General features: G+C 43.6%; 1 long non-coding RNA gene across 1 annotated transcript; it reads right to left on the bottom strand.

Annotated features, from left to right (window-relative positions):
* Nucleotides 1-19,107: 19,107 nt before the first annotated feature.
* LOC140847245 (uncharacterized) lies at nucleotides 19,108-64,100 on the bottom strand. The gene is made up of 4 exons (XR_012127050.1): nucleotides 63,956-64,100; nucleotides 37,557-37,680; nucleotides 25,148-25,275; nucleotides 19,108-19,438 (listed from the first exon to the last, which is right to left on the bottom strand). It is a non-coding gene; the product is annotated as an uncharacterized lncRNA (long non-coding RNA).
* Between the last annotated feature and the right edge of the window lie 7,989 nt (nucleotides 64,101-72,089).

Here is a 72,089-nt window from a genome sequence, read left to right as displayed (position 1 = left end):
TACTCTAACTGTAATTTGTAATGGCTCTCTAACGCTTTAGAGAGATCTGGGGTTCATTGGGATGAAAGGTGACTGTTAAAAGTCAGCAATTATACTTCCAGTGAAAGTGTGCCTTTACCACGGTGTGTAACTATGCTATAGGGCACCCAAGACTTCACTCTGGGGTAGGGCTTATATTAATCATAGCTTTAGTGCCCAGAGAACATGTTCTCAGTAGTTAACCAGCTTCTTCCCCCCTCCTTAAAATATGGGCCTTGTAATCAAAAGAAAGACACACCCTTAAGTAGAACAGGACTGCTATACTAAATAAAAAATTATACTTATTATACAGAGACTTCATACAGAGCAGAGTCAAGTAATAACACATCTGGTAACCTCCATTAAAGAACTGAGTTATGTTCAGCTTGTGTTTTAATTAGCCCGTGATAAACAAAGAATCAAAGGGCATTCCGCTCCGGTGGTTTTTATATTTATGACTGCCTTCACCTGCCCTTAGATACAGGTTTATGAAGTGTAGAAAAGGGAACAGTTCTAGTCGTGCTGTCTAGACCATTTACCGTAACAGATCAGTTAGGAGACTGTATTTCTGAGTCAGCCAGATGTTTACAACAGTCTGCCCAGCTTGTCGGCTACTTGGGGTACAGAGATGTTTGGGACAAATGTAGTATAATCTCCCCAAGAAAGGATTTGGTACTGACATGTCCAGACTGCACAGTTTCCTTCATAGCTTGTGAAAATTGTCAGAACAACCGAGCTGAGAAAAAGAATGTGTTATCTTCTGAGGTGAGACCTAAGGCTTCCTGAATGGTGAGAAAGTTTATGGGATCCAGTGAGGAAACATTTTCATAGGGTAGGAAGTTCAGCTAAGTAAGACAGCTGCCCCAGCCCACCTCATCAACCTCCCAGCTGAGGTAAGTAAAGAGCTGGTTTATATGACAGGCTTGAAGAAATTTTGCTATAAAATCTTCTTCTGAACTTTAATGATGTCCCAAGTATGCCCAGCTGTATAATTCTCATGTAAAAGATTAATTTAGGTATTGTACCTTTAAGGTTATTTGATTGTTTCTCTGGTTGCGCCTGTGAAGTTGACCTAGATAAGCCTTCAGGAGTGACCCTGTCCCTCTCTGTCCCCTTAGAAAGTTCACCACCATCTTCCTGACCTTCCTGTTTGTTCTTACAGGGAATTATTTGCCAGCTCCTGGTACAAAGCCTTGACTCCCGGATTTAGCTTCACTTCTATTTTCTTCTTTTCAAACCACTTAAAAAAAATTCTGTATTTTGAAGTATAACTTACATGCAGAAAAATGCAAAAACATCAAAATGAGCATACTTTATAACCCCCACCTAGGTCAAGCAATAGAATATCAACAGCACTCCAGAAACTTCCCTGGTGGTCCTCCCCCCAGTTACTTTCTCTTCTTATTCCCTAAAAGTAACTATTCTGACTTCTAAGATAAATTAGTTTGGCCTTTCTTTGAAGTTGGTATAAATAGACTTAAACAGAATGTGCTTTTTTTTGCGTCTGATGTTTTCCATTCACCATTTGTGAGTTCATTAATGTTGTTCATATAACTAGTTCTTTAAAAAGAAATTGCTATGTTGCCTCCCTTTGCATGGATAGAAACCCCAATTATTTATGCATTTTACTGCAGGTGGAAATGTGTCTAGTTGGGACCCATTATGAATAAACAAATGGGCATTTTTGTACGTGTTGTTTGGTGCCCACGTGCAAGCAGTTGTCATGTACCTGGCCAGCTGACTTGTGATTTAACCTCTGACAAATCATTCAGCTTCTTAGGATCTGTGTCCTTCTTGTAAACGTTATTAATAAAGTCCGCCTTGATGTGCCCTCTCGGTACTGCCTCCACCCCACTGTCTGTGCAATATTTAAGAGAGCTGGCCATCCACAATCTCACTGTCCGTCTCTTTGCTCCCTCCCTGTAAGCATATGCTCACAGTACATGCTCTGACATCCGGGAGCCACATTACAGTCTTCATTCAGACCAGTGGTTCTCATAATGGTCCCTAGAGCTGCATCAACTTTGCTTTGGAACTTGTTAGAAATGCACATTCTCAAGCCTCTCTCCAGACCTACAGAATCAGACACTGGGTTTAGAGCCCAGCACTTTGCTTCTTAACAGGCCCTCTAGGGAATTCTGATGCCTACTCAAGTGTGAGAACCACTGTTTTATCTACTCTTCTCTCCCATCGCCTTTCCCAGCTTTGACACAGTGGGAGGCTCTTGGCAGGACATCTATTCATTTATTTATTATTCATTCATTCAACCAACACTTGCTGGGTACCTGCTAAGTCCTGGTTAATACTGTGTCTGTGTTAAGCTCTGGGGACTCGAAAATGCATTAGAGATGGTTCTTGCTGATAGGGAGCTCGAAGTCAGCAAATGGACAGAATACGGTATGGTGGATGCGTGGCGACCTGGGAAAGGGAGTGACGGACTCCCTTGGAGAGGTTAGACAATGTTTACTCAGGAGGTGAGGCTTGGATTCAAATAAGTGCTGAACGAAACCATTAGATGGCATGCCCCCAAAGCGAGAACTACTTAATGCTGCCAAATGGCTAGTAGCCCTTTGACATGGAGGTGCATAGCATTTTTACTTCTAAAACCCATGTGGTTGGAACATAGTAGACAGTCATTAAATGTGTGCTGAATTCCTGAATGAATAGCTCATTTTTTCTGTGCCTTCTATGGTCCTCTATTTATTTATTCAATATGCATTTACTGAACACCTACTATATGGTGAGTTAGTGAGGTGAGTCGAAACAGACCACATGAAGGCAGTAGAAATAGACGTGATTTCTATATTTCTGAGAATAGTAGTTGAGGCTGCTCATAAGAAGTATCGAATAGAAGTTTAGTGTTTACTTATGGTCTCAGCTGGTTCCCACAAGCCAGTTCAATGCTTCTAATGGGGCATATCCATCAGAATAGTGGTGGGGCTGGAAAAGGCCTGTGTGTCTGGTCTTCCTGTGTGAAGAAATCTACTCAGTTCTGCAGGGTGTTTTATAAGATTTAAAGGTTGCTTTGATGGTGCACCCCCCGAAGCTCACATAGCTGGAAAGCATAACTCTGTTTCTACAGCTCAGAATGAGAGAAGGCAGTTAGGCCAGGCCACACAGAGGGTTGCATGTGGGGACGGGGAACAGGAAGCTGGAGTAGTTGGGGCAGCTTACATAGGACGAGTGGGGTGTGGTTAACTTGGTTTCATATGCTGCATGTGGATGAGCTAATTCGAATAATTCTGTGGGCTCTGGGTTTTGGGGGATGTTGCCAGTCATCTGGTACCCAGCCTCATAGTGAGAAGGGTCAGTCCACGGCAGCCCTGGAGAGTGAGAGTCCCCAGTCACAGAAGTGGTTGGTGTGTGGACTTAACTCAGCTCCCCTAGTGCTCTCTAGCCATGGCCTGAAAACTGAGTCGAAGCAGCATTTTAGAGAAAAGGTACATTTACAGGGGGAAGGTTTGTGGAGTGGCAACATCCTGTTCTGCAGCAGCGAAGCACTGTGCATCTTTGGGGTGGCTGTCCCCTTCTCTCTGTCCCCAACATTTCCATCTATGTAGTGGACAGGTTTTTGGTTTTCATGTGGGAGTAGAACTAGAAAGTCTACCACAGCAGAATGTGTATGTTTTCATATACATTAAATGTAGTATTGCTAGCCTGCTGCAGGGGAATGATATGCTAAAAATAACCCCCACAGACCTCATTTAGAGCTTCAAGTTGAAGTCACCTGTGATGAAAGATAGTCCACAAAGTAGGGGCACCCAAAGCTCATCACTTGTGTTGTTAGAAATCAGCCAGACGCATAAGGGGTGCCTGTGGTTACATAATGGATCTTCCACACAGAACTCACAGGTCCTTTCTAGAGACTAAACGTAAAAGGGGCGTAACCACTTAAACTGTCTAAAAGATTCCAGTGAAAGTTAACGTGGCCTGTTAAGACATTTTTTTTCTGGAGTGAGTCAGAATAAAATCTATCGAGGCAGTAGCGTCAGAAATGAGCTTGTGCTATTTTGGAGCCCACTTGTAACTGGACGTTGTATGTGTGGATTAAAGGTGGGCATTCGGTCTCACTTAGAAGCCCCTTTGTGAGCTCTGCTATCTGGATGCAACTTTTGAGCCTGAACTCTTCCTATACCACAAGGATCTCTGGCTCTGCTGCCCTCATAGCTGGCTGTGCACGTGAATGCATGCAAATGAACCTGGATTGTTGGGGTACAAACTCAGGAGCAATTAGATCCATCCAAGCCTACAGATGCCCTCTTTCCCCAGTAAAGCTCATGCCCTTGTAGAACTGCCCTGAGATGCAGATGTGAAGTTCACTAAGAGAGACTGAACTGCATCGATATTTAAAGCATCAGTTGTCCCAAGATACGAAGTCAAAGTGGTGGTATGTTATTCTTGGTGGATTTGCTGTCTGAAAGCTCGAACACTTCCATCCCTTTCATATAAGCCTAGTGCTATAATTCATTGTTTATTAAAAAAAAATTCAACCTGCTTTCACATTAAAAAGAAAAGACCATCACCTCTGTGCTTATTTTAACAAGTTTCTTTTTTAAAAACGGATAAAAAATCAATATTCTTCCTTGCACAGCTCATGTCCTGGGGGATAAACTACAGGAATCATTGTTAAATTGCTGCTGGTCTGGCTGTGTGAAAGAAAAGGTCAATGTTTTTCTAGAAAGAAAGTTCTCTGCTTCCCTCTTGGGAGAAGAGAGAATGCAGTAGTGGTAAATTACTGGATTTTGTGCCCAAGTGATTGCCAGGGATAATTCTACTTGAATGGAAATACTCGTCCTTTGCTACATTTATTTCTTCTCATTTCTCAGTCTCTCAACATAGTTTCCTTTGGTCCACCTCACTTGCTTATCCCTGTAGAAGAGCCTCACGCCTTAGACCCAGTAATGTAGGAGGTCAGTTCTCAGGTTGTCTCTGAAGAGTTTGGATCTAAGATGCCACTTCCTCAGTCTGAATAGGCTGAGTTATGCTGAGGTAACAAAACACCCCAGTCTCTCTTACTTCAAGCCACCAGAGTTTAATTTCTCTTCACACTACATGTCCATGCTGGTCAGCAGGGACTTCTGCTCATTGGAATTATTCAGAGACCCCTTCCCAAGCGGAAGGAGACTTGCCTTCGTGAGCACTAAAGCACTGGAGATGGAGTAGGTTGGGCCAAACCTCACTCTTACAGCTTTGCCTTAAGAGACACATATTGCATGTATTAATTTTTCACTGGCCTAAAAAGGTATACGACATACCTACCTTAGAGATGCCCAGAAGAAGGGAAGACCTGGAGTGTTCTGGAACAGCTGTGATGACCACTGTGGTCATTGTGTGCAACAAATTGGGAAGCTGGAAAGGATCTAAGAGGCCATCTCCTTAGGACCTCTTCCTAAGGGAGACATCTTCTCTGCAATTTCTTGACCCCTTCTCCATGCTCAGCCTCTGCTGAAGCATTCCCGGTGCGGGGACCCCACCGCATCTCAAGATGGCTGCCCTGCTTTGGGACAGCCCTTTTACGGTGACAGCCCCTTAGACCCTGAGCGTCAGCAGCTTGGTCTCATCCTGTGTCCTCTGGTTGTGACCCTGACTATGTAGCTCACCTGGCTGAACCTCAGCTTTCCCTTCTCTAAAATGGGAATAACATTCCTCTTACTTAAAGTTGAATTGAGGATTAAATGAAATGGAATAAGGTCTATCCAGCCTTTATATGGTTGAATATATATGTTATAATCAAAAACAACAGCTTGTTGCCTTCCTCTTCTCCTGTATAGCTTCTGAGGTATTGAATGTAAAAATGTATATGAAAGTGCTCTGTTAATTGTAGATGGCACAAGAAAAAAAAAAAGTAAGTGACTATATGCACAATTCAAAAATAACCAGTACTTAAGCAGAAGTGACCATGGAAAGTCTCAGAAGTTCAGGGCCTAGATGAATGTTTATAAATCGTTCACGTATATAAGATATTTATTTATTTAAAAGGGGATGAATTTTTATTTTTATCTTTTCTTGATTTCTAATTTGTTGCCTGGAACACATTACCCTCCCCATCTTTTACTCAGAATCATTCTCTGTGTCTCAGTTTTTGTCCAGTGTTCATTGACGACAGTGGCCTGTATTCACCCAGATGTAAGCATGTATCACATAGCATTGCCTATTCCTTTAAGTACCTGGGGACTATTTTTGAATATCATGATATCCGCCCTTGCCTTTTTGAATGAATGAGGAGATAACATATACAGTGTCTATCACAATCTCTAGCACTTACAAGTCCTCAACATGTGGTCACTATTCTTCCTTCCCCTTGGGTAATCTTGGAAGGTGCCTGGGCCTCCATTTCTCACTATTTAAGCTCAATATGCTGTACAAAATTGAGAAACATGTTGCTTGTCAGTGTCCTTCATAATATATCACCATCATTTTGGACAAATGGCTCAGAGGACATCTGGCTATTCCCTGTGAGTTATGATGATCTAGCAAAGCAATGGCTATTTGAAGCAAAGCCATTCACGGACAATGGGTAAGCAGAAACTATAATCAAATCAAGAGAATGCTGCAGAGGAAGGGGATAAATACCTCTTCAATTTTGTTAAATGCATAAGTTGATTTAAATAGTGCTGCCCTCCAGAAATCCCGTGTTGAATGAATGCAAAATCTTACAACTTTACTAGTTAACTGCACAATGAATCTGAAAGGAGACCTTGAAAAATCCTCTCCCGGAGAGATGGTGGCACACATGAGACAATGCCCTTCCGAGACTACCTCTGGACCTTCTAGTTTGCCTTTGTGATCTGCTTTAGGTTGAAGCTGCCTTGTCCTGTTCAGATTTATAAATACTTTAAGTCAGGTATTTTGATGAAGAGGCACAAATTCACTAAATGTTCTTAATTCTTGGGCCAGTTGGTTTCAGGAAGGAGGAAAAATTCATGCTGAGTTGTTCTTACATGAAATTGATGCTGCACAAATGAATATATTTGATATAGAAGGTGTCACAATCTGGCCTGGTTCTCTCATTGTCAGAGGGCAAAAATCAGCATCCTTCATTTGTTCCTCTGTTGTCCGTTTGCTTCTCCCACACCACCCCATTTCTTTGGCCTTATGAAAGTACACCTTCTTCTCCTTCTTGTAGAAATTTGTCACTGGTTTCAGGTGAATTTCTTCTCTGACTTCTCTTGCCCACCAAGTGGAAAGAATGTCTTACTCTCAGAACTCACAGGGCATCTTATCCATGTCCCTCTGTGGGAGCCTGTCACTAATGGGTGATCATGTCCATGCTGCGTTTCCCATTGTAGAATAAATTCCTCCAGGATGGGTCTTTGACTGAATCTCACAGGAAACTGCATCCTCTTAGCAATGGCTTAAAAAAAATGTATCTCAAAAGCACTTTGCCATCTAGTATTGCTAGGTTGCCCCCCCCAAAATTGGTGAGCTATGCAGATGCCCATGCAAATCTCAGTATACAGCTTTCACTCAAGGGAGACTAGGGTGAGGAGGGCATTGAAGACATTTTTGAGTTCTTTTCCTAGGACATTGGTGCTTTCTGTGGTGCTTATGATTAATAGGACTGCTGCCCAATCAAACAACATCTGGTACATGGCAGGGCATACTGCAAGTGCTGGGCACACTTGGGCTGAGTGACGAACTTGCTAGACAAAATGTACAGGAAACCAGTATCTGAAGGTGAATGTGAGTGAATTACAGCAAACTCAGGTTTCATGAGGTCACATTAAAAATGTTCAGGACTACGGCTGCAAACCAGTGGTATGATGGTAAATGCTTAACAATAAGCTTTCTGGGGGCCTAGGGGTTGGAAGAAGCCCTGATCTGTAGCGTTTGCTGACTTCTGTGGTGTGAAAACTCTCACTATGTCTGACTTCAAGCTACTAACACATTCATTGGCTTTAGAGCTGGGAATAGAGTCTGGGTCTCCTCTAGTGCACCCTTGACTAACCATTTCTGGGTTCACAGGTCCAGCAGGGTGGTGGTGCTAGAATGATAATGGCCAAAGCTGGGTGCAGTCTGGGGATGTGGGTGGCCGAATTTTCAATGGCTATGTCAGGCCATTTTTCTAGCAGATTGGGCTGGTATTTCCAAGTTCATGATCTTCCCAACAATGGAATATTTCTTTTGCTTGTGTTTAATTCTGCTTCTGTCACCCAGACACAGCCAATATGGTGTCTCAGACCTTAGCATTAATAGCTAAACACTTGGTAATGGAAAGCTGCCTACATTCTGAACTCAAAAACACCTAGTTGAAACTCAAAGAAAAAAAAATCAGTTACATCACCTTTTGGATATTCTGTGGAAAGCCAACAGTAGGTCTGGGTATGTGATGGCAATAATATGGGCATCATCAAAACTGGAAATTCCCACCTAGGATGGCTGCTTGTTTTCATTCGCTTTTATGGATGCCCTCAGGATAAGCAAAAGTGCTTACAAATGGTAAATTAGAGGTTAATTTTAGAGCATGAAACTTAAGAGTCAGACCTGGATTCAAAACCTGTCACAGTGACCTTTGGCTTCTATAAGCCTCAGTGTGCTTATCTGTAAGAAGTGGCTATAATAATAAATACTTCTACTAATAAACTCCTAGAACAATTATGTAGCATAAATGAGAGAATGCTTTCAGGTCACTAGGCATATAGACATTAGGTAAAAACTAAGGAAATTGGAATAAAGTATGGACTTTAGTTAATACTAAGCTATCAACATTAGTTCATTAATCATGACCAATGTGCCATATTAATGGCAGATGTTAGCAATAGGAAAAACTGGGTGTGTGGTATATAGGACCTCTTTGTACACTGTATAATTTTGCCATAAATCTAGTTTTCCTAAATTAAAAAAATCTTTAGAAGTAGGCAACTCAGCCTAGAGGCTTGCTTTACTTATTTAATAATTTATTTATTTTTGAGAGTAAAAGTCATAACTGTTGATATAAACAAGTCAAGGAATAGAGTTTAAGTATATAACTCCTGACTGTATACTATTGATAGTCCAGGGGAAGAGAAGGGAACATGGAGAAGGCAGGAAAATGAAGTTCAAATGAAGAGATGTCTGGAGAGATGGCCAAAGTATGAGACTGAGACCAATTTAGGGCATAGAGCGGGCAGAGCGGGCAGAAAGACCTGGTCATAGACTGAAAATCCAGTCAGGTCCAGACAGAGGCTCAGACACCAATTCCCACGTGTAAAAGAGAAACTCAAAGCTATCCGGGAAATGAGACTTGGAGAGAACATTGTTTCCATCTTGTGCCTACTCCAATCGCGCTGCTCAAAGTGCAGACGCACCTGTTGCCTTTTTACAACTGTAGTCAAAAGCTTTATTGGCCATGAGGCTGAGGGTCATTTGCCCCAAGGGTAAGAGTCTTGCCTTTCTGTATCACATAAGCCCTTCTAAAATAATACGTTACCAATATAATAATTAAAAGATGTGTTTGATTAAATGAGTTGCAACTGATTTATATTGGAAACTATAATAAACTGGAATCTCAGCTGTTACCTAACAGATTTGATGGGCAATAAGAAATGAACATTTTAGTGCTATAAAAATAGCCTACTTAAAACCTAAGCTGATGCACGTAGTATTTTAAAGTTGGAAGGGACCTTAGCCATAATATTTAGCTTTACAGTCTTGATGGTGTCAGGAACATAGGCTAAACTTCAAGGCCATGAGTTTTGTGTGTGCCTGAGTTTTGCAGTTCCTCTGAGCTCCTTTGACCTTTCATTTGGGAGCAAAATACCCTACTTTTCATCGTCTGACTGCAAAAGCTAGCAAGGCAGCAGAAGTGCCCCCCAGAATTACATTTGAATTTCTATTTCTAGGCAGTGGTTTTACATATTAATCATCAAAAATGACTCTTGCTTAGCGACGATGTGTGCATCATTTTTAGTTTACTGGGGTTTCTTTTTTTTTTCTTACTGAGAAAATAAACATATGCCCTTTCTACTCCATTCCTATAAACTTTCAGCTGCTGAGCCATTTTGTTGAATGGATTACTTTGATTTTCTTGCATTTTCCCCAAGAATGATACGACTTCCTTTCTTTCTGGAATAATTTCAAGCTTATTACACAGCATGGATGCCAGTACTTCATTTCATTTTATCCTAAGTTAGTTTCTCTATTTTTTGGATCCTGTGTTTTCTTTCATTTTCCTGCAGTATATTGTCAACTAATTTGTAAAGTTTTTGTGTTTTTTTGCATGCCCAAGAAGTCTCTATTTTATGTATTCCTGACTGATAGTTTAGATGGATTTCAAATTCAAGGTTTAAAACAATTTCCTTTCATAACTTTTAAGGCACCTCTCTATTATCTCCTAGCACCTCATTTTTCTGATGGTAAGTCTGCCAATCTGATTCTTGTTTCTTTGTAAATAAACTATTTTTCCCCATTTTGGAATAGCTTTTAAGGCAATTTCTTTATCTTGACATTCTGAGATTTCTTGACAATCTTCCATTTATCCTGCTTAGCTTTCAATCAAATCTTTCAATTAAAAGTTTGTGTTTCTTTGGTAATTTTTAATTATTTTCATTAATGTTCTCTTCTTCATTTTAAAAGAGGTGTCTATTGAACTTCATGAACTATGATGCTTATTTTTCTCTCGTATTTTCTTTATCTTTTTGAGCAAGTCTATAGCAAGTTCCTTGACTTTATATTCCAGTTCTTTTTTTGTTTTGACAAGGTCATATATTTTTAATTTCCAGTGACTCACTTAATCCCCAAATGTTCCCGCTTTTGTTTTCAATAACTTAGGACTTTTGCCTGTGGATACCAACAGCTCTCTTCTAGTTTCTGACATCTTTTTGCCCCTGGGGTTAAAAGTTACATTTATTCATCTTGAGTTTTCTCTTTCATGCTACTTGTTTTTACTCAAATATCCAGTGATTCTTGGCATCCTGTTCATATTCGTGAATGAAAAAATACGTTGGTGAGTATAGTCCGCTGGCTTGTCTTTCCGGGGATTCTGATCACTTCTGTTGCTGCACAGAGGCCAGTGTGAGTGAAGAGGGGCTTCTCCTTGGGTCTGTGGGCTGGGGACAGGCAGGTGGGCTGATGGCTGACACCCCCTCCTCCATGCTGCAGTCGTGGGGTCTTTACAGTGGAGATGCATCACCCACTCAAGAGCCCTCATTCTCTCCTGGGCACACATACATTTGCTGTTGGACTTCTGTCCCCTGATTCTAGGCTGGAGGTAATGAATGTTGCTTCCAGCCTGGAAACTGATCAGGGACGTCACAGTGTTTGGGGAAGGGTATTGGGCCACCACTCCTGTTCCTTGAGTTTCTCCATCTCAGGAAAACGGGCTCTAACCTCTCCTCCAGTTGTCTTTTGTATTTAGCAGAGCAGGCTGCACCTTCTGCTACTTTTTATTGATACCCAATTTAACCAACTAATTTCTGTCTCCTAAAGTCTTTCCAGAAATTGATATTTTGTTGATCGCCTTTTAAAATAAAGTTTTGGATGTATTTCCTTTCACACATCAATACTGTACTTATAATGGGAGCTTTTGAGGACGTGCATGTAAATGAATGTGCTCAGTCCACCATATGGAACCAGAACCCCGTTTAATCACTATTAGTAGCACTGGTAGGATTCATGCATTTGACTTTCCTTGGCTAATTTCTAAGAAAATGGAAAGACAGATTAACTGAATACCTCAATCAAGAAGAAATTCTTGTTGTACAGTAGTTAAAAGAGTGGGCGCCCCACTCCCTAAGCTGAGGGCTGTAGGGGCACATGTCTTAAAGGCGCTCTGTCTCTTTCCTCATCCGTAGAACTGGAGATACTAGCACCTCACTCAAGGGGTGGTGGGAGGGTCAAAAGAAGGTCCCAAGGCTGATACAAAGTAAACCCTCAACATATGTTCACTCTATGATAAGTGCCTTCTGCAATGGGAGTCTGCAACATTTTTGTTGAAAATGTGCCGGATGAAGTCTGACATACATGTCATTTATATCTCCATTTCAATAAAGAATCACACACACCTGATTTGAAAATGGCATAAAAGGTAACACACCACAGGTTAAGCAGGGAGAAGGCTGGAATACGTTGCATATGCCTTTAAGTCTGTCATATGCAGCCAGTTCACTTTCACCAATGAAAACAACGTGACCCAAAGGGTAGGAGTCGGCAACCACGTGACAGAGTCGGTAACCACGTGACCAAGCCCACATCCATATCCGGGTCTTCCAGCTTTCCATGACAAAGGGTGAAGGGCACCTACTGTTTGCCAAGCATGGGTCAGGTCATCTCATTTAATCCTCTCTTTAACAGAAAGGTACTTCTGTTTCTGCATTAAGGAGAGAAAACTGAGGCTTACCAGGCCCAAAGTCAGCATGGAAAGGGAAAACTCTATACAGTCAAGTCACCCTGAAATTCCTTCAGGGAATTGCTACTTGGGAGACCAACATATTAGACTATCCATAAATCCAATACAATACATTTTCCCTCCCGCCTTGGATTAAGCCATTATTTCTTCAACTGAGCATCAGATAAAGCAGTCAACTTGCAATTAGCAGGGCACCATGTATGAAAAACTGAAGAATGTTATCACAGGGATCTCTGCATATGACGGGGAACCTGGGATCCAAACTGGCGGGGGCAAGAGTGCTGAGGTCTGTCTCCCTCTTTCTCTGGGACACTTACTGAATGAAACAGAGGAATCCCCTGCCATCTTTAAAGTCTCTCTTTTTCTTTCACAGATTTCTGCTGTTGAACTTGGGAAATTCCACTAGCATAGGACGCACCCCCACTATTATATGAACAAGTCCTGCAGCGGTTGGGTGGGAGAGTCAGGTACACGCATTGCCCCTCCAAGGCCCAAGCTCTTTTCATGGGCTTCTCCCTACAGGGCCTGCTGTTCTCCAGTTCACCATGCTGGGCTAATTTAGTTCAGTTTCACATTCAACACACACGACTTCTGTTTTCTGCTATAAATCTCCAGACATTTTATGGACCAATAATGCCCAACACGTACATGGACTGTTCTGCTGCCTGGTAATTACCACTGACCTCTTTCCAGGACCCTTCTCCATAAAGAGGCCACCTCTTTGGGGCAGCTCTGCCATCCCCTTTTCTCCAAGGCTGTAGGTGGAACAACCAAGTTCTTAATTAGCCAGCCTGCATGGGGAAGCTGGGTGTCAAATTTCCAGGTCAGCTTCTGAAGGAGGGGTAATCAGGGGAAGCGATGCATTGGCTTTGATTAAAGAGCTGTGGTGAATCAAGTTAAAACTGACATTTAATTTATTTCAGACCAACTAATCTTACAGGTCAATCTTAAAGGTGAATTGTCTTCTCTTTCAGTTTGTGGGGCAGGGGGAGTTACCCATGACAGAAATGGTAAGCCTGAAAAAACTTGCAGTAATTTCTTTCTCAAATCACTGATATTTAATGGAACATGGACTCAGAGGATGATTCAGTGGGGCTGCAATTCCTTCTCCACTTTTTGGTGCTAACAGAATCTCCCCAAATCCTCCCAGCACTCAAGAACACTTCAAGCCCGGGCACCACTGCTCTTGGATGGGGAGTCCGCATCCATGATGGATCCCGACCACATCCTATGCTCCTCATTCCTGCATTGTCTACCTGACTTTCTAAGCCAGTGGGAAAAGGATCCTTTGTGATTCAAAAAGTCAAACCCCAAACCAAATAAAACCCTCCAGAGCAAAGCAAACCCAAACCCAAATCCTGTTACACAGCAACACACGTAGAGTAACAATGTGCTTTGCAAGCTACTCACAAAGCGGAAATACAATTTTTTTTTTCTAATTAAACAGACACCCTTCTTCAAAAAACAGAGGAAATGGCTTCAAGTGATAATTGTCATTTCTTTGCCAAAAGTAATGTAAGTAATAGGAAAACAGTAATTCATCGGTTGGTAAACTCGAATGCTGTTAATTAGTCTCAGAACACGCATGCGCACATTGACCTGGAACTCTCCAAAGAGGACTTAAAGGCAGAGGTTCCTTACGCTGTAGTCCGTCCACATGGAGAGAGTGCGGATGAGGAGCGCACCTGGAGAAGTAGCGGCCTCCCATCAGTAGATGGGAGTAGAGCGACACAGATGGAGTCACCAGCAGCCAGCCCTGAAGTGGGATCCCCAGACTGTGCTCATAGACCGTTTGTGTCACTGCAGGGAAGCAAGGAGAGCCACACAGACACTGCGAGTGAGATAGCATGGAATTTCAAGTCCATGTCACACGGAGACATATGAGATCACAGAAGCAATACAGGCAAATTCAGAACACTGTATTTCCTGCCAAGCTATACATTTCTTTTTGCACTTCTTTCATTGGGTTAGGAAGTGATAAAATCATCATTTTTGGTTTTCCATCTCACTATCCTGCTGTGTGTTTTCTTTCCCCACTCCCTCTCTTCTTGGCTTCTGTCTGTCCTTTTTTCCAGATAGCTGTAATTCCTTTTGTAGCCGTCATATCCTGTTTTGAGTGGGGTGTGGTATAATCCAATTTTTAAAAATAGATATAAAAATGCAGTGTTTGATTTTATACTTTTTCTCCGTGGCATTGAAAGAAAGGAAGTCAAAAATTCTAGTACAACTTCTTTGGAGGGAAATCAGGTGCAATTTAAAGTATTGCTTTGGTATTAGTTAATATATATCCTAGCATCAATATTATATAATTGAAGCAATAAGAAAAAGATTCATAAATTCAGACATAAGATTTGATCACGCTCCTCATGTCATAGTGTATTTGTCAACATCAGTGAGCAAAAGGATTCTCTTTTTGCTATTCATTCATGTGCTTCTTACTCAATTTAGTGCCCAACCACCACCTTTCCCTTACAGGCAACTCTGCTAACTTGTCCTATATATACCTATTTATTAGCATGTGTTCTTTGAAAATATTGTTTGTGAGCATTTTTCTAAATTGCATAAATGCTATTAGGCTATTGACCTCTGTTCTATTTATTTCCTTGTGCACAATTAGGCTTAAAGCTGTATTCTTTGCTCTGTGTACTTTCAGTCTCTTGTGTCCAGTGCTGTAGAGGATTCTGTCTGCCATACTATGCTTTTCAATCCCCCCCTGAATGGACACCTAGATTACCTTTAACTCTCCATGTCCCAAACAATGCTGTAATGGAGATTCCACCTGGACTTGTGTAAAGATCTCTGGAATATATATGCCAAAGAGCAACATTCCTGCATCGGAAGACATAGCTCTCGTTAGTATGATGGCTTCCCACAATGGCTAACCCATTTCATGTTCCTATCAGCAGGACCTGGTTCAATAGTGCTATATCCTTCACCTGGAGTTGTCTAGAGAGAAGAGAAGTGGGCTCCATTTATTCAGATATTCTTTCGTAGTGCTTGTTGGAGTTCTAAAATATTCTTCATAGAATTTTTGTGTAGTCCTTGAGTAAATTCCCAGGTATTTTATAGTTTTTTGCAGCCATTGTGACTTTTGCTTAAAGTTGTATTTTCTGATTGTTTGTTGTGAGTATAGACAAATGCCATTAATTTTTTTGTATGTGATTTTGTGTTTAGCAAGCTTCCTGAACAATCTTTGTGATTCTAATAGTTTATCTGTTGATGCTATTACATCTTATTGATAAGGAATATTTTGCATGCATATAACAACAGTTAGCTTCTTTATCCCTGTACATTTACTGATATCATTTCTTCAAATATGAGCCAGTCCCCCTAGCACTATGTTAAGTAGTAGCAGTAATAATGGGAATTCTTGTCTTGCTTCCAATCAAAAGGAAATGTCTGTAGTTTTCCCACTAATTATAATATTTGCTAAAGGTTTCTGTATGTACTTGTTATCAGTTTAAAGAAGTTCCTCTCTGTTTCCAGTGACATGAGATGCTTTTCTGTATCTGTTGAGATGATATGATTTTTCTTCAGTGGTATATTGCATTGATAGATGTCTTAGATGTTGAAATAGTCTTTTAACATTTTGGGGAGGGATGTTGTTTTCATGACAGCAAAGCAGAAAGACCCTGAGAAAAGGCCTTCAGCAGTAAATTTCTCTGGCACATGGTGTTAGTTTATTTTATAAATTATATATGTTTATTAATTTATGCCTTTATTCAATTAATCTCTCTTCTGAACTACACTGTATTAGGCCCTGGACTGGACACTGGAGATATGCTTTTCATTTCACCAATACTGAGTCTTTTCGGTGAGAGATTTGGTCCTGAAGTCACTGTGGTTTCCACTGGCCATCAAGTGCATTAAATGAGATGATGGAGAAGCAACAGGCCTCTGTGGGCCTTTGTCTTGGTCATAAAAGACAGGTTGCCACATTTGACTGCCACGTAAGGCGGAGAGCTGTTTAAGAGAGAAAGCAAGTAGCATGGAAGTAGGAGCTGAATAAACTACTGTGTACGTGAGTCAGGCTTCCATCCAGTTTTATGACTAATAGTGTAAGGGCCATTTGCTGGATTTGTTAAGATTTTAAAAATACTGTGATCTACTTGTTTATTGCTTAGTTGGTTCAGCCACATTAACACAATTATAAACCAATTAGGATGATTGGTAGCAATCACTTGGAGAAAAAAATGCTTTAAAATCCCACCTGAAAATTATTGTAACAAAAAGATGACTCATTCTCAGCCAGTTATTTTTTTCTGAGAAAAAAGCTAAACTTAATACCTCTTATGTACTTGAAGGGAGAAAAGCTACATCATCAAAAAGATTACAATGTTGAACAATGAGCTGTCGATGCAAACTGCCCAGTAACTAAGGGCATACATCCCAGTGTTGGACTGGATATGATCCAGGTGGTCTTTATCCTGGAAACAGGTTTGGGCGGAAGTAACAACTTTGGATACCTGAGATGAAGTAATTGGATTTTCTGATTCTCCTCTCACCTAATTGGATGTGCAAATGATTTGTCTGCACAGTGAGCTCGTGCCCACAGCTCTTCTCTCTTGCATTTGTATGCAGTGAGTGTGTGCAAATGTATGAATTTACACCAAATCATATGGGCTCTATTTTCCTGCAGTGAGAGATCTCTGCACCCCCCACCCTAGAACAAAAAGAAAAACAGCTTCTTAATCGTGACGATCTTTGTAACATTGCCATGTAGTTTTCTGGTAGTTTTATTTGACCTGTCATAAAAGCAGGGAACAGAGATGAGGTAGTGCCTATTAAAGGAGGTTGTTAAGGGAGATTTTGCTGGGCTTGGCATATGTATGGCACTCAGCAGGGGCCACTTTATTATGCATAACTGTAGTATTTTGCCTGTGTGTGTCTCCACACCCAGCATTTCAAACACTGATTTTGTTTCAGCCACTCCACCATTGTGAGGCTGCTAAATATAGACTAGACTCTGATCCTACGGGAAAATCTCTCTGTGGTCCAGAATCCTTTTAGGATTGGCATCTCAACCAATATCATTCCACATTTCCATATGAGCTGACCTAAACTCTTGGATACATTTGCCTTAATGACCTATGCCTATTCTTTCCTTCTCTACTTTACAATGGCTGCAGCTTTGGAAAGTCTGAATGGAGCCTGGAGTGCGAAAGTTGGGGGGCGGTGGTCAGGAAAAGTTTCCTGGAGAGGTAGCTCTACACCTGCGTACTGAAGGGGGAACCAGGGCTGGGCTTCTGAAGAAGGGGTAAGAGAGCTCCAAGCAGAGGAAATAGCAAGGGCAAAGGTGTAAAGGCGCCAGGGCAGGTGGCCCATTGGGGAAAGGGAGAGGAGCAGAGATGGAAGGATGGGGAGCGAGGAGGAACTGGGGCAGGCCGACTATGACTTTGGTGTCAGCGTTTATCTTTGGGATGCCTCGGCAGTGTTTTAATCCCTATCTTCATATGATCTTTTGGTCTCGTAGCTTGTCCTGGGCGGCTGCCTGATTGGCTTCTCTCTCTATAAAAGGTTAGCATAGCGTCAGTTTCTCCAAAGTAAACAAAAATGCATCTTAACTTGGGGCACTTTTCATGCTTTAGGTTAGAATCTTTCCTGTCCCATTCCCTATTTCATGCAATAGTAGCCTTAAATGAAACTAATAATGACATAAATGCTCTGTGATCACCAGGTCGCTGTTAAGGACGCAGGACTCTAATGTCTTCCAGCTGCTGTTTTTCAGTTCCATTCCTGCAATCAAGTCATGAGTCATGGTAATGGTGTCACACCATGTGAGGGCCAAGAAAGGTAACACTGAGGGACAAGAGGGCAGATTTTACCTTTTAATTCTCTGTTCATTTAATTTTTCTGCTCAAGCACTTAGAGTATGTATGACTTAGACTCACTGATGATGGGATCAGTCAGGAATTGTGACCTGTATGACGTTTTGCAGTTTATATAACATGACGTAATTGAAGATCATTGGTTTATGAAGGGCGTTGGGTTCTTGGGAAAGAGGGACTTGGAAAAGGAATCACTTTATTTGTTGAATACCTACTATAATGCCGGACTCTGTGAAGAGTGTTTCCCATACATTCTCTCAATCAGTCCTTCCTTCAATTTTGTGAAGAATGAGTTATCATTTTTGGCTAAAGAAACAGAGTCAAGGGATTTGCTTAAAGTGAAATAATATTGAAGTCCCATAATCTCATTCCAAAGTATGTATTCTTTCTATCGCACTAAGCTGAATGATAGTGGTGGGGTTTTTTTTCCTAATTTATTCCAGACTGATTTTTAAAAAGACACACATAAAACAGAACATTAAATGCTCATTGAGGGCCAGAATCTTGTCTTACTCATCTTTGACTCCCAAGAGCCTAATTTGGAACCTGTCACCTAGTGGCTGGCAATGTTTGCTTCACGTTTGAGAGGGTGGAAGAAAAAGACAAGAAGGGGGTAAAAAGGTAGGAGGGAACAGAGAGAGAAGAGGAGAAAAGTAAGAAAGCAGTGAAAAAGAGTAAAAGGGCCAGACTTAACATGAGAGGGGGCCATAAGCAACCAAAAAACACAGACAATAAGAAGACCACTGCAACTGAGCACGAAACGTGTTGAACCACTTTCTTCTGGAATTGAAATTAGATGTATGACTTCATCCATGAGTCAAGACCAGATATCAGGATTTCCACTTCTGTCCAAGGTAAAGTAACACAAACCAGACTAACCCTCTTGCTTAAAACGACTGAGAAAAAAAAGCAGGAAAAAAACAAATAATGGTTTTCAAGATTTTAGGTATCAAGCAATGAAGGACAGTGATCTCTGAGGAAAGGGAAAGAAACCAGGTAAATGCTGTAATTGCCTTCAGCTTACTGCCTGGAGAGAGTTTTCAGGCTGTGGTGCAGAAAAGGGAAACCCAGGTATTGCCCAGAGGTCTTCCTGAGTTGAAGATACAGAGGTGGGGACCCAGAGAGGTCAGGGCATCTGGAGCTCCCAGGGCAGAGTACCTGAGAGGAGAGAGCTTCATGGACGGGAGATCGGGACGTCTCCAGTGAGCCTCCCATGAGTCTTCAGTTGTGACTGATCAGCATATGTTTGTGAGGAAATTGCTTGAGGCTTTGGGAAGACAAATTAAAAAATATTAGTATGAACAATCTCTAGGACTCCTGTGGGGTCCAGTTTCTTTTACCACCAGCCAGAATGGAAAACCACATAATTCACTGGGACTAATATGTAGTATTCAGAAGTATTTTGGTTGATTTAGTGTGTCAGAGGTAAGTGGGGAAAAATTAGCCCTAAACTAAATACTTCTTTGAACTAAAAAAGCTGAAAATCAACACATGAAAGGATTAAACTATTTTTAAGTAACTTACTGCATACCAGAACACAGTTCAAGAATATTTATAAAATGTCAAAAATATCCAGCACTCAATATAGTAAAATTCTTAATGTCTGGCATCCACTCAAAAATTACCAGCCATACAAAGGAGGAGTAAAATGTGAACATGATGAAAAATTTATCAATCAATCAAAACAGATGCAGAAATAGCACAGATGATAAAATTACTAGAAAAGGGTATTTAAACAGTTATAATTGTATTCCATATGTTCAAGAAGCTAGAAGGAATATGGAACATATTAAGTACATAAAAAAAGTACAATGTGTGAAGAAATACACTGGATAGGACAACCAACCAATTGTACATCAAAGAGAAAAAATTCATGGACTTGAAGACAAAGCAATAGTAACTAATTAAAATGAAACAGACTGAGGGGAAATGCACATCAACTAACTTTGGGACAACTTGAAGTGGTAAAATATAAATGTAATTGGAGGGAATGAGACAGGATAGAGGAAGAAACAATGGCTCCAAAGTTTCTAAATTTGATGAAAATTCTAAACCCACAGATCCAAGAATTTCAGCAAATCTGAAGCAAAAGAAATGTGAGAAAAATTACACCAAACTACATCATAATCAAACTGCTCAAAACCAGTGATAAAGAGAAAATTCCAAAAGTGGTCAGAGAAAATAAGACACACTGTGTACAGGGAAACAAAGATAAGAATAACAGCAGATTTCTCATCTGGAACAATGCAAGTTAGAAGAGTGGAGCAACATGTTTTAAAACACTGAAAGAAAAAACCGTGTCAAGGTTTTTGCCCTAAATATCTTCCAAAATATCTTCCAAAAACAAAGATAAAATAAAAACTTTTTTTAGTCATAGAAAGACTAAAATGATTCCTCACTACCATAATTTTCCTACAAGAAATGCCAAAGACTATCTTTCAGGCAGAAGGAAAGTGATACTAGATGAAGTCTGGAAGATGTTCAGAAGTAGGAACTACGTGGGCAAATATAAAAGACTTTCTTTTTCGTATTATAATAATATCTTTGAAAGCTAACTGACTTTAAATAAAAAATAATAACAACACATTTGGGTTTTTATAACACATAGAAGTAAAATGTATGATTACAATAGTATAAATGGAGAAATGAAAGTCCTGAACAATTACAACAGTATGAATGGAGAAATAAAAGTCCTCTGTTGTAAATTTCATTTCCCAATATATACCTAATAACAGAGTTTCAGAATACCTGAAGATCAGATTGTCAGAGAAATGCTTCCCAGGGGCCATGGGTCATGGGCAGAGTACATGGGTTCATTTCCCTGAATTGTACTCTCAAATAGCACAACTATGCCTTGTCCGAAGGTACCATGAGAAACAACTCCTTGAAATCTCACTGCTCAATTTCCTGTAAGGATGTTTTGGGGAACTTTGTGTACTATCCAACATATGATTGATACTTTTGGAGAGGACCTGAAGAGTCAATTCTCTCTGGCCTCAATAACAGAAAATCTATGAATTTTTAAAATAATAGTAGCCAGCATTTCTTAAATATATACTATTTAAGTATTCAAAAAAATCTTTAGTGCTTTATAAGTATTATTTAATTTAATCTTTCCAGTTCCTGAGAAGTAGATGCTACTGTTTTTCCCATTTTTTGGATGGGGTGTATTTTTTTCTCCTCTTGGACACCAATTCTTCTGAGTGTTGGAGACTCACCCATTTCAAGTGCATAGGATTTCATTGCAAACTTTTTTTTTTATCTCTACAAGCTATGCTCATGCTTAGTACTGGTTTTCTTTATTTTCCTTTTACTTCACTGCTTTTATTCATTTGAAATTATTTTTATCTAGCTATAATGTATGCATCATCATATGCTTCCATAAAGTCTTTTAAAACTGAGGCAGGGTATGAGTCAATATAGCCATTTTCTTTATTTCTTCCCACTGTCCATTCTCTGGTAGCTTTTTCTTGCAGGCTCAAACTTCCAGGATCCCCTTTAATTCTTCTACATCATCAGCTCTCATATTCACCATATTTAAACCAATTCACAGCCCATTGGATATACTTTCAGAATATATCCAGAATCTGGCTCCTCGTCCCTACCTCTTCCACTGTCCCAATTATTAAGACCCATGGTGATCAAAGGCAAGTTCCCATAGGGCGAATCCCTGCTCTATAATCTCCCTGGGCTTTGTGCGCAGGATGGTCTATGTGTATAGCATATGATCATTCAAGATTTGAGTTGGATAGCTGGTGATACCCTAACAATCTTGAGAAGTGCATATCTAATAGGAAAGTGAGAGCTAACTAAGCTGGTTAAGCTCCTAGTCTAAGAGCTCTAAGACTTGAAAGGAAGTTAGCGGGGGTTGAGAGGGAGCAGGTAAAAGAATTTCTCCAACTTTTTCTGTTCATTGGAGGCAGAAACAGAGCTAGATTCCCCAGAGCACCAACTGGGCTACACAGGGTCCTGCCAGCCCTTGGCCCAGAGCCCCAGGGCCATTCTAGGCCAATGCAATGCCCTTGGGGCCCCTGATGAAGCAGAGGTGAGGCATCTCTGAGGAACTCACCAAAAGCTTGGGCCAGGAGAGTAAAATGTCACAGAGCAGCGTGTGAAACTGGAGGTCATCAGTGAGCAGTCCTGGCTTCCAAGAGGCCCCTGAGTTCTGCAAGTGCTTTCTTCAAAAGACAACCTTTTATTAAAGGGTTTGCTCACACTTCCAGGAGTGGAGTAGAGCAACAACAGGAATTGGATTCAGAAGGACAGAAATTCTAATCCTGGACATGGTACACATTAGAAGATAGCCACTTATGAACCAAGAAGTGGGCTCTCATTAGACACTGAATCTGAAGACACTTGGATCTTGGACTTCAGGCTTCCAGAAGCCATTCAATCTATGGCATTCTGTTATTGCAACTTAAACAGATGAGGACACCCTTTAAGGTGTTCAAAGATTTCAGGGTTGATCAAGAAAGAGACAGGAGCAGAAGAGACAGAACACACAACATGCTTTCTCGGGGGGTGTTTGGACAGGGCTGTGTGAGAGGGGAGGTTTTTCCTGGCAGGACACCTTCCAGAGACTGGTGTGAGGTCACCACCCTGAAGGGGAATAGGGCAAGGGACCTCCCGGGAGAGAGAAGAATAAGAGGGGGGCCTTATTATGTTTAAAGCAATTGGATGAACTTGAATTTGATGTAAGAACTTGAATTTGATGCCTGCCTGTAGGCTTCGGGCTAACAGTTTGAAGTAAAGAACATGGGGACCATTTTAGGACAATATGCAGGGGCTCTCTCTGGCACATTTAGGTAACACCCTTCAAAAAAGTAAGAACATTATTTGTGGTTCAATTTCTGTATCTGTCATTTTCTAAAATATAGGAGATTTCATTTTAGTCACTATTTTTTCTTCTTATGAGAGATTCTCCTGGTGGGGATGGGATTCCATTTGCCTCTTCAAGGAACTTCTAATATAATAAAGATCAGGATTACACTAAAATCTTCCTGGCAACTACTGGAGAGCATATCTTACTTTCTATTTTGAAATAGGGATAATTTTCTGACAGCTCTTATTTCTGCCTTTGGACTTGAGGGCAGATACTGGGTGATCATCATTTCTGATTTCCCGTAGGGACTTGGCATCAATGTTATTTGAACAAGTGTAGAGAGAGGCAGCTGACTGCCTGTGGTGACCCAAAACTTCCTTCCCACACTTGTGTAGGTGGGTGGGCAAGATTGTCCCTAAAGCCCTCATGAACTCACAGATTTAAATGAAAAAGGACAACCCACTTTATTCTTGTGCAGAGGGACTTGGCCAAAGGATGCCCTAAATGGAACTTTCATAGGCATGTCTGTCATCTCTGCCTATCCCAGTGGCTGAGGGCTGATTAGTAGATGCAGCCAGAGGATTCAGTCTGGTAATGGGTGTGGTCTCAATAACTACCAATAAGCAAGAGGTAGGTCCACGTATTTTGATCATCTTCAGCTTCTTCCTCCCACCCAGTCTCAAATTTCAACCTTTCACATGTGAATTTTAAATTACTTAGATTTGTTTTCAATGGAAAAGTCTACGGCTCTGATGGCCATTCAACATCTGAACATAGCAGATTCCAGGTAAACTATAGCCCATATTACATAGTTTTAACTCTGGGAGGTAAATTATTAAACCCATTTTTTTTTAAAAGGAGAGACTGAGGGCAAAGGGCTAATGAGTGGTAGAACAGGGGTGCAAATCCAGGGTTCTTGACTTAAATTTTATTACTCTAGTGTGGGCTGTTTGGTTTTTAGAGCACACTGTGTACAGGGAATGAAGTCTGCTGGCGTGTGCCCCTGTAGCAGATGGAGTATGCATTGTTATTTCTGTTCTATAGGGAAGCCAGGGAGGCCCAGACTTTCCCAAGGTCAAGAACTACAATGCAGTATGTCCAGGATTAGAATTTCTGTCCCTCTGAACCCAATTCCTGCTCTCGCTCTACTCCACTTCCAGAAGTGTGAGCAAATGCTTTAATAAAAGGTGGTCTTTTGAAGAAAGCACTTGCAGAACTCAGGGGCCTCTTGGAAGCCAGGACTGCTCACTGGTGATCTCCAGGTTTACAGGCTGCTCTGTGACGTTTTACTCTCCTGGCCCAAGCCTTTGGTGAGTTCCTCAGGAGCCCCAAGGGCATTGCACTGGCCTAGACTGTAGCCCCTGGGGCTCTGGGGCAGGGGCTGGCAGGACCCTGTGTAGCCCAGTTGATGCTCTGGGGAATCTAGCTCTGTTTCTGCCTCCAATGAACAAAGAGACCTGGAGAAATTATTTTACTTGGTTGCTATCATTTTTCTCACCTGTTAATCTAGGGGCCTCAGAGAGGTGATCTTTAAGGTTTTTTTTTCCTGCTTAGAGGCAGTCTGCAGTACTATATACTAGTGCTTCCTGCCAGCATAGAACAATTGCTGTCTGCCTATCAAATTGCCACTTTTCTTTACTGACTTCTTTTTGTGATTTCAATAGTGTGATTTTGATATCCCCTATTTCTTTAAGAGCAGCAGAGAAGTTTCTGTGTGTGGCTCTATTTTAATGAGCCTCTATGATGAGAGATTTATATTTTAAACCCATCCCATTACGAAGGAAAGGTGTCAGGTATCCCCATATAAAATACTGACGAGTTGGATTAACTGTCCAAAAGTGCTTCACTAACTTCCATGTAATCATGAAACAGAGAGTTAGAACCACAGCAGCATTTACAAAGCAGGAGCTGACACCAGGCATATTTGAACACCATGAGATATGGTATCACTGGGGACAGAGAGTGAGTTTAGTTAATAATGAATGGCACATCCCATAAAATACCATTACACAGTGTTCAGGGCCCAAGAATGGTGACATAATTATTAGGAGACTGGGAGATTAAGATGTAATTTAGAAAATAAAACATGACAGGGGAGGGTGTAATTGGGGAGACAAAATACACAGGAAGTTTGCAATTTACTTGTCAAAATACCTTTTTCATGTTTTGATTGGATTAGACGCTGCCTTTCCACTCCATTTATCTGGCTTCAATTAGAGGCAGCGAAATGACATCTCACGTTCATATTCTTGACACACGCCGCTCACAGGCACTTTCTAATTCTAACCGACAGGAAGGGGGAAAGGGAAACTCAGCATTGCCTCCGTCATGCACTTTTTACTTAACCCCTAATTTATTTCTAAATGAGCCTGTCACTGTGGTTCACGTGGCTTTGTGCTTGGGCCGCCGCTGCCTGGTTTTGGTGGAGGTGTCCATCATAACTTGATGTGCTCTGACCCCTGAAAGCTTGCAGGGAGAATAAAACTGAGCAGGGGTGGAAGGAAAAGGAGAACTATGGGCTCCTTTTGAACAGGAGGGGTTGAAGATATGTTGGCAGCACCATTTTTTTTCACAGTGTCAAGTACGATCTCTCCAAACTATGTTACATGGGGTGGGAAACCCTTCCCTGTTTTCCTTTTACCCTTTCTTCCTGGAGTTTCCCTGTAGACACTCTCCCTGCATGCAAGGAGAGTACTCCCTAAGGTTTTCATTTGCCTTGAATCCTTGGTACCTCCTTTCATGGGCCTGACAGCCCAAGGCCTACCTGAAAATTATCAGGGGGATATGTGGGCTAACTCTCACTTCTGAGAATCATATGTCTCCCATTCTGAAGGCATTAGGTACCCTGCTGGCAACTGTGATTACTTGTGAGCAGAAAGCTTTTATTTTATTTGCACCAAATTCTCACCTATTTGATGGAAGAGCCTCTGCTTTGCTTTTATCATCTTGACTTTTTCTTTACAGTGGGTATAAGGATGTTACTATTCCTACCTACATTTCAGTATGTATTAGCAAAAAGTAGGCTCCAAGACCTTCTATATCATAGGTGACGGGGAACATAGCCTACTGATACTACCCATCAACTTTGGACTGCAGCTTTGAAGAGCAAGACTTGGCCAAAATAAATGTCAAACAAATGCCATCCGGTGGAACTGAGCAGTTCTTCCCTACCACCACCTGCTCCCTCCATTCCTGTTACCTGTTCTGTTTACTGATCCTCAGTCAAGTTATAAATTGGACATTATGCATTTGGGTAACTGAGTGGGTGCTTTGAGGAAACTCTTAAGATGATCAAAATAAATGGACCTTTTCATAGAGCGGTTGTTTCCTACCCTGAAATAGTAGCAGAGTGTAGAGGTTCAGGCAGCCTGGTTTTGGAAACCTCTTCACACATTTGTGCTATCTTGGACTAGACATATCTACCCTGAACCTCAGTTTCCTCACTGTGATTTGGGGATAGACAATAGCAGTATCTACCTTATGCTGTCCAAATGAGATTAAATGAAATAAAGCATATTAAATACATAAAGAAGTACTTAGCTATTATTTATTTGGTTCTCAGCCACATTTTCTGACCATTCCTGCTCAGCTGTTTGTTCACTGAACTCCCTGTATTGGACACTGGCTTCATCCCTGGTCCAGTGGACAGCCTCTAACAGATGGCTTCTTTATCGTTAAAAAGAACCTTCCTCACATGCCCACGATTTCAACTTTTTGTGACTTCTGGTGTTGCCAGGAAAGCAAGTAAGTACCTACGTTACTATGATAAAAAAATCAGATGCCTAGAGAAAATGGCATCGATTGAAGAAACCAACAATATTACATTAAACCAGACTTTGGAAATGTGTGAAATTTTGTGCCAGTTGGAGGAAGAGTAGGGATTTGCCATACTTGGGATTCACAGATACCCAGGTACCTGCAGAGAGTTCCTACTCGTCTAAGTCAGTCAGTAGGAGAAAAGAGAAGTAACCCTAAAACTTGGTTCTGAAAGCAAACCTTCCACCTCTCAGATTGTGAGTCAGTCCTGAGCCCCACTATCCAGACACCATGCTTAGACCATGTGGACAAAAGGCCAAAGCTTCAGCTGGATGAGGCTTTGAGACTGTGTATCTTAAGGACCTCCTGGTTCCAAAGACAAAAAAACAGCCAGTCTGAACCAGCAGATGGGCACAACCAGAAGGGGACTCCCTTTTCGGGAAGTCTGTACATTGTGTAATTAATAAGGAGCAAGAAATCTCATTCTGGAACTTTTGCTAAAACTAAACTAGCAACCCTCTGCCTGGGTCATCGTATAACAGCTCATATTAGTAAAGTGCAGTACAAAGTATTTGAACACACTTACCCCATTTGATTCTCAAAACAGAACTGTGAGGAAGGTAACAGAGACTGCTATCCAGTTTTACAGATGGGGAAATCAAGTGTCTGTAGGGGTAAGTGCCTTTCTGGAAGCCATATAAAAGAAAGGTGGAAGAGACAGTCTGAGTTCCTGATTCCATATTCAGTGGCCTTTGCATTAAATCACATGCCTTTTTCTACTTCTCCAACATCCTACCTGGGCACCTGAGATTTCCTTAAAACTGGCCTAATTTGGCCTAAAGTAAAAAGTCTCTGCAGAACCCTGAATGTGTGCTTTGAGTGGGATGTGATTCTCTTTGAAAATTGAACACAGGTTGAAGACTGCCTTGGTTGGGGTGGGGGAGGTTGTGTTTACTTTTTCTTTTTCTAAACCCAAACAAGTCATCCAACTATACCCTATTGTTTATTCTAAATCCTCAACCAAGTTCGAAATCCTCAACCAAGTCTCCACTTGTGTATTAACTTTCTGTACAACTTTGAATGTAGGGAACGTTGATATCCATTTGGCTTCCCCAAAACTGAATGACAGAAAAACTCAGTTAAGGCAATACTGCACCAGAATAGGAAGGATAACCTCTCATTCTCTTAGACATTTCCTCAGAATAATTTACTTAAATCTACTTACCTTACTATTATAGCTAGCCTTGGAGACAAAGCTCCTGGATTCTTATAAGAACATTCTCAAACTGACTTTGAAAACCACATCAAGCTTAGAAGTGGAATGTATATGCAGCAACTACTTTTCCCTCCGCTGAGGCTCAGGGCTTATGTCACCTCGTTCACATGATTCTGCAGTGCTGGAGCAGAACTGGAACTCAGATACTAAAATCTCATGGTCAGATCCTATCTCCTCTATGCCTCAGCCTCAAGTACAAAACTTTTTTCAACTACTGAATGTGAAGTCATCTTGCATTCAGCGAGGCAGATGTGGTTAAAGGGGCTGGGGGAAGGTAGAGAAAAGGCAAATTAGTTAAGTTCTCTAGAAAAACAGAACCACTATTAGACCAATTGATTGATCAATCTATCTGTCATCTGTCTATCTGTCATGAAGAATTGATGTTTCAGTCTTGTCTCTGAAATCTACAGGCTGGAAAGTCAGGCAGGGTTTCTATGCTGCAGTCGCGAAACAGAGTTGCTTTCTTTTTGGGAAACCTCGGTCTATGCTCTTAAGGCCTTCGGCTGATTGGAAAAGCACACCAACGTTATGGAGAGCAATCTACTTTACTTAATCACATCTAAAAAGTGACTTCACAGCAACACCTAGACTGGTATTTAACTAAACAAGTGGGCCATAGCCTAGCCAGGTTGGCACATGAAGTTAACCATCACAGGGCAATTCCTAAATGGGTTTATGAAGAACGTTAACAATGCGTCTTCCACCCAAATAATTTTACCCCCTTTTTGGTAGAGGAGAAAGCAGAAAGAAAAGATAAACTAAGGGGAATGGGAGGTTAAACTGGATTAAAGTTATCTGCAGAAGGACTGGAGTCCTATCCTTCTCTCTCCCTTCAAATTGAAGCCCAATCTCTAGAGAAATACATGTACTGTTTACTGCTGGCAGCTGCCCACACTCTGCCCAAGTTGCAGTTTGTGCTCTTCAAATGGTCTTTGTTTATGCCAGTGAATTGAAGTTATATCAGATAATACAGCATTCCCACTGGACCCAGGGTCCTGTTAAAGATTTCCTGTGTGTTCAGTGTTAAGTTTGGCTCAAAATCTTGGAAGCTACAAATACCACACAATGAAAATGACCTGGGTGGCTTATCCATGGTTCATGGCAAGGTAATAGGGGTAAAAGGCAAGACTCACTTTCTAGAAACAGGAGAATGACTGGAGGCTGCTGGTCTGGTAGGACACACTGTCACGATATTTGTTTCAATTCATTTACTTTCCAGTTATCAACATCACTAATTTTTCAGAGAGCAAAGAATCAAATGAACATTAAACTCATTTCTATCATTTAAAATTTTATTTCTGGCTTTCTCCAATCCACCAAAAGCTGGAGCACCTACTGCTTAGTTTTCAATCCAGTCCCTTTTTTTATCTATATTCTCTCCCTACAGGATCTTATTCAATCCCATTATTCAAATATCATCTCTGGGATGGTGACTCATGTGTTTCTATCTCCAGGTCCGCCTTCTCCTGGGACCTCCAAACTCTTATCAGATTGTCTGCTTGACATTTCCTTTGGCTCTGTGTTTATAGTCATCTTAGGCAGAATAGCCCAAACAGAACTTTTTTTCAGCTTTATGGAGGTATAATTGACAAATAAAGTTGAAAGATATTTAGTGTCCAGTGTGATGATTTGATATATGTATAAATTGTGAAAGGATTCCTTCCCTCTAGTTAACACAACCATCTCCTCAGCTATTTACCCTTTTTTTTGGTGGGAACATTCAAGCTTTACTCTCTCAGCAAATTTCAGTTATACTACACAGTGTTATCAGTGACCGTGTTATACATCACAGCCTCAGACCTTACTCATCTTATAACAGAGATTGTACCCTTTTACAAACCTATCCTTATTTCCTTTACCTGCCAAGCCCTGGCAACCATTTCTACTATTTCTATGTTAGATTCATTTTTTAAGATTCCACATACAAGTGTTAACAGGCAGTATGTGTCTGTCTCTGCCTGGCTTGTTTTACTTAACCTAATGCCCTTCAGGTTCATTGAAGTTATTACAAATGGCAGGATTTCCTTCTTTCTAAGGTTGAATGATATTCCATCCTATGTATAGACCACATTTTCTTCATCTGTTCCTCCTTTGACAGACACTGTGGTTGTTTCCAACCATGGCCATCAAATGGAACCCTTCTCCTCCCCTCCTCTTGGTTCACCTCTGTCTTCCTAGCTCAGTAAATGGGCCATCCATTCATCCTTGTATTCAGTTAAAAACCCAGGAGTCATCATTTCATTCTTCTCACTTGCTATAAGCAAGCCATCAGCATGTTCTGTTCCCTCTACAACCCAAACCTGGGATTCTGCTCTATTCTGTTCCTGCTGCCACGCTGGGCCAGCTAGCCTCCTTCCCCCCGGGCTCTGCAGGCAAGTGAGGTGGGTTTTCTCACTCCAAGCTTGCTCGACTTCCCCTTCTGCAGCCTCTGACCCATGCAGCACCAGGGAAGTTTTCAGTACATAGATGAGATCATGCTGTTCCCTGTCATGCTGTTCCCTGCTGAAAACATGTGGGGGCCCCCACCAACTCATGATATCCAAACACCTCCCTCTGACTTCCTGATCAGGCACTTGTCAGTGGCCCTTGAGCACATTCCTGAGCTTATCATGGACCCTTCTCAATCCACATGTGCTTCAGCCATGTGGCCTGCTGCACCACTGTAGTCCTGTAAGCCCACCCTGAGTGCTTCGTCCTCAGGACCTTTGCACCTGCAGTCCCCTCTGCCTGGAACATTCTATTTCCCAATCTTCTGCAAGGCTGGCTCCTAGGCTATTCAGATCACCTCCTGAGAAAGGCTCACCCTGAACACTTGATCAAAAAAGGCCTTCTTTTGGCCACTTGTCCTACGTGACACTTTTGTTGTTTCTATGGTTATGATGATTAACACAATCTGAAATCATCTCTATTTTCCTTGTTTTCTTCATTGTCTATGTCCCCAGACTAGAGCGAATGTGCTGTGAACCCAGAAACAAAGTGTATTTATTCATATTTCATCTCTTCTGCCTAAAACAGCAACTGGCATCTTTGTTAAAGGTGTGAGTAAATACACAGAGGTCACTGGTACCGCTATATGCTGCCTATGCCCAGAACTGGAGATACGAGATGGAAGAAGGTATAGTCCTTCCCTCAAGCAGCTCATATTTTAATAAAACTTTAAAGGCATGTGGAAATATAGTCAGTATGGGCATACTATCATTGCTCTGCATTTTAAACTTAAAACTTACAATTATTCACACATTTAATATTTCAGTAGAGATCATATGCATGCCATTCTTTAAAAATTAATAATTCTAAGCCTCAAAATAGCTAAGCATCTCAACAGTTTCTCCTAATAGATAGCACTTGGTACAAAAATGACAATTGTTTCCTTGACATCCAATTTTTTTTTCAGATGTTAAAGTAGACATACTACTTGAGGTTTCTGAAGACTAATTCACTAGGAGGTCTGGGTTTTGTTAAAAAGAATGTGGTGCATACATCTACATGCACTACCATGGAAAGATCTCTATATTTTATTATTAAAAGTAAAATAATATGATTTTGCAGATAAATATGTAAAATATGATCTTATTTATGAAACATACTTCCTAAAGCCCTCACACTGTGCGTGTGTGTGTGTGTGTGTGTGTGTGTGTGTTTAGAAAATTTTTTATCAATGATGGTGGGTCAAGTTGTATTGTGGAAAAAGGTCAAGGAAGACTTACTTTCCATTCTGTGCATTTTTATTAGCTGCACTTTATTAAATTGGCAAATATTCCTGAATTTCTTTTATCTGGGAAAAATATGCTGACATGCAGTATTAGCTGGGTTGCAGATCTCCTGTATGTGGACTGTCAGATAGTTGAAATTCCCCCTATTTGGGAAAAACTTGAGTTATAAGTGTTGTCTGAAGCTGATGTCATTTTTCACTTGCTGCCATTTTTTACTTTTAACTGTTATTTGTTGTTAATTGTTTTGGCTCTACCAATTTATTTTCTTGTGTATTCTATTTAATCCCATGATGTACAATAATAATGTGTATTTGTAACAATAACATTTTGTAGATACAATTTTCCAGTAACTAGACTTTGAGATTTAAATTGTGGGTTGACTGTGTTTGGGTAATTTGTATCCCAATTGCTCAAGCATAAGTTGCTATGATTTGAAATGATATGATATGATATTATGAGTGACCCTCTACCTAGTGCATTTTCCACTGGACAGTGGGGTTGGTAATGTCAGGAGGTGGACAGGCTCTTGGTGTTCTGCCCACTTCAATGATCTTCCAGTGTTCAGTAGTTTTTGGTAGTGCAAACACCCTTCCTGTTGGCTTGAATGTTGAGAATATTTTTAACTTTACATATAGAACTAGAATACTAGGTAGAATGCCAGGGCATTATTTCATGGTGGCCTTAAGATAATTTTGGAGAGCTTTCCTTTCTTTTATCTTGAAATCATTGGCTTAACCTTATGTTGTATAGTTATGTGTTTAATGAAGTGAGAATGTCTACAAATGAATACTCCTCTTTGAAGTTATCCTCCTGGCTTTGTTCATAAATTTTAAACACATACAATTATCTCAAAATCAAAAGTTTGATGTACAGTATGTCTAAGAGGCTTGTTTGAGTGCTGACTGTCCCTTCCTCTCTCCTTGGTCTGAGAAACCTCACATTTGCTCCTATATCTTCCTCTTGAGAATTATGCTCACTCTTTGCATTTCTTTAAATATTATGGAATTCAACCATTTTTTCATATATGTGTTGACCATTTGTATTTCTTTTGGTGAAGCATGTCCATGTTCTATGTTTTATATTAGACGGTTCTATTTCTCATTTATAAGTATGAGCTATTTTTGTATTAATGTCAGAAACCCTTTGTCTATCATACATATTGCACATACAATTTCTCATTTTGTTGGAAGCAAAATCTTTCTTATGAAACATTTCAAAAAACATGAAAGTGAAGATGATGATGCAGCACATTCTATTGTATCCCTCATTGCTTTCAGAACTGTTGTTGACTGATGGCCAGCCTTGTTCCGTCTTATAACCATATCCACACACATCCATCTCCTGAGCTATTTGGAAGCAAGATCTAGACGTCAGCTCATTTCACCTGTAGTATTTCCGTGTATACCTGTAAGAGGTAAAGCTTATTTACATACATAACTTCCATATCGGTATCTCACCTACAACTTAACAATATTATTAAATATCCAGTCAGTGTTTAGATATTCCAGATGGCCTCATAAATTTTTATAGTGTCTGTGTTTGAATTAACATTGAATTATATTCTCATTGCAATTTGTTTTAAGCCTTTAATTTCCTTTCACTCTCTCGGCTCTCTCTTCCTCTATATTCTCTCTTCCACCTCTTCTCTCTCTTTCTTGCAGTTATTTAATGAAGAAACCAGACTGTCCTGTAGAATTTTCCAGAGTCTGGATATTTCTGATTGCAGCCTCAAAGTATTCTTGCTCCTGCAAATTCACACTTAGATCTCAAGAATTTATAAAATCTAGGTTTATTTATTGTTTTTCTGTAATACAAATTCTTAGGCCATGTTAGTGCCTCTATCAGGAGGCCCCTTGGGTCTGGCAGCTCCTTCTACAATCCTCGGAACCTTGGGGCCAATCATTGTCTTGATCCTTGATTGATTTGGGTTGTAAAATGCTGCTATTTTCATTCTGCCATTCTTTTTATTTGTTAGTTGGAACACATCTAGAAAGAGAACTTTCCCCTTATTAGTTACTTGTCTACCCAATGATAGTTTCATAGGAAAGGCAAGATAAATATTCGATTCCTTCTCTTTACTTGCCTGTTTTCAAAATAATGACTTAACTCTCTTTTATTTTCAAAAGGTAACCAATTAGTTTTTTAAAAAACTTGATATAATTATAAACTCATGAATTTAAACATATTGGAAGTGTTTTAAATCATTGTAGTTATTTTCTTTATTTGTACACAAACTTGGTAATTCCCCTGAGAATGATCATCCTATCTATAAACTGAGGCCATTTGGAGCATTTACTACATGTGCCTAATCAAAATAATGGTTTAAGTCCTCTCCTATCTCACCTTTTAAAATGAAAGTTCAAAAATAATGGGGAGAAACAATTTTTTAAAGTGAAAACTGAAAGAATGCCCCCCATATATCAAGTTATAAAAGCAACTTCTTTTTTAAAATCATAAGTCTATGTTGATATTATGACATAAATTAAAATACTGATCTTCATTTAGCTCCCAAACCAAAAAATACATCATTTGGCATTAAAAAATGTTTATGTTGATAAACCATGCTTTAAAAATGAATCCGTACACACTTCCTTGTTTCTCAGGATTTTTTCAATGCGTCTGTTATCCTCTCTATTCACGTTCTGCAATAATGCCCTGAGATTTTTAAAGATATTGTGAAATGTATGTAGAGACATGCAGCAATATATATACATTCTTGAAACAGCAGTACCAAGATGAACACCTGTGAGTTCACCGTTAAAGAGCTAGAACTTCGGAGCGCCTGCTACCTCCTTTCCCAGATGATTCCCTCTGCTTCCCCTAAGTCCTGAACCATCTTGGGAAGAGACCAGTTACAGAAACAGACATTATAGGACTGACTCAGGTTTTCTCCTTTGGTGTTTTACACGCTTCTACCATTTGTTTCCCTATTCTCCTTTCTCCATTTCTTGCACAGATTTAAATATTGTGTATCACTGGTGGTTAACTTCACAATGATCAAATATTGAGAATATATCATGAGGGAGCTAGAGGATGATGGTCATTGCCCACAGATGCTGAACTTGGAGATGGACGCCATGGCTGACGATCCTTTGGGTTGTCCAACTTTTGGGGTGAAGGTAGTGTTTCTGACCTTTGAGAATTTTCAGTTTGATGAGAAGAGTATATGTTAATGGAGGGGAGCCAAAGGAATTCCCAGGGACATTTGGTTCATGCCCTTTCTGTGTCTAGGACATTCTCAGTTTTATAAATCAAGATAGGATACAGCAATCCACCTCAGCTATAGAAACTGAAATGCTAGACTTGTCTTTCGGGCCCCTCTTTCTTAGAGGGTGGTACAGGAGGACGTGATCTGGACTCTGCCAATCAGACACACCCATGCCAGATATTGACTCAGGAATTAGTGATGCAAAGGAGCAGCGACTACTTGGGATTTATTTTGGTGAGAATAGCAGCTGCTGCAGTAGCTAAATCAGTTTCCAGAAGCAGCAGCAATAGCTGTTTCATCAGCAGGACCCTGAGCTTGCCCTCTACAGTGTCCTCAAGGCGGGTGCTGTGGTCCCATTTGGAATGAGACGTGTTTGTGGATGTGGCATGGATGTTGCCCTTGGCTATGTGCCCTCCTACAATAGTTCCCTGCACCACCCAAAAATCTCTCGATAGACTTTTTTACTTTATGTTTGAAGTAGATGGAATTGGTTTGTCTGATTGCAACTAAGAAGCTGGTTGGCACATGTCAATGGGCACCATCAAATAGCCCCCTGCTGCATCATGGGAAACTAGTCTCACAACCAGAGAATAATTTCATTAATGGCCCTGTGCTTTTTACCAAATATGTTAGGAAACATTCTCATGAAAAACCACAGAGCGAGTTTTTTCTACACCAGAAATGAGAAGTCCCAGCCCTACTCTCCAGCTCACTTGTAGCCATGTCTCTGGAGGCTGAAGGCTGAATCTTGGCCATGGTTTCTGGCAGGGCTGTAACAGTTACACGGGCCACCATTGCAGTGATTTCGCACGTGTTCGTCAGTTGGGGGAGGTGGAAAGAGCAAGCCACCCTGTCTGAATGCATTTGGGATACCAGATTGTCAGACGGAAAGCCATGGGGATTTTAGAATAAATAAGAACTGGGATTTGAAAAATAACAGTTGGAATTTTAAAGCTTCTGCAACCCTGTTTCCACAAGCATTTGAGCTCTGAGATGAGGGCAATCAGTCTAGGTAGGGAGAAGGTGGGAGGGGAACACTGGCAAATAGGTCCCTTGCCCTGGAATATCGGAGAGCACGGTCTAGGCATCTGAGCTTGAGGCACAACGCAGGGGACGGCTCAGCCTGCGTGTGGCCAGCAGCCTATGACCCTCCACGGGAGGGGTGTGTGTGTGAGAGAGAGAGAGAGGGTGCCTGTTATTTTGGGCTTTATTCTTTTGTCCCACTCCCACCCCTTACTTAATCCTTACTGATTTGAACTTTGTTGTCTGGACTTCCTGTTAGATTTTTTGCAAATTTCTCTCTGAGGTTTCCATATGCTCACTTCAGAAGAAGGAACTTCATCCTCAAAGTTCCTTGATTCCTAACATATATTCTGGTAAAAAAAAAAAAAAGGGGGGGGGGTGGACTGACTGATTAATCAGGTATTTAGCTTTCCTGGTTGGAAAAGGAATTAAAAAGCCTTCTTGGACAGTGACCATATTTTACTCAAAGACTCAGGCAGAAGTGAAAGGTCATACACGCTGATATTTATTTTTTTGCCTTCTGTGGAAAGTTGTGTGATACACGGGTGAGTCAGAGAAGATCAGATTCTGCCTCCTACTGGCATAACCAAGCTGAAGTGGTATGACTGCAGTAACCTCTGGAAGGTTTTACTAAGTCAGTATGCTTCTTGACAAACTGCTGTTTCTTGCCTCAGTCCTGCTGAATTAACTCTTCAGCGCTCAACTAATCAAACAGGCACACAGGTTTCCCTAAGATCCAGCATCAGCTTCCTCTTTGGGTGTTTTCTCTTACTCGATGGCTTTTCGCAAAGGAACATGCAACTTGCCAATTCCCTAATATACCTCTCTGTTTCCAAGTCCCCTCTCTCATGTAATTTTTGAAGAATTCTACCCCGAACTTAGCCTTGGATTAAGCCCACACTGTCTTCCATGACTGCTTGAGTTTCTACCTCTACCACCATATGTGGCTCCACAGCCAAGAGCCCTGTCCCAAAGCAGCAGAAAAGGTGTCACTCTTCTTCCTGACTTGGATGCCACAGCTGGCACTGTCCATGTGCCCACATTGGAAGCCTGGATGCCGTTGCCTCTGGAAACTGGACAGAGCTGCTGCCACTCTGACCACACTGGTAGCTTAGGTGGTGCAAGTCTCTGCTGCTTGGGGCCCTCCCTTTCTGGACAAAGTCCAGGGAGGGACCTGCGACTGGCAGATCCTAGGTCCTGGGCTTGCAGTCCCAGGCAAAGAAAGCTGGGAAAATGATCGTCAGCCTCTCTGGGCTTCCATGGTTGGGGACATTGGCTTTGCCACACATAAGAAGGGTGTTCAGAGTCTGGGAGGCTAAAGAGAATGCTACAGGTGGGTAGGAGGAGGGCCTCAGATAATAATCGAGGCACTTGGGAGTGTTGGCAAGTGACATTGTGCCAAGCTCATACTACATATGTTCTAGCATTAATCTTTACAACAATCCTATAAGCCTGACCTAAGTAGCCTCCACTTTCTATAAAATAGTTGGAAAACATATGTAAGAAATTAAACACTTCTATTGCAAATGTGGTGGAATCTTTTTCTGTCTACACCATAGTTTAAAACTTCTTAGGAGTTTCTCTTACCTGTAGCATTATGGCATAAGGAATGCTGGGCAAGGAATCCAGTCCTGGGTTTGGTGTTTGATTCTCTTATATCACTGGTGTGGTATTGAAACGGTTACTTCTTCTTTCTACTAAGTTTTCTTGCCTGTGAATGGGACAGTAATAACCGTGTATGAATATAAAATGAGATGAGAAAAAGAGATTTTTATAGGCCTTCCGGGTACCCCACCCCTCCCTGGACTATGCACTTTTTTTCAAGTTCAAATGTCCCTCATTTGGGGAAGTTTTCCCAACTCCCTTGGACTAAATTAGTGGTTTCTTAATTATTACAACAGAGGCAGCACTAAGAATCCGAGAACTCTTAGTAAGAAATGACTGATCTGGTGTGGGGGCTCATGAGTGGGAGTGGAGAGGAGTCAGAGAGGACTCACTGGGGGCTCACACTTGAATTTCTGTCTTTACCATCCCTCCAGGGCTCTGTGTGGCAATTCCTATTCCTGGGCCCATTAGATGTTGGCAGGAGGGATTCCAGAGCACCCACTGTCTTGCCAATGGGTTTCAGCCCTGGTTAAGTTTGCTCTTGATTCAGTGAGATGGCAAAATGACAATGGTACATTTTTGGGGTGAAAGAAATTATACCCAACTTTATTCCCATGGGGGCAGGTCAAGCACAAGAATCCCGTCCACTCAGAGCAAGTCTGTATGCCGCAAGCAGGTCTCTGCCTCTGGGCCTCTCTGCCCCTGCAGCTGTCTCAGTCCCTGTCCTCGGTGCTGCCACCACTCCAGGCTCTGCTCTCCTGCAGCCTTGTCGCCCAGAGCACTGGGCAGAGCTCTTTATATGGAATCAGTAACAACCTATTTTCCACACGTGTAGTGAGCAAGCCAACCAGGGTCAGGTGAGAATCCCGGCCACAAGAACTTCCATTTTCCCTACACCCACCCACATAACTCTAGTCAAAGAAACACCGAATGTAGACTTGACCTCTGTGGAGCTGACTCTCCTGTGCATGCTCTGACCTTGCAGGTCCTTGCTGGAGCAGTTACCCTCACTGAATGACCTTGTCCTCTGAGATTCAGCCCAAAGATCCCTTCTCTGGGAAACCTTTGCTCACTCATGCCCCACAACACAGCTCCTTGGCTGGAGTTACCGTCTGTATCAGCCAGCATAGTCTAGGTTTTCCAACATCTCAATGGCTTCAAAGAAGACTTATTTTCTGCTCAAGCTTATGGTCCACATCCACTGCTGGTGGGCTGGAGGTTCTGCTCTAACTCCTCCTCTCTCAACCCTGCTAGCAGGGGCTCCATCTCTGTGCCTTCAGGATGACTAAAACAGGCACTGGTTTATGGCTCTTGCTATGACACATGGCACTTCTGCTCACATTTCACTGCAAGGCAAGCCTAAGACCATGACAACCTCAACAGACAAGGAAGCAGAATCCTGCCTGGTTTGCTGAAGGGGAATCACTGGAAATCTTTGGTGAGCTGCTGGATGCCCCAGAGGGAAACGTTTTGTATTTTGAATGTCCTATGCATGTATTCTTGAATTATCTTTCTGTATATCCATCTCCTCCAGTGCACCCAGAGCAAGAATTATGTTGGTCTCACTGCCATATTACCACTCCAGAGAACACAGGCTATTTGCACGAGCCTGGTGGTCTTCTGCAACCATTTGTCACTGCATTTAAGTTCTCTTCCCAAGAGGCATGCCCAAGACTTTTCCAGGGGCTTCCCATTACCTGGCTTCATTCTCCCTAGGCTCTAGGTGAGAACTGAGTGGTCTGAATTCTGCAGGTCAAGAGCAACCTGCCTTCCCTGTTCCAGGTGAAGCTGTGTTTCACCTGGACTCCAGGAACTCGCCCTTATTTTTCTCAACACGTAGGAGGTAAACTGAGACCCCAGGTCCTTTGTGCAATGTGGGCTTTACTGATATCAAACATCCATAAACCCCTTACGGTTGGGCCTCGGGATGCTGGTGTCTACCTTCCACTCCCAAAGATCTGTCCTGTGTCCCTAAGTCCCCAGCTGCCTGATGGCAAACAAAGCTTTATGTGTGTGGTGTTGGAACTGTCCTGGAGCTTGGCCTCGTAAAGCCACACCCACCTTGTACAGGAAACACCTGGAAATCGGTCATTGGCTCAGCGAGGAAAACACCCCCAGCCGGGATGACCTGTCAGTTTTTCCCCTCAGGGCTCCAGACACGATGAACGGATGGAGCCGCTGGCGCCTCCACTGGGCTGGTGAACTTGCACAGGAGTTTCTCCAGCAAATGTTTAGCCTTTGGCAGAGAAGCTTCCTGAACACCACTGTCCTTTCCCTCAAGAACAAATGCCAGGAGAGTCCCAGGCCCCTGACCAGTGCCAGGAAGTGCTGACCCTGGCGCTGGATCCTGCCTGTCAACCAGAGGCTCTGAAGAAAAAATTCAAAAGGAGAAAGGCTATAAAGAAAGGAAATGAATTGGGCCCAAGAAATCTCATTAAGCAGATAGCTTAGCGATGAAGACATTCCAGAGAAGATATTCCCAGGAGTTAAAAGACCAGCACATTTTCGATACCGACGATGGAGATTTGATTTCTATTTTTGTCCTCACATTCCTGACAGCTCCCTCATTGTCTTAACTATGAGTTGCCAGAGTCAATTAAATATGCAAGAGGAACAGTATACATTTGGGGGGGAAAGTTGTGATGCTTACACCTTAGAGCAGCTTAATGAATACATTAATAAAGGATCCTTCGCCATGATTTTCTGCTAATAGCCATCAAAATCTTTGTAAACCAACAGCATAATACCTAACATCTTGTTCCTAGATTTGCTTTTAAAAAAAAACCAATGCATACCTAAGTTATTTGTGTCAAAACTCATTTATTTCCACAACAACATGGACTGTCAAAAATGACACCCTGCTAATAACATCCAGTGCATTTCCATATTATTCAAATATTTCCTTTCATGAAATGGGAACTTTTACTCACACCACGCAGCTCACCATGCAGCGTGCATCCGCACATTAGCTCGGTTCACGCAGCCAGAGAGGGGTTACCTGTGGCAACTAATTAGTCCACCCTTTCTGCATATTAATGAATCTGTGCTCAGCCACGCTCTGTTCTTCAGGGAGGAGCAACAATTCCAACCTAAATGAAAAACTGATTACAGGCAGAAAACCAGGGAGTCAGAGAGCGATTTTTGATAATTTTCCATTTCTGATGTCCCTAGGTTTACTGCTGTTGTGACAAACTACCACAAACTTTGTGGTTTAAAACAGGAATTTAGTATCTTACAGTTCCAGAGGTCAGAAGTGCCACGTGGGTCTCACTGGGCTGAAATTAAAGTGTCAGCAACGCTGTGTTCCTTTTTGGAGGCCCCAGGGGGAAATCCATATCCTTGCCTTTTCCAGGTTCTAGAGTCTTCTCTCTGGTCTTTGCCCGTAGCCGCACACTGCAAAACCAAACAGGAGGTGCTGCGTCCTTAACGCAACCGTCTCTCTGTGGCTACAGTCTAGAAAAAGACTCTCCAGTTTTAAGGACTCGTGATTAGATACAGGCCACCTGGATAATTCGGGATAATCTCCCCCACTTCAAGGTCCTTCACTGTAATTATAGCTGCAAAGTCCCCTTTTGCCATGTAAGGTACCAATCGAGGAACCGGCACATTGTGCATGGACATGAACATCTTAGTAAGTGTGTGGAGGGAGGGGTAGGGATGGGAGTGGGGAGCTTATTCTGCCTTTTACTCTTGATCTTTTACAGCCAGCTGTGCCTGAAAGGCCAAGTGTAATGCTGAGTGGACTACAAATTCCTCATGGGTTAATTACTCATTTACCACTTCCTTTACTGATCTTTTATCTTCTTTCTTCTCCTTTGCCCCTCCCCCTCAATGATTTTCCTCTATCTTTTTTTTGCCCCTTGCCCCCCATCTACCTATTTATTTTGGGAATGACCAGGCTTACCTGCAGTTTCCCCGTTGGGACTTTGCTGATTAAACATGCACAGTGCAATTCTCCATGTCCCGCATTTCCTGCACTCGAGCAGCTAGATCAGAACCTTGCTCAGACTCCACTTAGACCCCTTTGGCCAGATGCATGGGTGGCACCATGTTCTTTCCCAGGAGCCCTTTGACTTCCAGTTGTCTCCTCTTTATGACACAAGAGGCCATTGATGTGCAGGGCCTAAATCTGTTACTTAAGAGAGGGCTGCTATATAGTGATATTCTAATTCTATAATTTATTTTACCATTTATTGGACTTCTTTTACTAAGATATACTACATCTATCGTTTGGTTACCTAATTGTCTAGGTCATGTTAAAAAGGCAGGAAAAGTACTGGATTCTTTCCTTTTATTTAAAGGTTTTCAAGATAATGGATTGGTTTTCTCTCAACCTCTAAAGGTGATTTATTTTTTCCTTAGCGTCATTGTGAATTCATGGATTTAAAGATGCTTGATGGGTTAAATCCTTTGAAATCATGTCAAAGTCAAAAGTTATTGTATTAAATCCCTCTTCCCCTTTGTCACTGCCTCTGCTTTATCACTGTCTAAATAATAGTAACTTTCGTCTGATTCCAATTTCCCTTCCCCTACAGTCCTCCTTTAAAAAAAAAAGTTTTATTTTGACATTTAACATGTACAAAAAAGGGCACAAAACATAATGTACAGCTCCATGAGTTATCACAAACACTCAGTTCTCCAAATAGAACCTGCCAGCACCCCAGAAGCCCTAGCAGTATATACTCCTATCATTATGCCCTCCCTTGCTTCCCACCCTTGAATTTTAACACTATGGCTGGATTTTGTCTTTCTGTTTAATGTCGTGTAAGTGGAATTACGCAGTATGTATTCTTTTGTGTTTGGCTCTTTTTCTCAAAGTCATGTTTATGAGTTTTATCCACATTTTGCATGCATTGTCATTTAGTATTCCTTTGCACAAATATACCATAATTTTATGCATACATTCTTCTGTGGATGGACAGGTAGGTTTTTTTCTGGTTTGAAGCTGTTATGAATAATGCTGGTATGAACATTCTTGTACAAGTCTCTTGATGTACACATGTACATATTTTTGTTGTATCTATTTCTTGGATTGGATTTATGGTTCATAGGGTATGCATACTTTCAACCTTAGTAGCTAATTCCAGTTTTCCAAACTTCTTATACCAATTTAAAATCACACGAGTAGCATACGAGAGTGCCTACTACAGCATATTTTTGTCAACACTGGTATTGTCAGTCTTTTCAATTTTAATCATTCTAGTGATGTGATATGTTATTGTTGCTTTAATTTCTGGTTCTGATTACTAATGGGATTGAGCACATTTTCACTGTCCATTTGGATAATCTTTCTTATGAAGTGTCTGGTGTGGACTTTTTTCCTATTGGTTTGACTATCTTTTTTCTTTAAATTGATTTACCCAAGTTCTTTCCATATTCTGGATTCAAGTCCTCTGTCAGTTATATGTGTTGCAAATACCTTTTAACTGTCTTCTATTTTCACTCTCTTATGGTATCTCTAGATGTCCAGAAATTCTTGATTTTACTGTGGTCAAGTAATCGCCCAAACTTCTCCTTACTGGCTAGTGCCTTTTATGTCCTCTTTTAAAAAAAAAAAATTTCCCTACCTTGAAGGCCATAAGATTAATTACTATGTTGCTTTTCTTATGTAGATCTATAATTCACTTGGAATTCTCTATATGCTGTGAAGTAGGGGTGAAGTTTCTTTTTTTCCCACATGAATAACCAATTTCAGCCTCTCACCTTATCTGAAACCTTGCTCACCCAACCTCAGGGAAAACTGTTTCTAAATGCTCACCCCCATCTCTCTGGATTTCCATCTTGGCCAATGATTCTTCACTACCTTGGTAGTTCTGTGACAGCTTCAAGAAGGTAGTTTGTTATTATTAGTTTATTTTGCCCAGCTTTTTCTGTGGATCCTCAGCAAGAGGGTTGATACAGATTATGCAGCCCACCATTACCCAAAAGCGATACCCCTTTAATTCACTCTTTTCCATTGTTGCCAATTATTTCTAAAATATAATCATCATCTTATTCCCTTGATTAAAACATTTCAATCACTGCTGAGTACTTAGGGGGAGCAATTTCCAGTGCATATTCTGGGCCCTTCTCTAAGGGTTGCAGGGAAAATACAAGGTCAGATATCTTCCCCATAAGAGTCTGGAATATGCTGGTATAAATAGCATTACACAGGCTCTTTACCACAGGCCTCCTAGGACCTATGGTGTACAGTGTGCACTGTGAGGAAAGTGTTAGAAAAGTATTTACCAGATCTGTTGACCCCAGAGCCCTTTCTTTGCCACGCATTTCAAAAGACTACTCTTCCAGAGAATGCCCTGAAGAATATTGGTTTAGGTAAAAGAGGACTCATGTGATTAGATACAGGCTGCAGCCTGGAACACCTCCTGCTTCTTGGCCTGACTTCTGCAGGATGCCTGATGTGCCATCTATGTTCAGGCCTCCCCATTGCCCAGCCCTTTCCCATGATGGGTTCTAGCCCACTGGAACTACTTGGATTTTTCTGTGCTTTCTATGGTACATTTGGTCCTCTGCGGCAGCTGGGAACATCTCCTGCTTCTTGGCCTGACTAACTCGCATTTACCCTCCCAGGTGGGGCCTCGTCTTTTCCAGGGAGCTTCTTTGACTGCTGGGGCCTGTGCAGTCCTTTCTCTGTTCTCTCAAACCTTCCCTGTGGGGATTCCTTCTCCTCGTACTGATAGCACAGCAGGAGTGTCTGCTTCCCTCCCTGCTCGCCATCCTTGACTGGGTGTTCCAGGAGAATCCCGCCTTCCTGCCTTTCACCTCGCTCCCTGGTGCTGTGGCACATCGGGGCACTCAGCAATGCTTCCAGTCCTTCATTGGCTTATTCTGCCAGTGTCAATGAGTGTCCATAGTAGGCCAGGCTCTAAATTAGAAGTAGAGAGGCAAGCAAGATGGTGAAGTCAGCTTGGACTTCATACTTTCATAGATGTGGATATTCCCCCAGACACGTCATTGTTGAAAATGCCAGACAAGACACCATTGGTTTATGCTGGCCCCACCCCAACCTCAAGGCAATGTGGGGCATCCTTTAGATGCTGTCAGATAAATCATCTGCCTTTGGTGAGCCTGGGGCTTGTCTGCAGTCAAAGAAGAGCTAGATAAGGAGCCTCTAGGGGCCTATAATGTTGTGTAGTCTTTAGATTCTTAACCAAGTCTAAGATCTACAAGAATGTTCACTGTAGGATAATGGCTTGCTGTTGAATGAGTGTTCACTGTAGGATAATGGCTTGCTGTTGAATGAGTGTTCACTGTAGGATAATGGCTTGCTGTTGAATGAGTGTTCACTGTAGGATAATGGCTTGCTGTTGCACTTGTAAAAAATAATCTTGTATATCTTTGCACGAGAGGAGGTGTTCCAGTGAGAATTAGCCCTTGGGTAGCTGTTTGGGTGAGATCATCTTTCCTCTTATCTTAGTCTTAATGGGTGGAAAATCAGTTTTAATTAAGTTTGGGTGCAAGTGGAGACTTGAGTACTTTGTGTTACTTATTGTGACCGGTAATAAGGTAGTTACTCTTATTATATAAAACCAACAGCAATAACCATGGTGGCTATCATGGATTTAGTGTCCGACCATGATCTAGTCAACAGTCAATAAATGCCCTGTTTGGAATGGAGTCCTGTCCCAGACTCGTTTGGGAGACAGCACGGTGCCATGGAAAGCATGTGCCATGTAGTCATGCAGACCTGGGTTCAACTTCCAGCATTGTCACTTACCAACTGTGTGACTTAGGCAAGTCCCTCACTTTTCTGAACTTAAGGGTCCTCTTCTGTATAATTAGAAACACAGCTCATAGAGTTATTAAGAAGAGTGAAACAGAATGTATGGGTTGCACCCTACAGAGTACCTGGCATGTAGTCCATTCTCAAAGCATAGCTGCTTTTCTGTGTGGCACACTGTATACCTCTCTCTGGGCATCTTAGACTTGTAAGCAAGGGGCAGGCATGGGTCTTGGACCCTATATCTGAAGTCCTTGCCTAGGGCATCTCTTTGCTTAGGACCATGACCTTGAGGTTGTCCACCCTATGCTGCCTGGAATCTATTCCTCTGAGTGCTCCATACCACCTCCTTCTCTAGGTACCTTGACATAGATGGACTCTGACCTCAACAAACCCTGAACTCATGAATTGTGGAGATCCTCTTTTTCATCCACTTGAGTTGAGGAGAAATGTGGGTTTTAATGAAATATACCAAAGTCCCATGGAAGTTCAGCCTAGGAAAAGAGGGTTGGTGATTACTCTGTGGAGCAGGTGTGAGGGCTTGTCCAATTCTTCTTGTAGCTCTCTGCAGGGGGAGTTTGGGTCTCAGGCCTATAAGGCTCAGAGCAGCTCTGGGGTACAGGCTAGTGATGGGCTCAGACACGGCTTGTTCACTGATTGATGTCCCTTCTGAATTGTAGGAGACTGATATGTGCCCTCAGTTCATTATTTCTAATCCTCACACAAACATTCTCTGAGGGTAAGTACGCTTGAAAGCTTGTCAGAGTTAAAAAGCTGGTGTGCAAAGACCCTGATACCATTTCTGGTACATCATTGGTCCCCAGGAGGTGGGAGCTGTTGTTTTGAAGCTCAAGTTCAGAGAGGTTAATAACTTTCACAAAGACTAGATTTGATCCCACTTCTTGAAAGACTCCAAAGTCGATCTCTTTCATTTTTTCCACCAAGACTTTTCTACAACTACAAAGGGCAGAAATATTCTAGAGGACTCAAACATAAATATTATAATGACTATTTATTGAATGAAAGAGATATAAATATTCATTGAATAAACACATGAATGGGTGAATGAATTAATGGGTGCCTAAATGAAATATGACAATTTTTCTTCTGTAGAAAATGTATTATAGAGCCTTCCAGAAGAACGGCCTGGATGTCTTTCCCCATTCTCACTAACCCACTCTGGTCCTGCCTATGAACACTCTATAGCTCAGTCCCACCCCGTGGGAGTGGGAGTAATTTAATCCTGAGGCCCTTGGAAGTGCCCACCAAGTTCCCCAAGCGAAAAAAGTTTTTGTCTCATTTTGTTGGATGAAACCAACATCTTCATGCATCTGTGCAATTGCATATTCATATATGCAATTATTCAATGTGTACATAGGGGTTAACCATATGCCAGCTACTCTTCTATGTGCTGGGAGTAGAGATATCATTGAGAAGAAGTAGGGAAGGCTCTGGAAGAGTTCATAATCTAGTAATCCATCAGATGCAACGTGGGGACACAGAGAAGCAGAGTCTCAAAGGACCAACAGAAGCCAGACAGAGGGAACAGCGTGAGTGACGGCGCAGAGCCTGGAAGACCACTGCACCTGTGGGAGCTTCTAGTTCAATTAGGCTTGGAGGGGCAACGCAGCAGACAGGGACAAGCATAGGTATTGATTTCTGTTCTGTCACTTACCAGCTTTGTAATCTTGAGCAAATTATTTAATTCTCTATCTATCAGTTTCTTCCTTTTGAAGCTGGGATATTGATAATAATAATAATAATAAAAAGAGCTAAGCTATAGCCTTTTTGTGCCTGATGTTGTTCTAGGTGTTTTATATGTATTTAACTCATTTTATTTTCAAAACACCCTAATGAGATAGGTACTCATATTTTCATTCAGAGGTAAGGAAACTGAGGCAAGTACTACAATAAGTTATTAAGATAATTCAGTGAAAAGAAATATGTGTGTGTGTGCACATGCACAGATGCATATAAAATCTACTATCAGGACTCTTCAGAAATCATGGTTCTCTGGATTCTCTGGAGTTAAAGAAAGAGACTAGATTTGATTGATTATGTAGAGCATTTTTGTTGATATTATCAAGCCTGCCACAATCTGGGAGCAAGGGATAGATCTTTCCAACCATATTTTTAAAGAAATCAGAGGAGATAATCATCACCCACTGAAACAATTTACAACTCCCTCCCAAGGTCAGGTTTTTCCTACTGTGACCTCCTTAGACATTATTGGGGGAGTCATGACAGTCTTGCTGGCTGTGAACTTTGCCCCCTTTTGGGCAATGCTCATCTTGTTATGTCCTTTCTAATATTATTCATGGAAACCCTCAACATCTTGCATCATTCAGCTGGACGTTTTGAAGCTGAATCCTCCCCTACGTTTAGTACCAGAAGAGCAAAGAAATGCTCAACATTCCATAAAATCAACTTGACAACTAGGAGAAAGACAAAGCTTTTCAAAACCATGTAGAGGACAGCAGGTTCCCAGCTGTCTCTTACTGGGTAAAGACCAGGAGGGTCATGAAGAATCATCAATACGGGAAAAATAAAGGACTCATGTAGTGTATGGGAATATGATGGGCTGGATATGGAGAATATGGCCCAATCAAAGCAGGTCTTACAGGTTAGGTTATGGAGTCTGAAAGTCTTCCTGTAGTCAATGGGAAATCTTTGAAGGATTAAACCAGTGAAATGACAAGATTTGAAGTTTACAGATTTGGCTCCGTAACAGTGGAGTAGATAAATGGGGAGGAGGCTGTAGAAAAGGAAAGGGAGATGTGTTAAGGAGCTCTTGCTGTGTCGTACTGGGGAAAGATGAGGCTTTGAACCCAGAAACAGGGTATTGGTAGAGAAGGGAATATTTGTGGGATATTTGGGAAGTACGAGTTGTAGAACTGGGAATGATATCAAGTCAATGAGAAATTCTTCATAGCCCTAATCTGGGCTCCCCTAGAAGATGACCTTGAGACAAGGATTTGGATGTTATTTGTTGATTTAGGAAGAGATCTCAGGACGCACAGGGTATTTGCCTGGGGTGGGACCTCTAAGTCCTCGCTGAACAGTAAAGCAGTGGAGGAAAGGTAGCCAAGCCAATACAGGCTAGCTTAATAAGCAAATGGCCACTGTGGGCAACGGGGATTCATCCTACTCTGGTTCCCTGGGAGACTGTAGAACACGCTGCAGAGTTGTCCCTCCCAGGGGTGAGAGCTGGGATATTTATCCTCCAGCTTCCATCCATCATTGTTGACTGCTGCTTTCAGGGACAGGCATGAATTCCCTGGCATTTCCATCCTTCTTTAGAGCCAGGACATTTCTCTTCCCTTGAAACAGACTTTATTAGTATGAGGAAGATTGAGAGTGATCAGGTGGTAAGCTCCTGAGGACAGAGAAAGCCCACAGGACAATCTTCTGCCTTAAAGGACTGAAGGTGCTCATAGCAAGTTCCCTGGGCATATACTAGATGGTGAGCGCTGAAGGTGTATATATGGGCACCAGTAGTATACGCTGCAGCTCCCTTGATTTTTAATTCCAAGAGGAGATAATGAGGAGAGTGTGGTACTAAGCCGTATCTCAGAACAGTAAGGTCACCTGAGATGGCTGATGAGTGTAGCCTCCATTTGGGGCTCTTCTATGACAAGTTGGGTGTCCTCCTGGAGATAAGCCTGGCACCTGTCCTTCCCAGATGGGTACTGGGCTTAGAACCCCAGCCTCAAGGGTTTGTCAATACTCAGTGACTTAAAGAAATGCAAGGGCTCTATCAGCAAGAGTTTTAGTGCTATTGGCAGAACTTCTGTGAAATCAAAATGAGCTAACCACGTCTCACAGAGAGCTACTAAATAATGATGTATACAGGCAGATGGGCTTCGATTAATAAAAAGCAGCCAAAACTTGTGGCTGTAATCATTGCTAACTTGAGGACCCAGCTGATGGAGCCCCTTTCTCTGCTCTGTGCACTCAGCCATGATCGCCATTCTACCTGTTGCTTCTCCAGGCTGATAAATGGGTAGCTTCATAGAGATGTTCACCTGGCAAAAAGTGATTAATCTAGGAAAGCTGGAAACTAGGGAAGAGTTGGTGACCCTCTAATCTGATTTAGTTTATCAAAAGATAGGATTTTTTTTCTTTTACTTCTATTTTTTTTTTTTCAGACTGGGCCTTTCAAGCCAGCATGTTTTCTTCAGGTTGAACTGTAAAAATGGCTAGTCTTCATAGGCACACAAACAGACCACAACTCCTTGAAAGAATAGACCACAAATTAGTCTTTGCACCACGAGGGTCATCTAATCTTCCACTGTCATTGATTGTGACTTCCATGTAGCTATAGAACCTGCCCCTTCTCTCCATACCCCTCAGCACTGTCATGGTTCAAACCTCTTCACCTCTTATCTAGATGCCCCCTTTTCACCCGTTTCTGTCCACCTTTAAACCCACCTTATTGTACCTTCATCCTAGAAATCTCTGCCCGGATGGTCTTCCTTAAATCCCAACTGGTCATATGGTTCCATTGCTTAACATTCTTCTGGCATTTCCTAAACTGGCCTACAGACAAAATCTGACCTGTTTTAGACATCTTTTGTTTTTTTTTTTGTTTTCACCAGGTCAATACTGATTTGTGATATTAATTTTGGAAGTTTTCATTGGGACAGGAGCTCTAAGTTGGCTGCAGCCCTCGCCAATCTTTTATCTTCTGCACATGTCTTTGTTTTTGTCCAACCCCTACGAGCATTTGAGATTACAATCCTTACCTACCATAAAAGGGCTCATAGTACCTGCCTTCTGCCTACTTTTCCTACACTGTTCTTGCTATTTCCACCTGCATAGTAAACCACAAAATGTCCTAGAATATACTATGCTTTCTCCAAATCTTGCCATATGCTATTTATGCTGCCTAATCTACTGTTTCCACCTATGCTTTCAGACTCACTCAGTACTTATGTACTGGCTCACATTATGTACTTAGCAAGTCTTTCTCTGACCACCCCAGATTGAATTGGCTACTCTTGCCTTTGGGTTGTCTGTACATTATCCATTCATTCATCATCCATTCAGGCACTCTACAATGTATTGCACACCTATGAGCTCTCAGGCGCTGAGTGAGGTATTGTGAATATAAAGCTATCCAAGGCATAGACTTAGTCCAAAAAGAAGTCACTGTCAGGTACACTGCAATAGGTTGGCTTGGCTAGAACAAAGGGTGTGAATGGAGGACTGGGGAGGGGGAGATAGAATTGGAAAAGACAGTAGGGGCCAAATCACAGAGCACATTGTTGGCAATGCCAAATGTGGAAGTTATCATGAACTTTACATGAAGGATTTTCACAAGAGAGTGAAATGGTCAGGCTTGTGTTTTCTGATCATTCTCTTCTGCAAAAGGGGAGGTGGGGTTAGAGAGAAGTTATACCTGAGTCAGGTAGAGCCTCCAGGATTTTGTCCCCGTGGTCTTGGTGGCCGATGCCGAGAGGCAGCTTCTGCACTGCTGTGGTGGAAACAGTCAGGAGGGAATGGGCTGCAGGGGGGGAATTATCGCCTGGTGAATAACTGACTGCTTGTGGGAGGTACGGGGCAAGGTGACGACAAGGACAAATGCTCATTTTCTGTGCTGGGGCCGGAGACGGTGTAGCTGCTGAAATGAGTTAACCAGGCAGAAGACGGAACAGGTTTCAAGCTAAGACCAGAAGTTTAATTCTGAACTTGTCGATTTTTTTTAAATTTAAAAATAAACATTGTGTATATTTCAAATATACAAGATGATTTGATATACATAGTGAAATTATTACCACAGTAAAGCTAATGAAAATATCCATCTCCTCACATAGTTGCCATTATTTTTTCTCTTCTGTGGTGAGATCACCTGATATCTCTAGTCTAAGTACAACTGGCTAGTATTCAATTCTTGTCCACTTGTGGAGCTGTTGATTTTGATCTGCCCGTGGGACCAACCAGGTGTAGCAGAGAGCTAGAGGTCAGGGGTGGGTGGGAGTCCCCAGCAGCCGGGCCACAGCTGAAGCCATGTTGGGTGTGGATGGAAGAGAGGAAGGGGAGGCAGGCCGGGCCAGAACTTTGGAGAAAAACAACAAAGGCAAAAAGAAGAGCTTCCCTCTCATCATCAGGGAGGTAAAAGGAAACCCAGAGGGCAGCACGGTGCCACAGGACACGAAGCCCCAGTGAGAATGTGTCTTTATTAATGAACCGCAACATCATGACAAATGTTGGGAGCTACGTTCTGCTATGAAGCTTATTTTTGACTGTCCTGCAGATGGTTGTGCCCCGGGGTTATTAAGCCACTTGTCTGATCTTTCGGCTGAGGTGGCATTTCTTATGGGCGGGGCTTACCCCTGCTGAATGTCATCTGAGGGGCCTACTCCACTGTGTTAGCCTGTCAGTGCCCGGGCAGGGGGAGTCTGTCAGTGGGTGTCCACAAACCCTAGCCCCTGGCCCTTCTAGCTTTAGCCATCTGCACATATGAGGAATATATATCAAAAGCAAAAAATTTAAGTAAATGAAGTAATACAAATAAAATTAAAAATAAAAATAACCTGGAAGCCCTACAGTGGCCTACCAGAAAGCCCCCCTGAAATGGCATGGGCTCTCTCATTCCTGGCTGGGCACAGCTATTCAGGGGGTTATTATAATCCTCCTGCTTGTCTTTGCACCCAGCCCGTTTCCTCTAATGGAAATCCCAAGAGGGTAGATGCTTGCTACATTACCTTCGTATTTCCGCTGTCTGTCATACTGTCTATGGCACATAGCAGGTACTTTTACTCTTTGTGGAATGAATGAGTGAATTGCCCCAAAACAAATCTTGCTCAATTTATGATGCAACAAGCTTATAATCCTATTAAAAAGAAATGATAGTTACCCATAATTTTCCTACCAAATTATGAGACAATTGCAAGGTTGGGCTCAAGGCTCAAGATCTCTAAAGACCTCTTGAATTCTGTGGTTTGACAGCTAACTTGAAATCAAGGAGATATTCATGAGTTCAGAGAGTTCCCCCAGAATGAGACAAGCCCCACTTGGCAATCACAGATTGATAACTGCATTAGTCAGGGTTCTCCGGAGAAACAGAACCAATCGGATGTATACATGTATCTCTCTCTCAGATATTTTACGAGTAGGCAATGATTTAACATTGATATAAGATAGAATATGTTCTAGGCAGCCTCATGTTAAGCTCTTAATTAGGTTGTTAATCATGGCTGATAATGCCTCTTTTATCAGAGAAAGAGAAAGAGATTTTAAGGAATTGGCTCACATGATTATGGAGGCTGAGAAGTCTGAAATCTGGAGGGTGGGCCAGCAGGCTGGAGGAGCCCCACAGAAGGGCCAGTATTACAGTTCAAGCCCCAAGGATGTCTACTGGAAAATTTCCTTCTTACACAGGGGAGGTCAATCTTTATTTTATTCAGGCCTTCAACTGACTGGATGAGGCCCACTCTCATTAACATTTTCCCTAATCTGATTTACTCCAAGTCCACTGATTTAAATATTAATCTTTCCCAACAAACACCCTCACAGAAACATCCAGAATAATGTTTGACCAAATACTTGGGCACCATAGCCCAGCCAAGTGGACATATAAAATTAACCATCACAATAAGCAATAGTATGGGGTCTAAAGCCATGGATGATGACACTTCCTGCGTGTTCTCACCCTCCATCCCACCTGTATCTCCAGAATCAGGGCCGCAGCCCTAATCACACACATTTGCTCTCATTTTCTAGTTCAGCGTAAATGGCTTTTATATGCTGAGGCGTCTTCCTGGGAAGCATAAACTGGGACTGGTTCTGTGGGTTTGCTTGGCCCCTAAGGGACACTTGTGAATGACTCTCTCGTTTTATCTCAGCTCCCAGTGATAGAAGAGGCATTGTCAGGCATGATTAATAGCCTCCTAATTAAGAGTTTAACACGCAGCTGCCTAGAATATATTTTTACCTTCTACCAGTGTTAAATCATTGCCTACCCAAGACTAAGCACTGGGCTACTCCCTGAGGACCATTATTTTATTTAATCCATGTTAAACAGGTAATTCAGACAGAAGAGGTGCTGTACTTGGACTCATTTTATAGGTGAGGAAAGGGAGGCTCAGACAGGCTGAGGACTTGCCTAGGGCATCTTGTTTGGGACTATCTATTGCAGCAAAATCTATGCTCAAAACTTAGCTGAATAAACCAACACCTGTTCTGCTCTGTTCAGGAGCCTGTGGGTCAGGAATTCAGACAGCATGGGGTGCCGGGTGACTCTCAGCCCCACAGTGGTGAGTCCTCAGCTAGTTTGCTCCAGTGACTGGAGGCGGCTGAGCAACTTGTCCGGAGGCCTGGTTCCACTCTGTTCAACTCCTCGGTTCTTCTTCATATCACATTTGCTGTGGCTGGAAAGTCCCAGGTTAACCTTCTCACTCACAGGTACCTGGGCTGGCCTGACATGACTCCTTCCTTCTAGAAGAGGCCTTATGCTCTTTCTGTCTCTGCACTGCTGGCTTGGGCTCCCTCACAGCGTGGTGGCCTTGGTGGGGGGAGTGGACTTCTTGCACGGCACCTGGGCAACCTAGGGCAGAGGTCACAAAAGTCTGGAAGACTTTTTAAGATCTGGCCTCAGAAGTCCCAGATTGTCACAGCTGCTATATTCCACTGATCAAGTAAATCACTGAAGCGGCCTAAATTTAAGGGGAGGGGAATTGGATTCCATGTCTCAATGGGAGGCATAGCAAAGCATTTCAGCTATCACCTACCATACCCATACTTAGTGAGAGGTAGAACTGGGACTTGGAGCCCAGATCTGCTTAACTTCAAAAATCCTTGCTTTTTTCCTAAATTGCTTTGCCTCTGCCAGCCAGCATCTTGTATATGTCGGCCACAGGGTTCCTAATTATGAGCAGGGCCCTGGGTCCCCATGTAAATAGACAGACAGCAGCGAGGGCTATCAGGTCCCATGACGTGTCAGAGCAGGACAACACGAAGGGCCAGAGCCAACATCCTGCTGGGTAAAAGGGACACCAAAGTCATCGCCCATGCTGAGGGGGTGGGGGAGGTGGGGCAGGGGGCCTGGGGCTTGAGAGGAGAGCAGTATTTCAGAACTGAAGGGAAAATGCTAATGACCAATGCTAATGAGGAGGAAACCAGGAGAGTGGATGCATTCTTTCAGGGACAGGGGCAGGGGACTGACTCACATGGGGGGACAGGCGAGGCCAAGCCTACCGCATCTCCTCCAGAAGGTGAACACATTTGCTAAGCCACCATTCAAGCAGAGGGAAGCAAGGACCTCGGCCTCCTGAGCTTTTCTTTTCCAGCCAGCCAGGCCGGTGCCAGGGAATCCTGGCGCAGAGGAATTCAGGAAGCCCACAGAGGGGGCGCTCTAGGGAAGCCCAGGGGAACGCCTCAGGAGCTTATCTATTTGGGTTTCTCCTGCCTTTCACATTGCCTCTGGGGACAATTCTTGGAATTTTTTGGAGGATTATGGACTATTTTTTAAAAACTGGCTAAAGCATCCACTTCCTACCCCTTCTATGAGCAACTCTCTCTAACTTGTTACAGGTTCCTATCTGGATTCCAAAAGGAAGCTTCTTTTCTAATTTAAGGTTTCTAATTTAAGGTTAACCTGGGACTTTCCAGCCACAGCAAATGTGATATGAAGAAGAACCGACAAGTAGTATTTCCCTCCATTTAAGAACTTTGCTTTTAAAATGTGATGTTTACTTTCCACACATAATTGCTCTTTTAACATGTTAGTGACCTAGTGAGAAGAAGTTGGGCTTTGTCGGCTGCCTCCCATCAGTCAATCCCTTTCCTTCTGCCTAATAGATCTCCATTGTTGTCTGGAGTAAACGTGCCTGTGTTCAGATGTGAATCATGATTAGTGTCACTGGTCATGACAATGCCGGTCACTTGTCCGGTCACTTTTCCAGTCACCGGTGTAGAGATAGGTAAGTGTGTGACCTCCCAGTCCTGGCTAATGAGACGTCATGGGATGTCAGCTGGGGTTTTGTGGGCAAAATCTTCCCTCCTAAAGAAAAAGAACAGCACACAGAAGAAGGTACTCTTTGTTCCTATTCTGTCAAGTTGGAGAAACATTCTGTGAAGGTCTGATGTTTTGAGTTCCTGCAGCCACTTTGCGACTGTGCGGAGAAAGGCAAGACAGTATCAGAGCTGTTGACCCAGAGCCCTGACGTGGTTGAGTTACAGCATCAGTCCTGTGGCAGCCTGCCTTCAGACTTCTGGTGGTCAAGCCATTCTTGCTTAAATATTCTGCCACTTGAAACTAAAGGCTGCCTAACAGGTATGTCTGACCATGGGGTCCACCACCTGACATTTGAAATGTGTCCTGCCTTTTAAAAGGAAGAGCAGTGTGACTTACAGCCTCCTGGACTGGCTGTTGATTCCCTTGAGAAAGCAGCAGATTTCCTAATTCTAAGCCCAGGTCTACTCCCTAGGCCCTACCTGTGTTGTATGTATATGAGTGTGCATGAGACAAGGAGAGAGAGAGAGACAGACAGACAGACAGAAAAGGAGCATGGGGAGTGAAGGGTCCCCACCAGTAAGATGGCAAACTTCCGGCTTCTCTTCGGGGTCCTCAGTTCCCGCCGGCGCCACCTGAAGCCCAATCACCTCTCGCCCCCCTCCCAATCCCAGCACCTAGCCAACAGCCACCAGCCCCGTAGAAGTGACACCTCAATCAATTCATGCCCCTTCCTATATAACCCAGCACCTTTCCCTAATAAAGCGGAACTCCCCGGTGAATTGCTGCTATGTGTCGCTCCTTTCCTTTCATTGGTGCCGAAACCCGAGAGACGGGACACCCCAACTGGGCCCCGTCTTCTCCCCCCCCGACACCAGCAGCAGCTTGCCCTCGTCCTCTTTTTCCGGCGCTGGCTCATCACACTCACCACTCCTCTCTGGCCTTTAGGTAAGTTTTCCCCCCGGAGTGGGCCACTCTTCCCCGAGCTATCACAGTGCCATTGACCGTGATCCTCCGGCAAGGCCCTGACGCTCGGGGATGAGGAGGGAACTCTCCCCGCCTCAGGCCTTGGCTGCGGCGGACCCTCAGGCCCCTCCTCCAAAAGCCATAAATCCCCGCCTCAAGCCTTTACAGCTGCGGCGGACGCTCACGCCCCTCCTCCGACAGTCATAAACGCATTCACCGTCCCTTCCATCAGTGCTGAAAGATTTTAAGCAAAATTTCCCCGGGGTGGGCCACTCTTCCCCGAGCTATCGCAGTGCCATTGACCGTGATTGTCCAGCAAGGCCCTGACACTCGGGGATGAGGAGGGAACTCTCCCCGCCTCAGGCCTTCATGGCTGCAGCGGACCCTCAGGCCCCTCGTCCGACAGCCATAAATCCCTGCCTCAGGCCTTCATGGCTGCGGCAGAATCTCAGGACCCCCCTCCAACAGCCGTAAACAAGGTGACTCTTTTGCGGATGAGAACGCTCCCTTTCCCCGCCCCCTCCTCCTTCTGTTCCGTCCTCCGAAATCTGTTCTGTCTGCCAAAAACGCCTAGCGCTAGGTACCTCGTGACTCCGGCACTCTGCCTTCTTAGGGAAGTCTGGGTGACGACCCACACTTCCCAAGAAATTTCGACTTGTATATGAGTTTCCGCAGACCACCAAGGATCATCGGGGACACCCTTTGTCTCCTTGCCGTCTGCCTCCAGTCCGAGGATCTCCGTTCGTCTTCCCCTGTTTGTCTCCTTCTCTGTCCTTTAGCCATAGGAGCCTCCTCATCCCTCCCTGAAAGTTCACCTCTTGAATGCCTGCTTAAGCATCTGGCTACCCCCTCCCTGACGCCTGATATAAAACCAAAACTTCTCCATAAATATTGCTCCCAAGATTGGCCGACATACCCCCTAGACAATAACAACCAATGGCCCGCAGGGGGAACTCTTAATCCTAACATCACTCGCGATCTTTTTAACTACTGCCAGCGCCTGAAAAAATGGAAGGAGATTCCCTATATCAAAGCTTTCCGCCTCCTCCTCTCCCCGCCCCCTCCCAAGTTCTCCTAGCCTGCAAGCTGCTGCCCCCGCAGAAGCCTCCCGTTCACTCCCTTCCCCTTCTTCTCCTACAACAGCCCTTCTCCTTTCCTCCCCAACCATCTCCTCCCCCATCTCACCTCCTCCACCTTCATTCCCTGCAGATTAAGCCTGAACTTTTCAGCTCCTCTTTAACTAGGTCCCAAGAGCCTCCTCCGTCTTTGCCCTCATCACCTGTTTCTCCCCTGTTAGGGACCGCCTTTGTCTTCTCACATGTTTGTAGGAAGAATGGGAAAGCACCTTCCCCCATGTCTGAACGCAGCATGGGAAAGCACAAGCTAAACAAAAACTGGTGCAGTCCTTATAAGTTATCTGTCCACAAAAACATGTGCAGTCCTTAGAAGTTATCTGTCCACAAAAACATATCTTGCCAAGACTCCTCACTCTGAAAATAGGGAGACCTTAAAGATGTGTAGAAACACCACCCCTGCTTCTAAATATGCCCTTCCCCCACTTGCAGATGTGGCAGGAATAGAGAACAAAGAACATTCTGTTTACGCATTCCATAAGCAATTAACTAGAGCCCTGCTGCAGCTCAGTTAGTAGAGCATGGGACTCTTAATTCAGAGTCATGAGTTCAAGCCCAACTAGAGCGGCAGAAGTAAGCAGCTGAGCTGCTAGCTGGCGACATGTGGGTCCGATTCTATCTTTCTTTATTTTCTTTGCCCCCCTTCTGCACTTCAGGACCTGCTCGACTAGGCGCGGCTAGACCGCGTCACTCCCCCACAGACTGAGCCAGAACCCTTCAGTCCCCCTCAGACTCAGTCCCAAGAGCCTCCCAAAATTATTGCCCCTCTCCGGGAGGTAGCAGGATCCGAAGGCAGCGTGCGCATTCACATCCCTTTCTCCTTAAGAGATTTAGCCCAACTAGAGAAACGCCTAAGTTCCTTTTCCACTGATCCCATGACATACATCAGGGAGTTTCAATGGACCCTCCAGTCTTACAGCCTCACACATCATGACATTTTCATGCTCCTGGCCAATACTCTCCTCCCTGAAGAGCGTAGACGAGTTTGAGACTTCGCCCAAACACAGGCTACTGAAACCCACAGGACTGACCCCACCTGTCCCCCTAGTCCCACTGCTGTCCCCGAATAAGACCCACACTGGGATTATAACACCGCCGTGGGTCTCCACTCTCGAGATATTTTTGCCTCCTGCTTAATAGCATGTCTAAAAAAGGCAGCTCATAAAGTAGTCAATTTTCAAAAACTCCAAGACATAATTCAAAAGAGAGACGAAACCCCCTCTGAGTTCTTAGACAGACTCACTCAAGCCCTATTACAGTATACCAGCCTGGACCCAGAAACACCTGAAGGAAGACATGTCCTTATGACATACTTCCTAGCTCAAGGCTACCCCGACATTAAAGCTAAACTCAAAAAGTTAGAACAGGGCCCCGCTACCCCACAGACTGAGATCCTAACAGTGGCCTTTAAAGTCTTCCATAAGCGGGAAGAGGAGAAAGAACGCCATAAACAAAAAGCTGATCAAGCCAATTTCCAAATGTTAGCCCAGCTGATAAAGCCACAACCTGGGCGCCCCTCTACAAACAAGCCCCCCCCACCAGGAGCTTGTTTCAAGTGTGGAAAAGAGGGACATTGGTCAAGGGCGTGCCCCTCCCCCAGATCTCCTACCACCCCATGCCCCAGATGCCACAAAAAGGGCCACTGGGGGTCTGATTGCCCAACCACCCGAAGGGGAGGCTGGACAAACAACCCCCATCCTAAGCCCGCCATAGTGGGGCTGGCAGAAGAAGATTGATGGGGCCCGGGGGCTTCTCGCCCGACCATTTCCATCAACAGGAGCCCAGGGTTACTTTAACAGTAGACGGTCGCCCCATCTCCTTCCTCCTAGACACAAGAGCCACCTTCTCAGTCTTGGGAGAATACCGGGGCCCTACCATGCCTGCCATTACTCCTATAGTCAGGGTAAGAGGTAAACAGATTTTCCCATTAAACCCCCCCCCTTTATGCACAATCCAAGACAATCCCATACCTTTCTCCCACTCCTTCCTAGTTATGCCCCAGTGTCCCATCCCTTTACTAGGACGAGACAACCTTTCCCTCCTCCACGTTTCCATAACTATATCCACTTCCACAGCCCCCAGTACTCCCTTTCTGATGGCCCTCATAGGCGACAACCCCCCTCTACCCAATGAAAGCTCCGGTTCCGCCCTCATACACCCTGTAAATCCCAAAGTTTGGGACATTACAAGCCCCTCCGTGGCCCTATGTCCCCCTGCCTCTATCAAATTATGTGACCCCTCTCAGTATATCTGTCAGGCCCAATACCCCCTAACCACTTCAGCCCTCATAGGCCTCCAACCCATCATTCAAGATCTCTTAAACATAAATTACCTCAGACCCACTCACTCCCCATTTAATACCCCCATATTAGCTGTTAAAAAACCAACGGATCTTTCCGCCTTGTCCAAGACCTTCACCTCATCAACATGGCCGTTGTCCCTATCCATCCCTTAGTTCCAAATCCATACAGCCTTTTATCGCAGATCCCTGCCTCAGCTTCCCACTTCTCAGTCCTAGATCTCAAGGACCCATTTTTCTATCCCTCTAAGCCCCTGCTCCCAAGATTTTTTCATCTTCACCTGGACGGCCCCATACACAAGACATTCTGAACAACTCACTTGGACAGTTTTGCCACAAAGCTTCCGAAATAGTCCCCATATTTTTAGACAGGTCCTAGCTCAGGACCTCAAACAGTTTCATCATAATCACTCCAAGTCCACCTTATTATAATACATGGACAATCTTCTACTCTGCAGTCTCTCGTGAGAACAGTCTCAACTTGACACTGCCTCCCTACTTAACCTTCTAGCTTCCAGAAGTTACCGAGTATCCCCTGTCAAAGCTCAAATCTCTTTCCCTCCTGTCACTTACCTCAGATTCCTTCTATCTCAACAAAGAAAGTCCATTACCTTAGACAGAAAATGGCTCCTCTCTGACCTGCCCGTTCCCAAAACCAAGACAGAAATCCTTTCCTTTCTAAGCCTGGCTAGATATTTTAGAGCGTAAATCCCTAACTTCTCCCTGCTCCCTGTTGGCAAGACCCCTATACGACCTCAGCAAGAGCCCCCCCCTAAAAAACCATTACCTCCTCACCCCGACACTCCTTCATTAAGCTCTGTCAAGCCCTTGTAGAAGCCCCAGCTCTCCATCTTCCTGATTTGTCGAAGCCCTTCTCATTATACATTCATGAGAGGTCCAGTCAAGCTCTAAGAGTCCTAGGCCAATACTATGGCCCATCCTTTGCCCCAGTAGCTTATCTCTCCAAGCAATTAGACCCCACAGTTCGGTGATAAGCCCCCTGCCTACGAGCATTAGCCGCTAGACAGCTCTTGCAGAAAGAAGCTCATAAACTGACATTCAGGGCACCCCTTACCATTCTGTCCCCACATCACCTAAAAGATCTCTTAACCTACAAAAGTTTACAGACTCTCCCTCCCTCCAGACTCCTGACCTTACTGTCCTCTTTCCTCCAAAATCCCGTTCACCCCCTTTGCCATCCATACCCGAATCATGACTTTTTCCTCCTTTACTGCGCTCTCGCTTTTTTCCTCATTCCTATTGTCTTCCCCACCACCCCAGCCTCCTTTGTATGGCGATTCAAAGTCAGACAGACTTACACACAGCATCAAACAAAAGTTACTGCCCTCATTGCCACACCAGACTGCCCTCTGAAAAGCTGCTCTGAGCCTTTATACCTCCACTTTCCTCCCTCCACTGAAGTGTTCACTAGCAGCTACCCTTATTCTCCCTACCTCTGCTTCCTCTATGACCAAAAACAAGCCTATTGCAGGCGATGGCCAGACACCTACAGGAGATGTCCCTACTGGTCTTGCACCATTCACTACATGGGTAACTTCCAGTACCCACAGTATTACTCCTTCAACCGTTTCATGAAATATCCCAATGGCTCATTCTCCTTATCAATCCCAGATCCCTGGGACTCTCGATGAGCTGCCAGAGTCACAGCCTCAGTTTACTATGGGGGGTCCTCGACCCCCCACAGTACCCTTCATATCCCTCGAAAGTATGTTCCCTCTCATTCCCAGATCTCTCAAGTTGCATCAGATATCAGACATTCCGAAAAAGTCATTATCCAAACTCTTGACGGCGCCTCCTCATCTTCTTATCCCCGCCCCTCTTCTCATTTTTCCTATTCTTCGTTACAGCTCATTCAGGACACCACCATCTTTCTCAACCACACCCTCAACACCGCCAATTGTTTCTTGTGTGCATCACTACAGCACCCACTGCTGGCTGCCGTGCCCCTTAATATTTCCAACTACTCCTTCCATGCAGAAAGACAACCCCTCTGCCCCCTGGCAGACATACCCCTATGGGAACCAGAATACGCAGATAATCTCACCATCCACCACTGTGTAAGCCCAACTCCACCCCCCTCCAGCGCACTTCACTGCCTCTCTATCTACACCCCTACCTCCGGCTCTAAGACTTTTATGCAACCGGGACACTTCTTTTAGTGTAATGGCAGTCTTTTCAACTCAGTGCCTCTCAACTCCGATACACCCTGCATTCTCGTCACCCTAATCCCACAGTTTACACCATCCACCACTGTGTAGGCCCAACTCCACCCCCCTCCAGCACACTTCACTGCCTCTCTATCTACACCCCTACCTCCAGCTCTAAGACTTCTACGCAACCAGAGCACTTCTTTTAGTGTAATGGCAGTCTTTTCAACTCAGTGCCTCTCAACTCCGATACACCCTGCATTCTCGTCACCCTAATCCCACGGTTTACACTTTACAGCATGGCAGAATTTCTTGAGCTCCAACCTCCCTTGCCCTTGTGCACAAAAAGGGCTGTTTTCCTTCCCATCATGGTCGGTATGTCTGTAACCACCTCAGCCATTGGGGCAGGGTTTTTGGGAGGAGCCTTGGGTCACTCTCTATAGGCAGTTAGAGATCTCAATGCCAAACTTGAGGGAGCCCTGACATCCACTGCCGATTCTCTAGCCTCTCTCCAAAGACAGGTCACTTCGCTAGCTAAGGTCAGCCTTCAAAACCGGCGGGCCCTAGATCTGCTTACAGCCGAGAAGGGCGGCACCTGCGTCTTCCTCCGGGAAGAGTGCTGCTATTACATCAACGAATCCGGCATTGTAGAAACTGACATCACCAAACTCACCGACCTTGCCTCCAGTCTCCACTCTGCTTCCAATTCCAACCCATTTTCTTCAATACTAACAAACCCCTTCACCTAGCTCTGGCCCATTGCAGGCCCCATAATAATCATTCTTCTCGCCTGTCTCTTCTTACCCTGTATAATAAAGTTCATCAAATCCCAAGTCGGAAAAATCTCTAATCAAGCTTTCAACCAGCTTTTACTCAGGAACTACCAGCTTCTGGCCACAGAAGATCCCTCATCCTCATGTGACCTCCTCACCACACGCGAGATGGACCCCTCTTTCCACTGGAAACTGTTTCTGGAAACAATGGCCGCAGACGCCTGGCTCCTGACACCCATATCCTCTTGGCACCATTGGAATCAACAGGTCCTCAACCTATGGTTACAGGGAACCTTCATTGATTTCCAAACCTGAAGAAGTCCACATCTACTCATCCTTACTGCGGGGAGTCCTATCAACCCTTTCCTCCCAATCCTCAAGCCCTCACTCCCTTCTCCGCCCCTGTTCAGCAGGAAGCAGTCAGAGAGAAAACAACGTCCACAAACCCATAGAGGAGAAAGGGGGGAATGAAGGGTCCCCACCAGTAAGATGGCAAACTTCTGGCTTCTCTTCAGGGTCCTCAGTTCCCGCCGGCGCCACCTGAAGCCCAATCACCTCTCGCCCCCCTCCCAATCCCAGCACCTAGCCAACAGCCACCAGCCCCGTAGAAATGACACCTCAATCAATTCATGCCCCTTCCTATATAACCCAGCACCTTTCCCTAATAAAGCAGAACTCTCCGGTGAATTGCTGCTATGTGTCGCTCCTTTCCTTTCAGGGAGAGATATGATAATCTCCACCAGAGACAAAAAATTATGTTTTCCTTTCTTTCTTTATAGTTCTGAGCACAGGACCTAAGCTCCTATCTTGTCACAGCTGCTGAAGAACCCATTTTAATCAGTGTCTGCTTTGAAGCGCCATCTACTTCCACCCCTGACTTTCCCAATATTATTGATTTGTGTGGTGGAGCCGACACTGTAGAGTTGGTTAGCTCCTGTGGTGCCGTGTCCTGGGTTCCCCTGACATTTTTTTGACTGTGCCAATTACAAACACATTTCTTCTTATCTCCAAATTCACTATGTAGTCCCTGACTGGCCACAGTGAGTGTTTCCCCTTTACACTGAACGTGAGGTTGAGCTTTGTCAGTAGAGGTTGCTGGAGGGTCCAGTTCCTATCACTGCATTTGCCATTTGCTTTTCTCTGGTTGCCACAGTATGATTCACTAGTGAGGATGTGGCTGTGGGGGGATGTCTGGTGGTTCTGTGCCCCAAGCCTGCATCCAGAGCACACACACCCCTTGGCAACCTCACTGCACAGCCTGGCCCCTTGGCCACCTTCCAGCCACCCTCCAGTGCAGACCCACACCCAGGCCTGGCATCACCTTGCTGGTGAGTGAGCTCCAGGCACCGGGACCCCACTGTACCCACCATCAGCCTGCATCCAGGAGGGCTGCCTCTCAGTGGCCCTTTGTCTGTGAACCGGCTCTGGCCCCAGCACCCAGGCAAACCCAGTTGTCTGCAACCACACCTTCTCCAGTAAGGTCTGAACCCCAGGCTTGGGGAGATGCGTCCTTCCTTGGCATCCTGTGGGGTACCCTTAGGGTTCTTGTGACATACTCATGTATTCTCTTATGTCACAGCTTAAGGATTCTATCCATTAAACTCCTCATCTTGCACAGGTGATTCTCTTACCATCAGGCTTCTGTTTCCTGATTGGACTCAGAGTGATGCATTGAGTTTCAGAGTTAAGAGATACTTGAGATAAGACTTTGATAATGAACATTGGTGGTACAATTAACCATGTGATGGAGAAAGTCTCATCACCTGTCAGTGGAAGTCCCTTTAAAGGAGGAGAGAATATCTGTAGCTGTACTGACCCAGCTGGCAGTGTGCATGCATGTGTGTGTGTGGCGGGGGTTGGGGGTGCTGAGGGGCACTAAAGAGTTCAGGTCGCCAATTTCACCCAAAAGCAAGCAAGGCCACTGTCACGTGGCCACAGGGAAGGCGTTTCTCTACATGTGGCTTCCTCTAAATGTGGGTCCCAGTTAGGTCCCCACCAGAGCAGTTGGATAAAAATGCTACATCAGTATTCCTGGAGGTGTGCCCTAAGAATCTTCATTAGAGAACCCTCCTACGGGGATGTTTAAGTGCAGGAAGAGCATGTGGCCCCCTGCTAGGGGAGAGCCTCCACCCAAGGCCCTTACAAAGGAGGTAGCAGCGCCTGGAGAAGGTTCTGAGATGCCAGCTGGGTCCTGGGCAGACCTGGGTCCAGGGTAGGTGATATCGCAAAGAAGGGTGGGGGGGTCCTATGCTAGGTCAAGTCACCAACCAGTGTTTAGTATGTAACATAATTGCAATTTCAATCTCCCTAAGACATGTATTCAGTCAGGAATTTTCTAGCCATATGGAGATGATGGCGTCACATTTGCTCTCTCCATACCCTGGAAGGAAGATTAGGTAATCCAGATAATAAGACTTTTGTCTCCACATGAAGGTGACCCCACTGAAATAATCCTTTTTTTCTGTTTCTGACCTCCTTGGCCTGTCTTTAAAAACCTCTCTATTTCTGTAGCCTGAGGGAGCATCTTTCTTCTTGCTAGACAGGATATTGCCCAATTCATGAATCTCTGAATAAAGCCAATTAGATCTTCTAGTTTACTTGGATGCATTTTTTTTTAAATAGTTTGGAGGTAGGGTCTCTAAAGGAGTAGTAAACTGTGCGAAGGAAAAATAATGTTCTACCTTCTGAGTTCTTAACTACGACCACCCTATAGTAAAAGAGTAACAGAAAAAAAATGATGTAAAAACCTACACACAAGGGCCTCTAAGGATATGGGCTCCTAAAGGGGGGTCAGAAGATTTGAGTTAAGGGAAGGAAAGGAGGTCTGGGACTTCAAAGAGGGAAGAAGGCGATTTGCAGGAAGGTGAGAAGAACCGCCCTGCCCTGTAGGTAAGACTGCAAAGGTGGTCTCTGGCAAAAGCTCTCTTTTGGGTACAGGCCCCCTTTCTAATGTAAATTTCCTTTATAAATGTAGATTTCCCTTACAAAAGAGTTAACTTGGGTGCTTTCAGAGCTTCTCCTGTGCCTGAAAAATAATCAGCTCAAAATAATACTTAGGCCACATCTTTTGGGGTAGCATATTTTGCAGCCTTTCACAAATTGAAATGAAATCCCAAGTATGGGCCCTAATCCCGGAAGAGGAGGAAATTGGGACAGGGACATAAACAGAGAGAAGAGACGTGAAGACAGGGAGAAGGCAGCCAAGGATGAGGCAAAGAGAGAGGCCTGGGGCACATTGGCCGACCACCGACCTTGAATTTGGACTTTCTGGACTCCAGAACCATGAGACAATAATACGTTTCTGCTCATAAACCACTCAGTCTATCGGAAATTGTGTTGGCAGCCTTAGAAAACCAGTAAAGCTTTATCTCCAAATAAACTCCTCACCCTTGAGTCTGTCTCCCAACTGCTAACCCTGAAGACAAGCAGGCCTTCCCCCCTTATAACGAATTTGGAAGGTAGGCTTTATTATCTTTGTTAACAGGATAGCAAAGTGAAGCCCAGAAAGGTAAAGGTGAGGGAGATGGTGCATTGGGCTTTGCCCAAGTCCGTTCTTTCCCACACAGTCCCTTGCGCACCCCTGTCACACCTGTGGATGGCTTCTTGGGCTGCCTCATTCAACAGCACTTCCTGTTCCGTTTGGATTTGTAACTTGTGGCTGGTCAAGGCAGGCCTTTGGCCTGGGAGTTGCCTTTGCATTGACTTAAGTGGAACAAGAAGGCCTTGGTCTTGCCTCACAGAGAGAGCATGGTGGGAATGAAAGGGCCCCAGTTTCTCCCTGGAGTGCTGTTTATGTGGCATCATAAACAGGAAGGACCTTAGCTTTCCACCTGTGTAGGGAAAACCCAGTTTTTTCTACTGTGTGTCTCTTCCCTGTGAGTCTCCTTCCACAATCAACCTAAATACTTCATTTCTGACAGTTCTGGTCACCAAATGTGGAGGTTTGTGTGCACTGTTAAAAAGAAACATACAGGCCCAATACGGGGACACTTCTGCTAGGCCAAGTCATAAATCCAGAGCTTCATACCTAAACCTAATTACAGTCCCAACCTCTCCCAGAAATGTAGTCAGTCAGTAATTTTGGTCAGCATCATTGATAAGATAGTTGTCTTGAACTCTCTGGATCTTCCCTAAAAGATGTGGTGATCTGCACTATAAGACCTCCCTGGGCTTCCCCCTAAAAGAAGGTGACTTGCCTGAAATAATCCCTTCTCTTTTGCTAATAACTTTTCCCCTACCCTGTAGGTAAAAACATTCCATTTTGTACAATTCCTCATTGCATCTCTCTACTTGCTTTTTTGACTGTGCCAATTACAGACACATTTCTTCTTATCTCCCCATTCATGAATCACCTAATAAAGCCAATTAGATCTTCAAATTTACTTGGATGAATTTTGTTTTTTAACACCACATCAAGCAATTCTCTACAAGACCATTTGACTGCCCAAAGATTCAACTTGATTCTGACACTATCTACCCAGAGATAGTGTCAGATCCCACAGGTTAGGGGCTCACTCTCACAAGACTTCTGCTCCACTCCCCCACTTCAGATGCCAGTCTGCAAGCCCAGATTGTCGCCTGTGCTTCTGACCAACTGGCTATAAATCAGAGGGTCCCATGACTTCCTCCCCAGATTCAATTAATTTGCTATAGGGTTTCACAAATGTTTCTCAGAGAAACATTTTCCTTACTGGGTTATTATAAGAGGATATAATTCAGGAACAGCCAGATGGAAGAGATGCATAGGTCAAGGTATAGGCCAAGAGCGTGCAGCTTCCAGGCCCTCTCCAGGTGTGGGGAAAATGGAACTTTCTGACCAGGATTTCCACCTGGCCTTTATAGCTCCCATTGTGTATATAATAAGAGCATGTTTGCACATTTATGGGATGTTTATGGGCAACAGAGATGCTCGTCAGTCACGGGATTGCCATGGGGGTAGGGAGGAAACACCTATTGTCTCCTCTCCTCCATTCCTGGGACATATTTGGTCAGGTGCCCATCAGTTACCAGGGACCTGCCCACAGAGTTCCTCCAGGTGTGGGAAGGGGTGCTGAGCTTGTGCATGAGATAGAGAGAGAGAGAGACCCAAGCAGCCAGGTTTGGAGCCATGAGATCAGTCAAGGAGCTTGGGAGCCAGGAGCTTGGGCGCCGTATGCAAGGGGGTCCCAAGCAGTGCAAGAGACAGTGACTGGTGCAAGGGAGGAGAGACTGAGCCATGAGAACAAACCCTTTCATTCCCAACTTCTTGCCCTTGCGTTACTTTGGTCTCAACAAATTCATAGGGAAACCCCTCCTCCCAGAGCTACACCAGGCATGCCACTGTCCTGGAATATCCACCTGGTCACCAACCTAGGAACTCTCCAAACCCAATCCTTTTGGGTTTTTATGGAGGCTTCATTATATAGGATTAAATCATCAACCATTGATGATTGAACTCAATCTCTAGCCTCTCTCCCTTCCCTGGAGGTGGCAGTAGGGAGTGAGACTATAACTTCCAACTGGTCTAACCAAATGCTTGGCTCTCCTGGCAATCAGCTCTCTTCCTCAGGTTAGCAAAGAGATTTCCAGAAACCAGCTCATTGCCAAGGGTTTTAGATACTGTGAGCCTGGAACCATGGACCAAGCCCAAATACTTAGAAGAAATTTACATTGGGTCACTTGAATGACCCAATGTATATTTCTTATAAATCACAATGTCCCATGCCACTTTGAAGTTGGAAGGCAGATGAATGGAAAACATTCAAACGTCACCATTTATGCTTCAACTCATGGGAGAGACCAGAATCCTTCACAAGGGAAAAAAAATGAACTTGGAATGATGCAAAATATTGGGAAAATAATGCTGACCTCCCCAAACTGGAAAGGGCTATAGCTGTGTCAGTGACCTGAGGGAAAAATACATGGGGCTGAATCTCCAGGGTAAAGGAGGGCAGGAGTCCCAGGATGTTTGAGGGTCAGTGGGGTAGCTGAGACTGGGGTGGGTGTCTCTCTGTGGGAAAGGAAACTGGAAACACAGATATGAGGGGGAGGAAGCCCAAAAGCCTGGTGCTCTAACGTTTCTGGGACAGGAAGATTTATCCCCGGTAAGTGGCTCCCGGTGCTTGGAGACAGATGTGGTCCTCCTTCAGCCGTGCAGCCAGATCATCTGTTTTGCTTTCTCCATAAATATGTCTCTCTGAATGTCGACCGGGGGAGATTTGGAAATAAAACAAACAAAAGAACCACATTTTCTGTGGGCATGAAAGTCTTAATTTATTACCAGCTTTTCAACCAAAATGATTTACTCTTTTTAAAGACTGTTTGCTGAAGAAATGTTTTCAAAAGGCAATAGATTATTGCAATTGTTGTACCTACAATTTAAAAAATCTACCAACAGATAGAGTTTCTGAGAATGTTTTCATACCTTTCTCTGTGGAGGTAGAACTTGAGATGAAATTCTCTAGGAAGGGTTTCATGTGCTGTTGGACTGTTTAAAGAAAGGTACCAATTTTCAATTTGCTTTGCTGTTGCTCTGTGAGGTGGTGTCTGCGATTTGCTTCTCAGTGGGCTCTGAGAGGCCAGTGGAAAATACACAGTATTATACTGACTGTAGAGGTGTTGCCTGTGTTCTTGGCCACTTCGCAAGGCCCAGACTCCACCAGGACCCAGAGGAGAAGCACTCTTGGGCTTCACCACCAAGGAAAGCAATCATGGGTTTGAGGACGTAGGATGCTTTTAGTTTGTAGCTTCTGCACATCCTGGAGATGATCCCTTCCTCTTGATATCTGTCACTACAAAGTTCACAGTCAAGTTCACAGCTTGTATTTAATAGATGTGTAGCTCCTTTGGGGCAAATTTTGTGTGCTAAATGCGATTTTATTTTATTCCTCTTTCCTCATCTCTCGTCTCTGATCTCTCATAGGGTCATCTTGTAGTGTGGGTTTTTACAAGCTTCCTTAAATTATTTTAGATTAAGAGACTGTAGTGGCTGCTGGAATATGGTGCCGAAATCTCCCTTCAAGACCAAAGCCCTTGTTTTCCCAATGGCCTGCTGACTGCTCACAGCCATGTCCCTCTCCAGGAACTGTCCTCTCTGTGTCTGAAAGGAGCTCTCACCAAAGGCCACGCCCTTTCTGGGGAGCAGTTTGTATCCAAGGACTGGTCCGTGGTGGGCCTAAAGCCCAGCAAACTTGCCTCAGCTGGGGACAACTCAGCCCCAGAGCCATCGAAGTCTGTTTCTCAGGGAACCTGACCCATAGCAGCTGGTGCCTGCAGTGAGCTGAGGAAGCAGATTCAAAAAATGGGCTTTTAGAGCCAGGGAGCTACTAGCCTGCTGACAGTGAAATGGCCCTCCGAGGTGGTAGGTGGGGTGTGACTGCTCCTGGCTTGGCAGGGTCATATTGGTAGAACCTTCGCAGGGAGGGGGCTGGGCTGGGGTGCCGAAGGAAGGAGGCCATGGTGGGTACCATATCTAAGGTATTTAGAAGTTTGGTAAAACTTTAAAAGTTAGAAATTATAAGGTTATTGATGGAGGTGTCAATGCATGAAAGACAATGAAAGGCTGAGGCTGATTAATCACCAATGTATAGTTAAGTGTGGAAAGAAGATGCCTCCTTGGCCATATTTAGAGACTTATTTCCTCCAATCAGAGGGCAGAAAAAGCCTTTGATTTGACCACAGACTTAATCATGAGTAGGGAAGCCATCAAGAAGACAGAAATCTCAACCCTGATAGGTCTGCTTTGCAAAGCTTAGGGTCCTGATTAGGTGAGGGGTGGGACCAACACTTGGGATGGGGATGTCTGGGTTGATGCACCCCAAATTCCTAAATTTCTGCTGAACCCTCTAGGCCTGCACAGTGGGCCCATTCTTCCCTGTTAACATCTAGCACTGCCCTCTAACCCAAGGGTAATACAGAGATATTTGCCTTCAAGGATAAAATGCCTTCCACCTCCAATCAAGATCTGCCTCCACCTTCTGTCCTGGACTCCAGGTCAGTAACTAGGGTTTAGCCACGACCTGAACTGGCCTGCTACGGGCTGGGCTTGCAGAAGGAGCAAAGGGACTATGCCACCAAGGAGCTGCAGGACCTTGTCAATCTGTCCAAGCAGGACTCAGCTCAGGAGAGTATGCATGGGATAGGATTCTTAGCTACTGGATCCGGAGAGGCAATGGGGGAGCATAAAACTGGGTAAGGAATAGTTTACTGGTAGGGGAGCACTCTCCCCTGATGCAATATTAGACTTCTCGCTAGAAATCTGGGAGATGATGCAAACACAGCTTGCATGGTTCTTGGCAGTTAGTAGAAAGCAAAGGCATACACTAAATGAAACAGAAAACCTGTAACAGGCATGTCAGGTGATAGCAGAAGGGCTCAAAAGGCTTAGGGAAGTAGGCATATTAGACTGGATATACTATGTATATAGAGGGTACCAGAAAGTCCACCATCTGACTATGTTGCAAAGGGGGTCCTAGAGGACAGATCACCTAAAAGCACTAAGGAGTGCCCTGGGAAAAGGACAGCAGCATTGCTAAGATGATCGGTAGTAGCTGTTATCCATGGGCAGATGGTGGATGCTGTTCTGGAAATGGGCTTCCTGACTGCAGCGGGCCAGGTGGTGGAGCTTAACCATCAGAGCAAGGTGCCCTTGTTTTACTGACCAGCAAGATTAGAGTGGAGTGTCAGGGGTGGCTGAATGTGCAAAGAGCAGAGAAGGTGGTTAATAAGATCTGGAGTCCCTTAAAGTAGGACGGAGGGGCAGCCTACAGAAGCCTTGCTCAATGTACACAATCAAAAGAAATGATATTTGGGTTATCAGGAGGCTGAGGGCAGCTACCCTGGTAAAAACTCAGACTGCCTTGCCCATTTTCCAGACTCGAACCAGTTATCTGATGGGAACCTTAGTGAGGTTTTACATCAACTACCACGGTCACCCCTGCATTTCCATCAGCCCGCACCTATGGCTGCCTGGGTGTTCCTCAGGACCAGCCACCAGAACAGGCAGAACGCTGAGCTCAGTTCTCAGGTGGGTTGGTTTGCTATGTGGCTGCAGGGTGAAAATGGACTACTGCTGTATTATAATGCACTCAGAGCTGACCCCGCAAGACAGTAGTGAAGGAAATCCATTCATCGGTGCCCCAGTGGAGGAGTTTTCCATAATTCTCGTTAGTAAGAAGTGCATCACATAGGCATCCCTACCTGCGACGGAGGTCAAGAGTTTGGTCAGCTGATGAGTGGGAATGGTATTGCTATCCTAGGCTGGATCATCATGACGCATGACCTTCATACAACGCAGAGCCCCAGTACACAGGCGGTACAAAAGCAAGGTGAAGGGGGAACGGCTGTTAGGTGGCAAATGCCAGGATCTGTTACAATGGTCCTCATGAGATGCTTTAAGAGTGGATGGCAATTATTTTATGGAGAAGATTTTCCTTCCTGCTTCCAAACTTACTTCTGACTGCACTTCCAAAGTGAGCATTGCATCATTCACCAGATAGTGTGGTAATACTATCTTTTAATAGC

This window comes from Manis javanica, chromosome 18 (assembly GCF_040802235.1).
Source record: "Manis javanica isolate MJ-LG chromosome 18, MJ_LKY, whole genome shotgun sequence".
In the NCBI taxonomy this organism is placed as follows: domain Eukaryota; kingdom Metazoa; phylum Chordata; class Mammalia; order Pholidota; family Manidae; genus Manis; species Manis javanica.
The sequence above is the reverse complement of the archived record's forward strand: the minus strand, read 5'-3'. Positions and strand labels throughout refer to the sequence as shown.